This window comes from Rhincodon typus, chromosome 19 (assembly GCF_021869965.1).
Source record: "Rhincodon typus isolate 14 chromosome 19, sRhiTyp1.1, whole genome shotgun sequence".
Classification (NCBI taxonomy): Eukaryota; Metazoa; Chordata; class Chondrichthyes; order Orectolobiformes; family Rhincodontidae; genus Rhincodon; species Rhincodon typus.
In genome coordinates, this window is record NC_063350.1 from 41,290,144 (window position 1) to 41,342,478 (window position 52,335).

The following is a 52,335-nucleotide window of genomic DNA, read 5'->3' on the forward strand; positions in this document are numbered from 1 at the left end:
ACCATTTCAACTCCCCCTCCCATTCCTCAGACAACATGTCCATCCTGGGCCTCCTGCAGTGCCACAACGATACCACCCGAAGGTTGCAGGAACAGCAACTCATATTCCGTTTGGGAACCCTGCAGCCCAATGGTATCAATGTGGATTTCACAAGCTTCAAAATCTCCCCTCCCCCTACTGCATCCCAAAACCAGCGCAGCTCGTCCCCGCCTCCCTAACCCGTTCTTCCTCCCACCTATCCCCTCCTCCCCCCTCCAGCCCCCCCCCCCATCTCCTACCTACTAACCTCATCCCGCCCCCTTGACCTGTCCGTCCTCCCTGGACTGACCTATCCCCTCCCTAACTCCCCACCTACACTCACCTTTACTGGCTCCATCCCCGCCTCTTTGACCCGTCTGTTTCCTCTCCACTTATCTTCTCCTCTATCCATCTTCTATCCGCCTCCCCGTCCCTCCCTATTTATTTCAGAACGCCCTTCCCCTCCCCCAATTCTGATGAAGGGTCTCGGCCCGAAACGTCAGCCTTTCTGCTCCTATGATGCTGCTTGGCCTGCTGTGTTCATCCAGCCCTGCACCTTGTTGTCTCGGATTCTCCAGCATCTGCAGTTCCTACTATCTCTGGACAGTGAAGGGTTCTGGCACAGCAGGGTATCACAGTAAAACCATCACAAGCTGCTACTGTAACTGACATAAAAGCAAACTACTACAGATATTGGAAATCTGAAACAGGAAGTGCTGGAGAAATTTAGCAGGTCTATAGAGAGAGGAACAGAGTTGAAAAATCAAGCCCGATATGAATGTTCAGAACTGGAGGAAAATGGAAAAAGGTCATGAGTTTTATGCTGTAGAAAAGAGGGAGTGTCAAATGAACCAGAAGAGCAAGTCAAGGAAAAGTTCAGGGACATCTGAGATGACATAGAATAAAAAAAACAATGGAAATAATCATGTCTCTCTGGTGTAATGTACTGGAAATCAAGCCCTACCACTCCCAAAGCCCTAACAAATGCAAAAAAGATTTAATCAAACTGTTCAAAGTCCTCAATATATCTGACTGATGAACCCAAGATAAAAGATTACACTCATTAGATTTCTGTACTTAACAGGGAAATAGCTATTTATTGCAAACAGATTGCATTTAACTGACAGTAAAGAAGAAAACTAAATTACTAATTTATAACCCCTGACAACGTATACTCTACTCCATTAAAAATACTCCCATACGCATACAAACAGACACAGAAAGAGACAAGACAAGGCATAAAGATTATGAGTGGGAAGGAACAAGAGAAAAATCAGTGAAACACAATTCTTGCACCAGTCTGGATTACAGGCATCAATGAGATCATAGATCATAGAATCCCTACAGTGTGGAATAAGGCCATTCGGCCCAACAAGTCCACACTGCCCCTCCGAAGAGCATCCCACACAGTCCCATCCCCCCTCCCTCACCCTGTAACCCTATGTTTCCCATGGCTAGACCACCTAACTCATACACCCCAGATACTATAGGCAATTTAGCATGGCCTATCCACCTAACCTGCACATCTTTGGACTGTGGGAGGAAACCGGAGCACCCAGAGTAGACCCACACAGACACAGGGAGAATGTGCCAACTCCACACAGACAGTGGCCCGACGCTGGAATCGAACCTGGGCCCCTGGTGCTGTGAGGCAGCAGTGTACTGTTTACCTTCAGTTCCTTTCCAATCCCTTTCAACTCTTTGAGGATGGTATGATGTTATAGAAACACCAATTCTTAACTTTTCATTCATTGGTTGACACATTCAGTGTCTCTGATGGCGGCTTTCTGCTTTTTCCTTTCACAGTGGAATTTGCAGAGAGAGAGTAGCTTGGTGCTCGGAATGTTCTTTTACTTCCCCACTCACAGAACTCTGAGAAGATGTTTTCTCCTTCACTATTTTGATAGTTCACCCGTATTGTCCAAACATGAAGTTGTAGTCCCTCACCCTGGAACCAATCTGAAAGTTGTCACTATACTGAGTATTGAACACACACAGCTGAGTTGTGTTTGATAAACCTATTAAAAGTCTGTAACTGGGCAGAACTGCACTGAATACACACCTATGAAGCTATTTTACATCTTCTACACTGCACCACCTGTCTCCCCAATTGCTTGAATAATGCAGCAATACAGGTGCAACGCACAATGAGTTCCAGTAACTTGTTTTTGTTTCAAAGCTGCAGCATCTCCTTTCATAGTCCTTGGTTTAAAGTAATATATTTTCCTCTTCTTAAGTCCACAGACCAAAAAGAACAAAAATTGTTGTGAGAGACACAATAGCCAAACCTGACCCAATAATTTAGTAAGTTCATTGTAAAGCTTAATAACAATATCTACAGGTTATTAACCCACTATTATGATTATTAGCTATTTTTACATAATACATTTTCTGAACACTGACTGTGTCTGACTTTTTAAAATGTTGAGATATCAGAAATTCCAGTTACAAGAGAATTCCAGGTGGCAAAGTGACAGATAACAGGCAGTTCTCGGTGGTCGAAAATTTGTTAGGAAGAATTCTGAGTGACTAAATATATTTGTATTTGGAGAGACATGGATTAATCAGAGATAGTCAGTATAGGTTTGTTAGGGAATGGTCGTGTTTCACAAATTTGATTGAATTGTTTGAGGATGTAACCAGGACTGTTAATGAATACCTACATTTGATGTCGTCTAAATGGACTTTTGCAAGGCTCCTGATAAGTTCCAACATGGAAGCCTGGTAAAGAAAGTATGAGCCCTTGGGTTCCAAGGCAAAGTGGCACGCAGTATCCAAAATTGACTGAGAGGCAGGAAGTAGGGGGCAATGTACAAGAGATGGTTTTGTAACTGGAAGTGTTTCCATAGGGGTTCTGCAGGGCTCAATGCTGTGACCCTTGCAGATTGTGATTGATATTAATGATTTGGACCTAATTGTAGGGGGTATGATCAAGAAGCCCATGGATAACTCAAAAATTGGTAGAGTGATAAATTGTGAGGAGGATAGCCATAATCTACAGGAGGGTATCAAATAATTGGTCAGTGGGGCAGAACAATGGCAAATGAAATTTAACCGAGAAAAGTGTGAGATAATGCGTTTGGGGAGGGGTGACAAGGTAAGGGCTTACACTATAAATAGTCAGACCCTAAAATGTACTGAAGATCAAAGGGATGTTGGTGTGCAGATCTACAGATCCCTGAATATAGCAAGACAGGATGACAAGATGGTTGAGAAGGCATCTGGAATGCTTGTATTTTTTTAGTCAAGGCATTGAATATAAGAGAAAGGATGTTATACAGGAATTGTATGAAATGCTGGTTAGGCCTCAACTAGAGTGCTGTATGCAGTTCTCATCGTCACATCAGAGAGGGTGCAGAGGCAATTTACCAGATGCTGCCTGGGCTGGAGGTTCTGACCAATGCGGAAAGATTGGCAGGCTGGGATTGCTTTCCTTGGAGCTATGAATGCTGAAAGATGACCTGATTGAATAATTGTTGTGAGGGGCAGAGATAGGGTGGATAGGAAGGCACATTTTCCATTAGTAGAGGTATTAATAATCAAGAGGCATTGATTTTAAGGTAAGAGGTAGAAGACTAATTAGAGTGATGAGAAGTTCTTTCATTCAGAGGTATAAGAGTTTGTGTTTCATTGCTTAAAAGGGTGATTCAGTCAAAAGCTCTTGTAACATTTAAATAGGATTTAGATATTTACTTGTATTGTCATAGCCTCTGGGACGATGGGCCAAAATTTGGAAAATGTGATTAGTATAGTCAGATCTTAGTTGAACATGGTGGACAAGATGGGCCAAATGGCCTCCTCCTGTGCTGTAACCTTCTATGAGCCTAAAATACAAAGGCCCGGTTTTACTGAAGGTGGAAAGGGGTGAGTCGGACAACCGTTAGCTTTCTCCATGTCATGGAAAACTATTTTCTAAGTTTGTCAAAAGCTTCAAAAAATGCACATTATTCAAAAGTGCGTTTTCAGTATTATGTCACCATACTTTCTTATGAGACTAATTTTAATGCCTTGAGATATATCATACGTTTAAAGAATCATGATACTGTCTTTACACTCCCAGTTATGTGAAGGAGATAAACAAAATCCGAACTTTCCTCTTTAAAGATAATGAATTGTTGCCATATTATTGCTAAATGATTTATAAACATTAGTGTTCAGTTCTTACTCTGAAAATGAAGCCATTGACTTTCAGTCCATCCAGCCCTTCAGTCTCTGCAACATGCAGACAGCATGTAAGTCACATTAACTGTCAGCATTGTAACTGATGCACTGTAAGTCATGGCCACAGTTCCTCCACAATGACACATATCAAAATCAGAAATACTAGAAACATTCACAAGTTCAGGCAGCATCTATGGAGAGAGAACAGAGTTCACATCTGAGACAATTACTTTTTGTCAGAATGCACTGTCAGCTTAAAGTAGGATCTAATATCTCTTTTGCAAAAAAGTGTAAACAAAAAATGTATTAACATTTGTATAATCATAACTTTACAGATTTTACCTCATTTGCTTGTGTGTAATTCCAGTGATTCTACTCAGCATTTACACATGTATGGCTCTTTTCCAGAATACAGTTAAGTATCCTGTATTTAATTATAGCAGAAAGGACTGCACCCTGCTGTGTTACAAAGATAGTGAAAAGTCACATTCTGCTATGTTTTAACTCTTAGCTTTTGTAGCGGCCAAAAAATGAGCATTTTTGATCTAGCTCTGTGCCTGTTAATGTATGCCACTACCACACACCGCCCCCCCACCACCGCCCCACACACACACACACACACACACACATACACATACACATTTTTGGTCAGCATAAGCCAGAATTTAATTCTACAATTTATTCAATGCAAATTCAGCTTGCAAGATTTTGGTATGGTTAATAATTTTTTTTCAAGATGTCGGCATCTGGATGGCAGCATAAAATGTAATTTAGATCCCTGTGAACTTTTGACTGCTCCATTGCTGAGCTAACATCATCAGTGGAGTATGTCAGAGGAGAAAATGTGTTGCTGCCCTGCAGGCTACAAAAGAAAATCATCATTCAAAGGAATAATGACACAAGAGATGGATATTAATAATCTGCAAAAGTGCTGTCCATGTACAACATCAGTCAGCAACCACCACCAACTTCTCTCAAATACTGATTCCACAGCATGAGGTAGATCAGGTAACATGTTCTGTCGATTTATCTCTCCCGTTGACCGCATGAAAAAGCTTTTTAGCATACAAAAATGGAGACAGAGGCCATTTTAAATGGTGTGGTGTCTGCGAGCTAACAAATGATAGGTGAACTAGCCACTAATAACTGCCACTTCCCACTGTTCATTCCTCACAGCTGGAATTGCCGTCCGCACTCTCCCTGATGGAGTCAGGCCCAGGAGTTGTATCATTCAGTGGCTCATTAGTTTGATAAACCGTTCTAGCAGAGTACCCGCAGCAGCCTCTGCCAGCAGTGCAGTACTTATGTGACTTCAGGGACTCCTGAAAACTAAACCATCATGAGAAAACAGAACATAGGCAGGATCCGTGCAGCTGCTTTAAAGCTGCACTGTCCTATAAACATGGTTGCTCGCTGTGTCATATCAGAAGTGTAGGGAACTGAATGAAAAGTCAAGCCTACTTTCAGGCATGAAATCTTACTTATTCTTACCTTGAGTGTGAAATACATCCTATATCGTTATGTTAGCAAATCCATTTGGTGCTGATTTTGCAGTACCACTCCCCAGCTCTCTGATTTCAAGAGGCCGGCATTGCACATTTGATTCATATCAGGTCTGCAAAGAACAATACCCTCAAGAAATCTCATCTTGGGTGTAAAACAGTAAAAAGTTAACACAACACAAAAGGGCTAAATAAAGTAATTTCATTTAAAATTTTCAGTGTTTAAAATCATGCTAAATGAAAAATTTAGTTTGAAACAAGATATGTGTTAAAGTTGAGACTAACCAAAGGATGTGACAATTTGTATTTGAATTTTTAATCATAGGGACTTAATTTGTTCTTATTTGGATGTTGCACCTTTAAAAAAATCACAATTATATTTTACGTAAGCATAGGTCTGAAATGTCTCCCTAGACTCGCACAGTGTCAATTTTTTTTCTCAAATTAAAGGTGTTGTGTTCTTTTGTTGTTTCCCTTAATTCAGAGGTTTCATGTCAGGATACTGTAGAGGTAGCCGAACCCTCCCCCTCCATCCTGCCTGCTCCCCTGCAACCCGTTGAAATTCAAGCTGTCAAGTGTCAACTTGCCTCTGAAAGGGAGACCCTTTTCATGTCTGGGCTGTCCTGACACTAACCTGACCTCCAAATCCAAGGGGTTCCATTGGTGAGCAGGTGCCCCCCACCCCAGCTGCTGATCGTGGTGCTACACTCAGATGTACTGGAAGGGAAAGAGATAAGATTACCTTCTGACGGCACATGGGTGGGAAGGGTGACATTGCATGTTATACTGACGCTCACATTTCCACTTATAACTCTTTCCAGCCCCAAATGTAACAGTGCCAGAATGATGCCTAACAGCATATCTATACAGAATGTATAATGGATCATTGTTTACATGGAAGCAAGATGAACAAGGTGTATTTTGGGCAATAGATTCTGTTGACACCATTGTCCTGCATGGTCAAACATCACTATCCTTTCCCCAGTCTATGTGAACAGAAGTTTTTGACAATGAATGAAGTGGTCAGCTATGTGTGGTATAGACTGGTGCACAGCACACAGGGAGCCAATGCAATGGGATCTGTGCATGAACCTGTGTGTAATGTGCTTACCTTCTAAGAGCCCTCACATTGCTGAGTCTTGCAGGCCTCTCCTCACATTTTGAGATAACCACCCCATCCTCTCTGGGCATGGTCATGGCCATTTTATTTCACATTGCATAGTTCTGATTTTCAACACAATGGAATGCTCACTTTGGGCAGTAGCTTCCAGCCTTCACCTCCACATGTCTGCGAGGGCCAGAACATCCAGAGGCAATGTTTCCTGCAAATACCGCGGGCAATGATTCAAGATGGCGGTGGAGTAGCAGGCTGTGTCCGGGCTCTTCTGTATGTTTTCTCTCTTTTTTTCCCTCTCTTTTTTACTTCTGCTTTCTTTTTCATTCATTTTTTACTTCCATTATTCTTTTCTTTGGGAGTCTTTTGCAGTGAGTTAGTCGGCAAAATCATCATGGCAGCTAGAGCAGACCGTGTATAGAATGGCAGCTCCTACCGGAGGTCGGAAGCAGCGGCGGATGTAGCTCCTCACAGCTACTGGAGGCAGTGGCAGCAAGGACATCCTCCTGGTCCTTGGGGCTGGCAGTGGCAATGGCAGCAAAGCTCCTCCAGCGATCAGTGGCAGTGGCAGTGGAGTTTTCAAGATAGTAGCATCAGCAAGTTGACATCTTGGAGGAGGGCGGCCAGAGCAGGACTCTTGATGAGATGGTGGCTGCGGCCTGATCTGGCAGTGGAGCCAGAGACTCCTGGTTGCGGGTGAGTGTGGGTTCAGCACAGGACCTGGCATCAGCATCGACGGTGGCATCGATGAGTTGGGCCCAGCGCCGAAGAGACGGGGCCTACAGAGTGGCGACTCCTATGTTGGTGGGTGCGTTGCATGCAGCAAGGGATGGTGGAGGAAGGGTGGCAGCACAGGTGTTGCTTGTGAGCCAGCTCAGGGCTTAGGACTCTCTTTCAGTTATATCTTTTATCGTTTTATTCTTGAACTATTCAAAATGGCGCTGGATTGTGGTGACTGTTGAAGCTTTTCACTGTATTTTACTGTATTATTGACCATAAAATGCAAGTGACAATGAATCAATAAATTAAAAAATCATATGCTGCAAGTGTGATATTGACGTAGCAAAACTATGAGATTGACATTGCAAAGTTCCACTCCTTGATCAAGGACTGCTGACCAGCAAAACAAGCTCCCTGGTCATGTGCCTGCATTAATAGACAAGGTAAGACAAGGTAGAGATGCTGTTAGCATCCAGGTAGATGTTATATAATGAGTGTTAAGAGAGCAAGCGAGCAGCCCTGAGTTGCAGCCTGGTGCAGTTTGTGAAGTGGGTGCTTGTCCATGTGTGCAAAGTGTCCTTGCAGCAGCAGCCTTTCAATGCTAGTTGCAGGTGAACCCCACATTGTTGATCTCTACTTCCTCAGTATCTTGCCAGTGGATTGGAGAGTGTTATGATGAGAGCTGTCATGGCGGGGTTGGCAATTATTGAATGCCAATATCTATGGACAAGGAATGTGCATGACTAGGGCCTGTAGACTGTGCCCTGAGTTTCTGTTGCATAGTGGCCAACATGGTACCTCACTGCTGCCAGCAATAAGTTAAAATCACCATATATGCACTCTGATATCAATGTCGAGAATTCTCAGTGTCTTGTTTGCTCAGGGTGGGTAGTAGGATGGGAAATTGCATATTAATGAGGGGCAATGTGCAGTTAAAAAGGTTGCTAATAAGCAATAATTTCCCTTATTAGGCAACTCACTGCTGCTTAGCGAGAATCTTGCTCAGAACTTAATTAAAAGATGCGGCAAGTTGTTCCTAGTGTTGAGGTAGCTTCACTGGACTTCTTGGATGATTCTGCAACATTTTTTGCTGTAGCCCACATTGTTCAGGTCCTTGCCATTATGTCTGCCATAAAAACACTTGACATGCCCTTATTCTGTGTGACAATTGGAAGTTTGGAAAAGTATTTGGTGCCTAGAAGAAAGTCCCATTGCTATATATGGTGAATAATACCTTGCACCAAAGGAATGACAGAATCTTGTTAGACTGCAGAGGTTCGTTGTCTTTTCTGAGTCTGGTTTGCCTTGCACATCCTCACTGTCTTTTGATTTTTTTTATCCACGGCCAATATACATTATTCCATGCCAGGTCCTTACTGAGATGCATTAGCATCAATGATTACCTTCTTCCTTATAACAGTAGTTCAGGACATATGTTTCTACTAACAGATCTCATTTGTATGATTCAATGATGAATTTAGGGTCCTCCCTCCAGATGGGATGCCATTTTTTAAGAGCTTTCTCCGTGATAATACTTTGTCAAAAAAGTCTGGTCCTTGTAAGTTCAGGCATCAAGGAAAGATTGTGAAAAGACTGAAATGTCTTGAGTATGCTTCCAGGTTCTCAGACGCAGAAGTGGAGATGTACCATGAACTGGCAGAAAGTCCTCCAATTCTGCTGCCTCTGGAAAGAGATCCTTTAAGAGGTTAATGTTAAGAGCTTTGTTCCTATTGTGATGATACTATGGCTTTAAGTGGTGTCCTTTTTCCTTTTGTTTAAGGGAAGAAAGGTTGCGAAAGAGGTGAACAGTGGTCTGCTCAAAGCCAATAAAGTAAATAGCTTGTGAGGGGGTTTGATCTGGTCTATAACACCACAAACTTAGCTGTAATGCTGAAAAGAGGTAATATCATCAGTACATTACAGTATTGAAAAACCTATTGGTCATGTAAATTATTGTTGCCCTTACCTAAAATTATATATCTCACAGTACTAACTACTCTCATTTCCCTTGATTTGTTTCTCTTTACTGTACCGTGCATCAGTCCATCTCCTCTCTATGCTCACATGCTCAGGACTACCGTAACACTTGCTTACATGTACCTCACATTTTTCACATGACATGCAAAATATGTTCATTCTCAAACATCTCACAAGATTGTCCCTAACACATCCTTGCAAGAGACATTTGTACAGAACATGTAGCAGATGACAGTGAATCCATTGTGAGTCCACCTGCCAAGCCTAAATCCTCTGGAAGACAATATCACAAGCAAGGGAAAAGCCTGTATGTATGTATGTAATTATTTATTTATTTTTAATTTATTTTCTTTTTTTACAGGATATGAGTGTTACTGGCAAGGCCAGCCTTTGATGCCCATCCCCAAATGCCCTTGAACTGAGTGGCATATTCAACCATTTCAGTTGGTAATTAAGAATCAACCACTTTGCTGTGGATCTGAAATCATCAGTAGACCAGTTTGGATAAGAATGGCAGATTTCCTTTTCTAAAAGGCTTTAGCAAACCAGCTGGGTTTTCCTGACAATTTCATGATTCACGATTTACTAATTAAATTCAAATTTCGTCATGGATTTGAACAAAAGCTATTGCGTCATTAGCCTGGGGCCTTTGGATTACTAATCCAGTGAGATTGCCATGACTCTGCCATCTCTCCTGGATCATGACTCTGGTGAGTGCCAACCCTAGAAGACAGGGTATTGAGACACGCTCTTCCTTTTGCCTTCTTACTTCGATCTCACTGTCTTCTGCATTACAAACTGTGGTAGCTTTCATCAGCCAGCTATCTTTCTCAGTACTCCTTTGACACCATGGTGAATCACCAGTCACAGTGGGCAGATGTTATGGGAGAAATAGGATGTCACAGGTTTCAAAGTGCTGCAAGGCAAGACCATATATTTGTCCTGCAGTGGAGGACGGAGATGTTCAAGATCAAACCTTGAAGAAAGTTTTGACTAGCATGTGACAGGAAACACGAGGCACATTGTGCAGCCCTTTAGTGAACTCTGCCCAATGGTTCAGAGACTATGGAGACCTACTATAACTTGTGACTGCGTTTCATTCAGAGCATAGAATTCTGTCCAATACTGAGCAGATGTGAACATTGAAGGGGCGTGGACCTTGACAGAGCTTTTACTGACATTCAGATATCTCCTGAGGCAAATCACACAATGCCATGGAAGTCAGACACTGCCTGCTTTGAAAGCCAGTAGTGGCAAGGGTTTCCTGAATATGACATCACAGTCGGATTCTTTTCACTTAGAGCTGTATGAACAGTGAGGTACAATTACATAGACAGTGGACTTTGCAGTACATCTCAGGATGTTACCATGTCTGCGCACCGCTATCAAATACTCCACCATGCCATTGTGAATGCCACACAGCAAGCTGGGCCGACCTAGTCTCCTTCAATCTACATCCAGACCCTCAAGGTCCAGAGCTATCTCTCAGACATCAGCGACAACAGCCATCTTCATGAAATCTCAGCAGCCATCCATCTTCTGACCTATAGTAACTGTAGACACATAACATTTTTAATACTCTGCTGACTGCCCTTCATGCCCCTGAAGGATCCTAATTCAATATGGCAGAGGGAGTATTAATGATGCAGAATGAGCATGTGCACGTGCAAAATAGAACCTGATCCAATTGTTTTATGTTTGCAAAAGGGGTATAACATGTTTGGTTTTTGCACACATATGTTTCCAAGGTGCAGATTCCTGCAATTTCATCAGCCAGTTGCTGATTGCATAGTAAATAATATGATACTAATTTTTTTACCCCAGTTGTTGGTGTCTCAATGTGTCAGATATCAGGTTTCGGGCAAACCAATTTTCCCCACTTCATTGAATTCACCTTTCAAAACAGGTACTATGAAATTTTGGAAACTCTGAAGTTAGTGTTGATTTCAACTGAATACTCATCACAACCAAAGATGGGTAATTTTAAATTAACCCATCACGTACCATACTGGACAAGGAAACCTCACATTGTATATTAAGAGTAGCCAGTTTAATATCACAAATTTTTCACCACTGCACAAGATTGAGGTTATCCCCTATGAGCTTGGATGTATCCACAGAAGAATTTGGCAGCAGATGGATTGTTAGGAATACGTTTTGAAATATCAATTTCTTCCAGCCTTAAAAAAAGAGATTTCCCATATGCCCAACAGAATAACAATGGCTTGGAAGCAGCATCTATCTTTCAAATGAACTACACTATCGGTATGTAATCATAGCAGAACCTAACAACAGTGATTGCCAAAATAAGTTAGCTACACTGCACATTGTTATTGCACCTGTGCAGACTTTTAGCCAGTTTATTTACTGGCCCATGTTATCTAAATGGCTAAGGACAAAGTGTAATGATGGTTCTGGGAGCAGAAAGCTGGCTGAGTTAATTATAGTTTATCCAAATCTCTGAATATTTGTTCTATGTATGATTGAATAATTTTGGCAACAGTATACAGTTTAGTTGTACTCATCTCTTCACTTGAAACATACCTGATTATCCCTTATAGCCTCGTGTGTTATTTAATCACAATATCGACCCGAGATAAATCTTACATATTTACTGTTAATGTTAAATTTTTGCAACACTTCTATTAACTTTTGGTAAGAAACACTGTTGAATGCTTTTTTGCAGCCAATGAAGCATAGTAAATGTTTTTGTTTACTTATAGTTATTTACTGTAGATTATTCTTGGGTTAAATATTCCGTCTTGTTCATACTCTAGATATAAATCCAGACTAAGTTTCATCGATTTCTACTTCAAATGTAATCTTATTTCTATTTATTTGGTTTTCAAGATCACTTTAATGAGGTGCTTAATTAAGCTTATATATATAAAACGATTGTATTCTGTTGCTTTAATTTTTTTAGGTAACTTAAAGCATGAATGTCTCAAGTCACTTGCAAAGTATATGCTGGTATGTATTTGATCCTGAATTTCTGTTATCTCATTTTATTCTGTTCCTCCAAGGTCTTTTCAACATTTTATTGTTACTTCATCTATGCCTGGAGATTTTCCTGTGCTCTTTAATTTCAAAGTAGTGGCCATATGTGATATCATAATGTTTGGTCCTTTAAATGTCTCCACATCTTGAGGGCTTATGGAAACTAATATCTTAAAGTTATGATAATGGATTCAGATTGTAAAACTACAGCAGTTAGGTAAATGGTTGTCTTTGTTGAGGGGGCAATAGCAAAGGGAACAGGAGAATGGTGTTTTGATGGAGTATTGGGACTGACAAAGGCAAGTCAAAGGTGAGGTAGATGGGGAGGCTTGGACAGGGTATCAAAGGTAGGGAAATGGTTTGGAGGGAAGACTGATGTGGGGTCAGGGCATAAAAGTGCGCAATAGTAAGGAACTAATTTCTTGGCTGTGGTCGAGGGTGTAAGTGGGGAATGGGGACAGACAGAGAAGATAAATAGAAAAAAAGTGACAAAAGGGCAGTGTCACCACTGTCCAAAATTATGTTTTACATGTCAAAATCAGGGTACTATCTCAGACAAGGAACATTCACACTCACAGGTGCAGGGGTGTGGGACAGGGGTGGGGTAATTCAGTTCTGTAGTGGTTAGGGATTGAGGAGAACGCAGATCCAATCTGAGATAAGAATTTTTAAAGGACATGTAGACTGGCAGCACAGTCTATCTGTGCCTCTAAGGATGGTGTGGAGAGGGTCTAGGTTCAAAAGAGGAATCTTCAGGGGTTCGGGGGTAGAATGAGAGTAGGAGAGGTGATAGGTCCACTGCCACATTACCAGCGTAATGTGGGGAAGTTCAAGGGTTATAGTGGGAAGGTGCACAGTGCTATTGAAGGGACAAGGGTGTTGGGGTCAAAGTGTAAGATCACAGTGTATGTTGGAATGTTACAGGCTACAAATTCATTGTCACTTTCATGCTAATGCTGGTTATATCCAAAAACTAACATCTGCCAGGAGTGCAGATCCAAATAGGAGGAAGTCAGAGTGGGGCGCTGCTGTTTTAGGTACAGAAAATCAGAGGAGTGGAGATTCTAACTGCCCAGCAGCAGAATCTCAGGGACATAGATGCTCTCATATCACTGTCAACCTTCTTTATACAGCTCACTTGCTGGAATACCTATGGGTTCCTGCACAACATCAACTTGACACTGACTATAATGGAGTGTCTGTGGACCTCATATGTACCTCTAAATTCCAGCAAAACAGATGAACATTAACAAAAGAAAGTTGACCAACACACAACATTATAGTCTTTTACGCAATAAAAGAGATTTATATCTCTCCTCTACAATGAGGCATGATTGTATAGTTAGTTATGACGAAGCAATTTCCAAAGAAATGATATTGATGCACAATTTAATATTGTGGAAACAATATATTGTACAATATATACAAATGGCAAAGTAAATGTTATAAATGATACAATAAATTCTTAAGCTTTCCTTTCTTACCACTGTGCCTTGGTATGAACCTGACATCAGCAGCTGAAGTGGAGGCACGTTGCTAAATGTGATGCTTCTTTGCCTGTGATGACATTGGCTCTGGCCTACTGAGAGTATCTTGCATTGGTTCAGGTTAAACACCTCAGCCATGCCTACTGAAGGCAATGGGGTCATGGCAGAGGGGAAGAGGAGAGGCTGCTCACTTTGGAAATACCCTGAATGACAACTAGCTGACCCTAGCTCACAACTGACATATGCTCCTGCTCTATCTGACTGCCCCCGATTGTACTTCTCTCGTCCCTGAGGACAGGCAATTAAGGGACGCTCAGGTGCCTTAACGCCCTCCCTTGCTGAGACACTGTTGTATAAAGGCCATGGCTAGTGTGACAGAAGGCAGCTGAGACTGAATTTGCACTGATTACTCAAGCTGGTATTCCATGGCATTCACTACCCTCTATGTGGGGAAAAAAAATTTCCTCACATGCCTAAGACATGGAAGAATTCATGATGGACATGTTCTCATCCGTACTCTGTGCAAAGCTGCACATATACCTGACATCTCCACCATTTGTTGCCCTAACCTCAGTTGCATTTCCAGTGGGCTTCTTATAGTAGCAATGAGAGACCCACAATCAGTGTGGTTCTCAAAGGTAGCCTCTTCACCAGGAGTTCTCTGAGTATCTGGAGCCTTGCTTATTAATGTCTTCATCAACTTCTGAGAAATGTCTGCTGTACTCATAAGAATGTGAACCCGATTCTGAATGCAATCCCTCCGCAAAACTGTTTGGTGTATTCATGCCACTGGAGGTTGCAGGAGAGTTAGGAGATAGTGCAATCTCTAGGTCACCGGTCTCACAAGCCCAAAAGTTGAGTACATGCTAAACGCATGTTCCGGCATTGCAATTTGGCTATTACGTGACTGACGAATAGGGGAACACTATTTCTAAAACGTGAACTTGTGTTGGCTATTACGCAACTCCATTGGTGCTATTTCGTATTGCTATTTCTATTCCCAAACACAACCTCTCTCTTTCAACTCATGGATGAGGGTGCAATAGCAGCTTTTAAAGCTTATTATTTGAGGCACACATTTAAGAGGTTGATTGCAGCCGCTGAGGGAGATAAGGATAGTGTTCTTCAAGTTTGGAAGAGCTTTAACATCAAGAATCCAATTGACATCATTGTGGAGGCCTGGTGTGATATCAGTAAGGACTGTTTGCATGCAGTTTGGAGGAAGCTTCTCCCAGACTTTGATCAAGATTTTAAAATTTTGATCCATCAGACGAGCTCCCAAGAATAAAAAAAAAGCATTGTGTTCATCTTGCAAAGCAAGTTGGATTTGAAGAAGTGGAGAGTGAGGATGTTGAAGAGCTGTTTGAGTCCCACTGTAAAGACCTCTCTGCAGCTGATCTACAACAACTTGTCACTGACGGGGAAGTGGAAGCTGGAGATGAAGGAGATGAAGTCCAGGATGCAGTACCATGAGAGCTTTCCATTTCTGTTTTGTCTTCTATCCTGAGGGAAATTGAGAAGCAGTTGTAGCTCTTGCAGGACCATGTTTAAAAAGTGAAACACAGCAGGGTAGCAGTTAGTGGAATAAGATCCTATTTGGCACCCTATGAACAGCTTCTTCATGATTGATGAAAAAGGGCAAAGAAGCGAAAACTGGATGTCCTTTTTAAGCCAACCCCTAAGAAACAGTCAGAAGACAATGAACCACAGCCATCCACTTCTGCATTAGCTATTTTTCGCCCTGATTCTGCATCCACAACTGCACCTGAAGGTGATCATGATGATGATGATGATGACGACCCTCAGCCCCTGCATTAGCAAAAGAGCAACCTCAAAACCTCCTCCCCCATCAAATCATCTTGACATTTTTTCAAGGTAAGATGTTAAATTTACTTTTATTTCATTATTAGATATGAATTACACATTTATTCAAACTGTGCTATCCTTTGTGTTACCCTTTTGAGTGATTTTTGAGCGATTTTGAGCGATATTTTTTGGTGGTCTGCCCCTAACCCCGCTTTTCCCATAGGCCCCATTATTTCAATAGCGCGATTTTCTATAATGCAATGTTGCACAGGAATGCAATACAACTATCGCGTTATAGCAGAACCAACCGTATGTAATCTCCAGTGACTGAAGCCTGAGATCAGAATTGCAGATATCTGTAACAGGCAACCAAAAGAAACACATAGACTTCTGCAGAGTCTATGAGCACAGCACACAGTCCTGGCACCCATTGCGACAGCTCCAGATTTCATACACTCTTGGAAACAAAATCAGAAATTGCTGGAAAAACTCAGCAGGGGTCTGGTAGCATCTATGGAAAGAAATCAGAGTTAACGTTTTGGTCCAGTGACCCTTCATGAAAACAAAGATCAGACGCTGCCAGACCCGCTGAAATTTTCCAGCAATGTCTGTTCCTGTTTCTGATTTTCAGCATTTTGTGTTTTTATTTGTTCAGGCATTCTCATTCTGCTGCCTTGCTAATCGCGCCTCACAGTCGGCAATGGATTATTTGCTTTTTTCCTTAGCAACCGGAAAAGTTCTGACTGAATAGAGGAGAGACCATGGGATTGGGGACACCGCCAACCATCAGTATCCTTTCCTTCAGATTATGGGCCTACTTATCCTTCAGGGGAAAATGAATATTTAGTGACTCAAAAAAGGTCACTTGGCTCCTTGTCTGCAAAATTCCCGTTACAATGCACTACTGGTTTGTCAATGTGTTAGGCTGCATCCAATCACTCATTCAGTCTGAACTGTCACACACTTTCATCTCAAGTTTTCTGTGTCCTTAGATTCATAATACAATCACCGAACCAGCCTAGCACCTCACTCACAGATAAATATAACCTGATGCCCACACAAGAGAGAATTCCATGCCACTGTGACATTAACCTGAGAGGGTCAAATGAAGTCATTGACTCTTTTCCTGAATTGGTCCAAGGATTTTAGGGGAACGCCATAATTTCTAACATCATCAGTGATCTTCAGCCAAGCCACTTTGGAGAGGGAGGAGACCCAGAAAGATCACCTCACACCATTGCCTGATAGTGTGGAGTGGAAACCGCAGGGAGATATCACTGAATTACTAGGCTGATTCTCTGTCTTGCTTCTGACATTTCCAAAATGATGTGAAAGGGGCTCGAATGTGATGGTACTGTGGGGCGAGGGAGCTGGGACCTAGGATAATAAAGATTAATAAATCGAGGAGTAATTGGAGGAGTATTTTGAGGAGACATGAGTAGAATGAAGTGGTACTCAGGACAAACGCTTCAGACTCTTGATAAAAAGGAAACCAAGAAATTAGGACCTTGATGCAGAGCCTCCCTGCTTTTCCCCACTACTCATTTGTAACCCATAAAGAACTCCGGAACTATCGATTCCCCGATGGAACACACTCCCACTATGTTATTGAATAGGTTCCATATACTTGCCATTTGCCTTACAATTTTCTAAATGAATTGTTCTGCGCAATAGCTCCCAATTTAAAAGTACCTGCGATGTCCACTTCTAGTTCACCGTCAGGAATAGTATGCCACAGATTAAATTGCATCCAAAATCACTGAAGTAAGCTTATGTTCAAGCTCTGTTTTGAGAGCACAAAACTCAACTTAAGAAAACTATTTAGAGAAGAAAAATGGTATCCTAGCAATAAAATATCAATTTATAAATAAAATGTAAGACAGTTCCATCCTGCTAATAGTCTACCCTGGCACTTACTAGTGCAAGCCTATATTTTATTAGAGTTGATCAATACTTTTATAGTAGTCCTGTATCTTGTAATCAAATGGACACAGCAGCCTCTCAAGATGATTCAGCCCTCCAATTATTTGAGTATGCACATCTAACTAATAATAAACATGCCATTAGTAGTGAGCTTGGAATAAGTTGACATGTAGTCTATAGTCCGAACATTTCTGTAAAATCAGAAGCTGCATCAAAAGTTGAGGGGCTTTGGAGTTGCTCCCTAAACTCGAGGCAATTTTGTGACATTGTAACTGACAGTGTGCCCTAACAAAAATTCATCATGTCTCCTAAGACAGCACCTTCGAAATCATGACCATTAACATCTAGAAATACAAAGGCATCAAGTACATGGGAACATCACCGCTTCCAAGTTCCCCTCCAAGCTATTCGCTATCCTGATTGAAATATATGGCTGTACCTTCAGTGCTGCTGGGTCAAAATCCTGGAACTCCCTTCCTCATGGTATTGTGGGTCTACCTCCACCAAATTGACTGCAGTGGTTCAAGAAGGCATCTCACCACCACCTTCTCAAAGGCAACTAGGGATGGGCAATAACTGCTGGCCCAGCAGCGACAGCCACATTCCATGCTACTATTGAAAAATACAAAGCATTGCAATGACTTTCCAACAGAATATATCTTTCAACTGCATCTGTGAGGATGACGTATTTCCATGCTTCTGTCTATTCTGTATTAATTAGCTATATGGGGAGTGAGTGACTTGTCCTATTTATTTTAGTCCGTTCAGCATGGCAGGCTTACTGAAGTCCAAGTATTTGGTGATGATCAAGTCAAGGCCGTGGTCTTGCAGGCCCAGCTGTAGAGATTCATTTAAATCTTTTTGGCTCCAATCCTGACCAACAACTGGCCGGATCATTAATTTGCAGCAGGATGTTGCAGCCGGAACCTGTCGAAATGAAGCCTGGCAATCAGTAGGAGGATGACATTGTCACTGGTCAGATTATTTCAGCACCCATTGTTCAATTTATAATGGCTGTCAGGCAACAAATGTTAACATTTTGCGTTGTTTCTCGGGTGATAACCAAGGTGAACCAGGTGAAAATGTTAAGCTTAGGGCTTCATGTAAACCGTGATGGCTGGGGCCGATTTTAAAAAGATTAAGTTTACAGGGAATGGCTTGCCTGTTTACAAGTATGTGATGGTGACGTGGTTGGTGGAAGAGAGGAAATTGAATCTGGATCACGTTAGGTGTGGGAAGGAGGGAGCTCAGAGCACATGCTTTCCTTCCGGACTCGGGAAAGGAACTCATTTCTATTCCTCATAAACTTATTAAGGAAAGTTTCATGCTTTCTTGGAAAAACCTTTTTCTCTTTGCAGCTGGGCGCACACAACCAAAGTGCCCAAAGCGAGCAGTACAAACTCAGTAGGCCATTAACATGCAAAGATAACCACCCTTGTTTAAGAAGGGATGGATGATGGAAAATTATAGGCCAGTTAGCTTGACCTCGGTCATTGGTAAGATTTTAAAGTTCATTACTCAGGATGAAATTGAAGGGTACATGGAAGTGCATTGTGAGGATATGGTCAGCACGGCTTCATCAAGGGGAGGTCATTCCTGACAAATCTGTTAGAATTCATTGAGGAGGTAATGAACATGTCAGACAAAGGAGAGCCAGTGGATGTGAACTATTTGGATTTCCAGAATGCCTTCAATAAGGTGCTTCACAGGAGGCTGCTGAATAAGGTAAGAGCCCATATTGTTAGGGACAGAGTACTGGCAGGATAGAGGATTGGCTGACTGGTAGAAGGCAGAGAGTGGAGTTAAAGGAGTTTTGTTTAGGATGGCAGTTGGTGACCAGTGGAGTTCCATAGGTGTCAGTGTTGAGACTAAAACTGTTCATGTTAAACATTAATGATCCACACGAAGGAACTGTGGGCATTATTGCTATGTTTGCAAATGTCACAAAGATATATGGAGGGACAGGTAATATTGAGGAAATGGGGAGGCTGCAGAGGATTTGAACAGCCTGGGAGAGTGGGCATAGAATGGTAGATGGAATATAATGAGGGAAAGTGTGGGATTATGCACTTTGGTAGGAAGAATAGAGGCATAATATCGAGGCATCTGCCTAACCCTGGCCTGCTGAAAGAAAGGGCATGTATAAATTAGAATGAAACAGGAACAAGATGTTAAAATGTAGCTTAGCCACATTATTGGCATGCCCAGCCTTTGTCTATTGAGTGGGCCAAATTACAATTGCACCAATGGTTCAAGCCGCATCTGTTCCAGAGAAGTACAATAACTCTGATCAGGCTGATTAGAAAATATCTTCTCTCCTGAAGGTGTGGCCACATATTCAACTGTTATTGCTCAACAACTGGAGCAATTTATAATAGATTATTCTGATCTCTACTCCGAGGCTCCATGCTTTGGTTTGGAAGACAACATTTTTCTTTTAACTCTCCCTTGATGCCCATTGCAGTCGACGGATAACGCTCAATCTTGCAGCTTCCATGGAAATCACTATTGGCTTATTGTATTGAATAATATCATCCTCGGTGACAGATAGCTCAAGGAGAACCAACTATAGCCACTGGTAGTCTGCTTTTGATTTGTGATATTGATTTGTGCATAAACATCATATGACGGCTTGCTGTGAAAGATCTGTCTGTGTATATTGTTTGATATCAACTGGAGTGATTTCTTTGGGTGTAGACTGTTGACCACTGAACTGAATGAACTTCTCAACTCCCTCACACACACTCTCTCTCTCCTTTAGCTGCATTTGGATCTGGATATTAAGACACATCATCAGCTGGATGTTCAGTTTCACATTGGTACTCAGTGATAGTCTCATTAAAATGGACATTCAGGAACCAACACAGTGTTCCAGAACAAAAACAAAGTTGCTGGAAAAGCTCAGCAGGTTTGGCAGCATCTGTGGAGGAGAAAACAGAGCTAACGTTTCGGGTCCGGTGACCCTTCCTCAGAACTGATGGTGGCTGGGAAAACGTCAGTTTGTATGCAGAAAATAGGGAGGTGGGTGGGGTAGGGAGTAAACGATAGGACAGAGCCCAAAGAGAGAGAAAGACAGTTGGACAGACAAAGGAGTTGCTAATGATCAGGCTGGGAGGGTTAATAGTTGTTAATGGGGACTGTTAGTGACTAACAACAGGGGGTGTGTAGTGGCAGGCTTTGTGGTAAAAAGGCCTGGTGTATGGAGTGGGGTACTGGGACATGGGATAGTTTAGGCCCTAAAATTATTGAACTCAATATTGAGTCCGGAGGGCTGTAGAATCTCCAAGCGGAAAATGAGGTGTTGTTCCTCCAGCTTGCGTTGGGCTTCACTGGAACACTGTAGCAAGCCAGAAACAGAGATGTTGGCCAGAGAGCAGGGTGGTGCATTGAAGTGGCAGGCAACAGGTAGTTCAGGATCTTTTTTGCGAGCTGAACATAAATGTTCTGTGAAGCGGTTGCCAAGTCTACGCTTCGTTTCCCCAATGTAGAGGAGACCACATTGTCAGCAGCGAATGCAGTAGACGAGATTCTGGGAAGTGCAGGTGAAGTGTTGATTCATCTGAAAGGTATGTTTGGGCCCTTGGATTCTGGGGAGGGAGGAGGTAAATGGGCAGGTGTTGCACCTTCGCTGGTTACAGGGGAAGATGCCGTAGGGCTGTGGGGAGGTGTTGGGGGTGAAGGAAGTGTGGACAAGGGTGTCCCGGAGGGAACCGTCCCTGAGGAAGGCGGACAAGGGAGGGGAGGGGAATATGTGTCTGGTGATGGCATGTTGCTGGAGGTGGCGGAAATGGCATCTGATGGTCTTCTGGATGTGGATGCTGGTGGTATGGTAGGTGAGAATAAGGGGAACCCTATCGCTGTTGCGGGAGAGAAGAGAAGGGGTGAGGGCAGAAGTGCGGGAGGTGGATCGGACCTGATTGAGGGCCCTGTTGACAATGGAGCTGGGGAACCCTCGGTTGAGGAAGAAGGTGGACATTTCGGAGGCTCCCTTGTCGAAGTTGGCCTCATCTGAACATATGCGACGGAGACGGAGGAACTGAGAAAATGGGCTGGAGTCTTTACAGGAGGAGGGGTGTGAGGATGTATAGTCCAGGTAGCTGTGGGAGTTGGTGGGTTTGTAATGGAGATTAGTGACCAGTCTATCCCCAGAAATGGAAACAGAAATGTCGAGGAAGGGAAGGGAGGAGTCAGAGTTCCTTCCTGCAACAACGATAGGGTTCCCCTTATTCTCACCTACCATCCCACCAGCATCCACATCCAGAAGACCATCAGACGCCATTTCCGCCACCTCCAGCAACATGCCATCACCAGAAACATATTCCTATCCCCTCCCTTGTCCGCCTTCCGCAGGGACCGTTCCCTCCGGGACACCCTTGTCCACACTTCCTTCACCCCCAACACCTCCCCACAGCCCTACGGCACCTTCCCCTGTAACCGGCGAAGGTGCAACACCTGCCCATTTACCTCCTCCCTCCCCACTATCCAAGGGTCCAAACATACCTTCCAGGTGAAGCAACACTTCCAAGAATCTAGTCTACTGCATTCGCTGCTCACAATGTGGTCTCCTCTACATTGGGGAAACGAAGCGTAGACTTGGCAACCGCTTCGCAGAACATCTACGTTCTGCTCACAAACAAGACCCTGAACTACCTGTTGCCTGCCACTTCAATGCACCACCCTGCTCCCTGGCCAACATCTCTGTCTCTGGCTTGCTGCAGTATTCCAGTGAAGCCCAATGCAAGCTGGAGGAACAACACCTCATTTTACGCTTGGGGACCCTACAGCCCTCTGAACTCAATATTGAGTTCAATAATTTTAGGGCCTAAACTATCCCATGTCCCAGCCCCCATCCCACACACCAGGCCTTGTTACCACATAGCCTGCCATTACACACACCCTGTTGTTAGTCACTAACAGTCCCCATTAACAACTACTCACACTCCCAGCCTGATCGTTAGCAACTCCTTTGTCTGTCCAACTGTCTTTCTCGCTCTTTGGGCCCTATCTTATCGTTTACTCCCTACCCCACCCACCTCCCTATTTTCTGCATATAAACTGATGTTTCCCAGTCACCATCAGTTCTGAGGAAGGGTCACCGGACCCGAAACGTTAGCTCTGTTTTCTCCTCCACAGATGCTGCCAAACCTGCTGAGCTTTTCCAGCAACTTTGTTTTTGTTCCTGATTTACAGCGTCCACAGTTATTTTGGTTTTTATTACAGTGTTCTAGGATGTGCAATCTATTGCTAAAAGAATAAGGGGATATAATTTCATAAATTGCTGATCATAAATATGTCAGGAGAATCTTTGCACAGGCCATATACTTACTCAAGTATTTCACATTTATTGTGGTTGTAGCATAGCTCTGTGAAAATGAATGCATGATTTACATATATGATGGCTATAAAAGCAACAAGAATATCTTTTGTACAAAAAATTGTTCCGAAACCCACTCAACTGGCATTAATATTTATAGCTCTGTTGGCTGATTAGTTTAAAAATAAACCATTACTGCATGACTGATAAGTAAATACTTGATATGAAGCAGTTTGTGATGTTTATCTTACCACTTGAAAATTCTTCCTGCAACTGCTCATTCTAACAATAATTATTTCATTGTAACTTAATTGGGAATAAAGCAGGAACTGTAAATAAATACAATAGAGGAGACTGTAAAATTCTGAAATGTTATTTGGCGTTTCAAGGGTAATGTTTTGAAGTCTTGAGACTAGGCACACCCATTCTGGATATTTCTTAACGAATTCGCCCTTTTCGCATGGTATATATAAGGGCATTTTCTTATTGTTTATGGAGTGTGCTGTAAAGATGTGCATCATGTTCTCCTTAGTTATGTACATTGATCAGAATATCACCATACACATTTCAGGTGGCTGAACTTCCTTCCATAATGTCTCATTGAAATATCTCTGCTGCTGAAGATATACTGAATGCTAACATATAATTGCTTCAGACCAATATATTTTGCAACCATTTAGCAGCTTTAGCTTATGATATTTACATTTTTAAATCTAGCTTTGATAAAATCCACAGGCTAAGAGTTTTTGTTTTGTACATAATTGCACAAATTGCACTACGGTCCTAAATAAAAACCAAAAGAACTGCGGATGCCGGAAATCAGAAACACAAACCAAGCTTTTCCAGCAATTTTAGTTTTTTGTTGTACTACGGTACATTAATTTAATGAAGTAATTTTCCTCAAGTTTCAGCTTAAGCCTAATTGCATGTACCAAATATACCAAGCCAGATTTTCCGAGGAGCGGTAGACTGCAATTTATGTCTTAGAAAAGCAAGGAACTCTGCATTTCTGAGAGGAGATTCCAGTCAGGGCTCCTTCAGTAATGTGGAGCGTCCTTCCATTCTGACAGTTCTTTTGCAGTGCAAATCTGTCAGGGAATGACAAACAAAGCCCCCCCACTTCTCACAGCAGGCAGCTGTCATAACCCAGTCTGGTTGAGTGGGGAGGTGAGGGGATTGTCATGTTGGCTTGCGTTCAGGGATGGGGAATGAGTCTGGTCTGACAGTGAGGTAGTTTCAGGTCCGATCTCCTCCAGCAAGGGGATGTCAGTAGTGGAGCAGGGATGGGGAAGCATGTCAGGTGGCTGGAGGAAAAGTGTCGGGTTGGGTCTGACAGTGGGGTAAAGGGGTATCGGTGGTGTGCAGCATGGGAAGGATGTGTTGGGTCCCAGGAATTGTTGGCTCGAGCTTTGGGGTCGGGGTGAGGATTGAGGGGCTGGAGCGGATGAGTAGTTTGGTTATATATGGTAAGTATGGGACCTGTTGAATAGTTGCTCTATATTTAACATTCTAATTCTTCCTGAGTAACTACCTAATTTCATCGATTTAAATGGAGACTTTCAGAGGGCTCCAGGTGAAGAGGAATTGTCCAACGGGAAATTCAATGTCCTGGACAATTGCCTCAGAGTTTGCTGTGATGGGGATTCCACAGCGATGCCGTGTGCAACTCCATTCTACACTGGAGTAACGACTGTCAGGCCAATGGAAAATCTGGACAAATATCTTCCATGAATCAGCGCAATTCAGCCGTGTTTTGGAATGCATTGCTTTGATATTCCATACTAAAATTATTCTTTAGGAGTGATAACGCAGTGCAATTTTAAAGATAGAGCTGAAAATGGTAACACAAGCATTTTTAGTCAGCATGATCTGGCCATCATCTGTGAGTAAGCCAATTTAAAATATAGAAAATGGCTAAATAACACAATGCGGAAGTATTTGCAAGTCACCTGGATGCCCAGCAATTAGTAATTCGAAACAAAAGCTGAATTTTAAGAGTCTTGAGAAAGGTTTACAAATGGAAGCAATTAGTAGAAATTCCCAATGATGATCTGGGGCATGGCTAAATTTGAGCCTGAGGCAGTTTTCAGTATAATTTTTACAAATCTAGGACAAACACCAGCTATTGGGAAGTATTATAACTGCCAAGGAGAGGCACAATCTCAGAGTATGATGCGTGAAAGTGAGTGTCACATCAGAATATGATATGGCCTTGGTAATGTCCAGGATTGGCATGGGTGGATTTGTAGGTGGAAGGGGAAACTCTGTGCAGCTGTTAGGAAAGCCATTAAAATATGCAAACTGGTCATTAGTTTGAATTTAACCCAACATTCTGACTTCAGCAGCCAGTGGACCTATCACCTGAGTTGACGACAACATACCAGGGTCAAGGATGTGACAGCATTGCAAGGCGATTGCAAGGTAGGCTGCAACAGTTCAAGAAGGCAGCTCACCACCACCTTCTCAAGGGCAACTAGGGATGGGCATTAAATGCTGACCCAGCCAGTGATGCCCACATCTCACAAATAAATAATAAAAGAAAGACATTATCCAATGTAAGTGATAGACTAGGAAGCCTTCAAGTAGCAATGTTGAATGTCTGCAGCCCTGTCTGAATGAGAGATAACTGCTCATAGTACTTCTGTTCAGAATATGTTTTCTCTGCTTCAGAAGCATTTTCCGATATTTTGGAAGACACTTCATTCAACTTGCTTTGCAATTCCCAGCTGTCAGCCTTCATCATAGTAGTTTAAACAGCCCTACCTTAAACTTTGAATTAAGAACAAGAGGAACAGTCATTTTAACACCACCAGAAGCAGGAGTAATATCAGCAGCAGCACCAGGTTCCTTCACCTCACCAACATGCTTTTCCAGAGGGATGAACAGTAAGGTTCAAGTGAAGAAGGCAGGACCCCTAACATGGGATCTACAGGCAGAGAATCAGCTCTCTCAAGATGTTTGATCACCTTTCATCCTAATGATGGAAGACATTCTAAACAATGGGTATGCATTGTCAGTAGTCAATATGGTGGCTATTACTAAAGAACTAGCACTCAATCCACCTCCACTATTCCCTGGTTCTCTACCTTTCTCTGGACTGGTGCTCTCTTTCTTCATTTGCAAGGAAGGAAAACAGAGACTTAAAAATGTGAGAAATGGATTTCATGAAGAGGAGAACATTTGTGGACAGTGTCTGTCTGGAAGCATGGATACAAGATGGTAATAGGCTGAGGGGGAATGTGAATATTGACTATTCAGAGGGGCATGTGGGGTACCTCAAGAGAAATCAATGAATGGAGCTGCCAGTTCTGTTGGTCTGAGGGGTGCTGTGCAGAAGAATGCTGAGAGAGACAGAGTGTGGGATTTGATACATAGAAATGCGGCTTTGCTCAGTTCCTACCATGCTGACATCCTTGAACTTCTTGAAAATCTTGGTGTTTGGCTCCAGCTTCAAGGGATCTCACTCTTGCTGCTTACTGTCCTGACCATTTCCACATGGCCTGCTTGATTTGAGAGGTTCTTACTGTCCTCAGCAAAGCAGCACACATCACTTCAATCCCTCAGATCTGATAGTAGCACCTCCAGATCAGGGTAACATATTTCAGGTACAGCCTTGGGTCTCCTCTAATTTCTGTTTTATTGAGGCCTTGTGATTTAATATATAGTGCATTTCTGAATCTGGGCTGCACCAAAAATCCTTTCTTTATGGAGTACATCTTCATCTCACCTACCTTCTCTAATGGTGCTAAAAAGGCAAGAGTGGGATTCTATTGCTCTGGTTGAGTTAAAGCGCCACAGCAAAACCCTGTTTCATTACAAATGGATTCCTGATCCACTACACAGCTCCATTTACATGCTGGTCCATTCATGTGAGCTTCCATCAATAGAGTCAGCCCATTTAAACACAATCTGTTCATGGGTTGTAACTTGCTTTGATGTTAGCATTCCCATTACCTGATAATATCTTGTCCTTTCTGCCACATACAAAATGTTGTTTTTCAGAGTTCCCTCTTCCCAGCTTAAAACACTGAAATATGGTTGTTCAAACGCAAAATGAGTACAAGATGCATATCTTGAGAATTGCATATTACTGAGATAGATATTGGACCATTGGTTACTGTGTGAATATATGATTTTTGACTTATTCTAGATATACAAAGACCTATGTTTGAGTGTACCCTGTGGAATATAAAAAAGTTAATTATGTTCACACCTATAGGATAGAAACATATCTGGAATTTTTCTGCAATTGTCTCTTTTTTGAGATGTTTTGACCATTTCTCAGGATGTGATCTGGATGACTGAAGCAGCAAGCCTTGTGGTTAGCCTTTTCCACAACAAACCAATTGAGAGCCCACCTTCCGTCTTCTCTCAGTTAGAGGTCTGGTAGGATGATATGGCCATTTTGCCAGAGGAAGGATTTTGAATTGTATGAGCCACCATATGTTAGAAGGAAGCACACCCGGACATAGATGTTTAATGCTGCAGCATCCACAGGAGTAGAGGGGCAGCCGGAGAAAGCTGGCTCCTGGGATGCATCCAAGAGAAACAAGGGGTCTACAGCAGCAGGCAGAGGGCATATTCTTTAGCCAAAAAGACATGAATGGAAATGACCCAGAAAATCAGCAGCAGTGTGGCTCCTGGCAAAATTGTAGAGAGTGAAGAAGGGGTTAACCCTGTCAGGTGTTAAGTACCACACTTAGACTTAGCATTCTCCAACTCACCACATTTCATGTGTTTTTCTCTCTAGATGTGCCGTGAATTCTCATCTGAACAGGCAACGTTCACAATGAGCCTCAGGTCCGTACCATTATCACAGCCTACCTCCATGCATCCATGCCTCACGGTCACCTGTATCAGTTCTTTGAAAATAAACCATTTCTAAGAATCCCATCTCCCTGTCAAGAATCAAAGATGTGGGATTGTGGCATGTCGGATGTGGGGATGATGTGGTTGGTTTGGCAGGGAAGGCGAGGTCGTCAAGTGATACACATATAGTTAGCCGATGGCAAGCATGCCCACCTGGTTCTCTAGGACAGATGAAGATATCAGCCATTAGAACCTGAAATACTGGCATTCACACATGTTGGAAAAGCTGACTTTCTGCTTGAAGCGCCTATGTTAGAACTCTCAACTCATTCCACTTTGATTTCAACACCCATACCCTCAGTCCTAAGCGCTTGTTTGTGCCTGAAGGTGTTATTGTTGTTGTTACTCCAACAATTTGGAATAGAGATCTCCCTTCCTTGAAATTCCAGTTGCGGTGGACAGTATAGCTGCACAAGTCAATCTGAAGGTTGGCAGCATGAAAGTGCAGATGCAGGTGGGTAAAAGAGCTGGTTGAGGAGAGGTAGCACTACCTAACAGAAGGAATGCTTTGCAAGAGAGCTTTGCAGCCTGGCCATGTCTGCAGCTCTTCACTGCCACTGATGAATCCTCCATAGTTTGTCACTTTCACTGAGGCAGTTACTCCTGCTGTGCCCTCAACTTTTAAAACCTGCCACAGCATCAGACAGTTGAAGGAAAGGATTTCATTGGGAAAATCCCTAATATTTTTCTCTTCAATTTGTTTAATTACCTTGCTACCTCAGCTGCCAGGTTCCTGACTGCATCAGCTGACGCTAAGAAGACCCTGACTAGCACAATTTTTTTCTGAAGTTTTCTCTACATCACCCCGATATCATTTTCCAGGGGACTTGAGAATAGCCCTTCTAACGATAGTGAAAAGAAGTGGACCATGCACCCCAAAAAATCAGTGCTTGCTGCTTCGAAGAGCAATGTAGTTAATCCCACCTCACTGCCCTGCTGGGTGGGACAGTCGTTCAGTGATTAGCACTGCAGCCTCACAGCCACAGTGACCTGGATTGGATTCCAGCCTCAGGCAACTGTCTGTGTGAAGTTTGCATGTTCTCCCCGTGCCTCTGTGGGTTTCCTTCGGGTGATCTAGTTTCCTCCCCCAATCCAAAGATGTACAGATTAGATTGATTGGCCATGCTAAATTGCCCATAGTGCCCAGGGATATGCAGTTTAGCTGGATTAGCTTTGGGAAATGCAGGGATATGGGGTGGGTCTGAGTGGAATGCTCTTTGGAGGGTCGGTGTGGACTTGATGGGCTGAAAGGCCTGCTTCCACACTGCAGGAATTCTTTTAAGATTTTCCCAAATCCCAGCAATATGTCGTCCTTCAAGGATTATACAATTCCCTTTTGAAAGCTACAGTTAAATCTGTCTCCACAATCCTTCACTATAGCCCATTCCAAATCTTACCTATTTGTTGCATTAAGCTTGATGAACTCTAATGTCTCCTAATTGAATGCCTAATAACTCGTCATATATATTTTGAAATACTTTCATTCCCAAAAACTCATGTTTGCTTTTCTGATTGTTTATTTAAAAGGAAAAGCCCTTGACTTTTAAAATAAAACAAGCCAACACAATCTCAAAATAGCTCACCACCATCTTCTGAAGGGCAATTATAAATGGACAATAAATGCTGACCTAGCCAATGATGCCCTTATGAAAAGAAAACACAAACACAACATGGTTTTTGTTTCAGCTAGAGATTATCTAATTATTCAGTCTGGTGTTGGAAGGAGAACATAAGAACCAATGGAAAATAGGGCAAAAAACAATCAAGCAGAACATCATTTACGAGAATAAAACCCAATTATAGTGACCCTGTAGTTGAACTGACTGAGATCAAATAGTTCAGCAGAGTCCAGTAATCAAATTCCTGGTGTGCACAACTAATCTATTCTCTGCCTATACTTGTCAGGGCAATCGGTAGAGATGCAGTTTTTGCTCTTAATGATCCTGATGTTTAAGTTAGCTTACTCTCAAATAGTAATTCCTTCTCCTCTGACCTCCATGAATTATGATGATAGTCAGAGGTGATCAAGTACAATGCAGGATAAGACAGATTAAGAAAACAAGGGTTTATGAATGCCAAAAAAGCTCAAAATCAGTATGACCTCTGTGGGCCAAATCTCCTTTTGACTTTTTAACATTTTATTGATACATTTATCTGCTATACACTGCAGAGATAGATATGTTCTAAATAAATGAGGAAAAATGATGCATTAATTTTCAATGGGCCTGGTTTTGAATGAATGGTTGACTACTGAGACAATGAGTATAAATGCAGCCTTTGTGATATGCCCTGCATGGTGTAATTCAGTACTTAGAAAATACTTCCACCTGATTTTCTCCCTCTTTCACCTTTGCAAATTATTGTTAATATCAAAATTGATTTTTTTCAAGTCTTGTTATGTCACAGCAGCCTCCGTGATCATGAGAAGTAATCTACTGTTTCTTTTGTGTCTAAAAGTTGTTGCATTGCAAAAAAAAACAAGACAGCCAGGTTTAAACAAAACATAGTGTGCCTGATATTTATTTTGAGGTGTAAGTGAGCACCATATGTCATGCAAGCAGATGAACTATACAAATAATATGATTCTTCTAGTACAAAACATTAAAACTGAAGTTACCATGTAACACACTGGAAACAATATGTTTTAAACAGCAGTAACATATTTTATATCGGATAATCAACACTTAACCACATTTTTAAGCAGAGTATTGCTATTTTAAATAAAAGGTTTCTATTTTGAAAATAATTTAATTATTAACAATTAAACAATAGGGAGAAAAAGAACAGCCACTTCTGACTGGTTTCAAATGAACATCATCCGAGTTCACTGGTTGCCATATTAGAATATAATTTACATAATTAGGTTCACCGACTGCCATATTAGAGTATAATTTACATAATTAGGTTGTACTACTCTGCACCATAAAGTGAAAATATTTAAATAGGATTTGAACAGCTGAGCACACATACAGCCTGAAATGACATTTTTTTCCATTAGCTTGCACGATGCTAAACACAACATGAAGTACATTTATTTTAAGTCTAAACTTTATGATTTTGTTTAAATCAAATCAAATTTAAACTGGATTAATTGAAGGTTTTATTTTTGTTTTTATTCATTTTAAATCAGTTCAGGTTTTGGGTGTCATTATTTGCAATGATGAACAATTGCAGCTTTAATATTTGTTCCAACAGCTGTCCACTTATTGGCCACAATGTTCAGTTCCATAGCAAAGGCGGCCCCACTCAGTCACTCAAGATGCTATTTTGGTGAAGCTGTCAGCATACGTGCAGGGAGCATTGACTAAGAGTACATAGAGTAGGCTGATTGGAACATCAATCAGCTTTAACACTCATCTTGGAACTCAATATTTCAGCTAACTGCGAGCAGCTGAACATGTCTTTGACCACAAAAAAGATCCTCAAACAACAGTATTTACGAGGGTCATCAAGTATGTACTACTTAGTCACTGACTGATTTCTACCTCCTCTTACAGCAATTGTAAGAGCGTTTGGTGGTTCCCAGAGCTGTTTAAAGTTGCTAAAATCGTACGGTATAGAAATTGTCTTGATTTCAAGGTTTATACACAGCACGTATACAGTTATGTAGACTCCCTTGGACTACAGCATGACAGGGAGAATGAGAAGAGGTAACCCAGAGGAGGACAAGCTGTTGGAAGTAGGAGGAGAATGAGAGTGAGAAAGGCTCTTAGCAAAAGTTCATATCTTCCCATGGTATTCACGAAGCTATTATCTTATTTCAGTATCTTCAAGGAATATTATATAATTTCTCATTAAGGACCTCTTTTATCTGGATTCTTCTAAGCTGCAGCAGGTGATATTTGCAATATTTACAACTTTGTCATCTATTCTGGCCTATTGGATGTCACAGGGGCCCCCAAGAGAATGAAGTATGTTACATTCTATCTTGCATGACAGAGGCCAGCTCTGCAAGTACATAGCTTCAATTGGTTGCAGCCTTCACCATGTTGCAAAGCAGTAGTGATTGTACACATGTAAGTTTTCAGATGTATAATGTCAATTTGGAGATATAGCACAACCAAATAGCATTCTATGTCCCCAACACTGAGCTTGAAGGATCCATACAGAGTTTATCAGCCGTGATCCTCTTGAATGGCGGAGTAGGTTCGAGGGGCCAAACAGCCTATTCCTGTGATACCAAGGTGTAGAGCTGGATGAACACAGCAGGCCAAGCAGCATCAGAGGAGCAGGAAGGCTGACGTTTCGGGCCTAGACCCTTCAACAGAAATGGGGGAGGGGAAGGAGGTTCTGAAATAAATAGGGAGAGAGGGGGAGGCAGATAGAAGATGGATAGAGGAGAAGATAGGTGGAGAGGAGACAGACAGGTCAAAGAGGAGGGGATGGAGCCAGTAAAGGTAAGTGTAGGTGGGGAGGTAGGGAGGAGATAGGTCAGTCCAGGGAGGACAGACAGGTCAAGGAGGTAGGATGAGGTTAGTAGGTAGGAGATGGGGGTGGGGCTTGAGGTGGGAGGAGGGGATAGGTGGGAGGAAGGACAGGTTAGGGAGGCGGGGACGAGCTGGGCTGGTTTTGGGATGCGGTAGGGGGAGGGGAGATTTTGAAGCTTGTGAAATCCACATTGATACCATTGGGCTGCAGGGTTCCCAAGCGGAATATGAGTTGCTGTTCCTGCAACCTTCGGGTGGCATCGTTGTGGCACTGCAGGAGGCCCAGGATGGACATGTCATCTGAGGAACGGGAGGGGGAGTTGAAATGGTTCACGACTGGGAGGTGCAGTTGTTTATTGCGAACCGAGCGTAGGTGTTCTGCAAAGCGGTCCCCAAGCCTCTGCTTGGTTTCCTGATGTAGAGGAGACCACAACAGGAACAGCAGATTCAGTATACCACATTGGCAGATGTGCAGGTGAACATCTGCTTGATGTGGAAAGTCTTCTTGGGGCCTGGGATGGGGGTGAGGGGGGAGGTGTGGGGACAGGTGTAGCACTTCCTACGGTTACAGGGAAAAGTGCCAGGTGTGGTGGGGCTGGAGGGGAGTGTGGAGCGGACAAGGGAGTCAAGGAGAGAGTGGTCCCTCCGGAAAACAGGTAAGGGTGGGGAGGGAAAAATGTCTTTGGTGGTGGGGTCGGATTGCAGATGGCGGAAGTGTCGGAGGATGATGCGTGGGATCCGGAGGTTGGTGGGGTGGTACGTGAGGACAAGGGGGATGTTCCTGCTTCTTACGTTCTTTTCATGCAGATCAATGCCCAGTGTCCTAGTAACAGTGTGATGCTGAAATTTAGCAGCAGTCTGCTGTGCCATCTGCATTTTATCATCATGACAAACCAAGGATGGGTACGCACTAACAAGGATTGTACTTTGATGATATGTCTAATGATTCTGGTGCACAACCCAACCACACAGTGACGATCCACTTATATGGAAAAGCATGCAGCCACATGAAGAATGAAAAGGCAGACATTTGGGATGTTAAAAAAAAACTTCTGCTCCCTGAACACACTCAAGGAGGTACTTATAACCCGCTGGAGCAAGACTCATGGCGGTTGGCGGTATACACTACAACATTGCCACTATGACACCACAGTCCATGCTAGCAGATGCAATGGTAGGAAGGTGAATGTTGTCATTCTGAGCAGCATGTGCATGGTCCATGTGCATGGAGAGCAGTTGCTTCTCCTCAGGGTTGTACCTCAGCAATCTGAGTAATGCATTTGAAGACAGATTGCTAGACTGCGGTGATGTTCTGCAATCCCTTTTAAATACTGATGTTCAGAAGAATGCCCGTTCTTTGCATCATCCCTATGACCACGACCTCCAGGTCATTGTCAGAGAATTGTGGCACTGTCTTCCCATCTCTGACATCTTCATATTCTGTCCTTAACTGAGAAAGGCAGCTTTGGAATGCCAATGCACATCCTGGTTGTCAGTGGCCTTCTAAATTTGGTCTTTCAGTGGATGTCCATTGAGTGGGAAATTATTCCTGGAACAGTGCATGGTAAGACGGCTAGAATGAGACTCGACCAATACTATAAAGGAAAGGTATGTAGTTAATGTAGTTAATAATTAATAAATTAAATTGGGAAATGTCACTAGGACATGCAGCAAGATTTCCTCCAAATACCATGATGCAACTTCACCAAAAAATGTAATATTCAGCCCAAGTTGTCTCTCTTTGCAATGAAGTGACCAAAACTTGGAAAATAGCTAGTTATTCTATCCCTCAAGTTGCTCCTTATAACTAGTATCTGAAAGACGACAATCAGTTTGCCAACTGCCCTGTATTTTCAGCAAACTACTGAAAGAAACTGGAAATAAGGAAATTGATGAACTGAAGGTCCTGGGAAGCAAAAAGGTTCACCTCATAAGATCCTGCGGACTGGAATGTGTTTCCCCAGTATTTTCTCTTCTATCCATAACACTCATGCTTGCCTGTGTTTTCCTGTATATAGGTATGTGTTTGAGCATTCAGTTAAAGTTTCCTGTATGGACTGAGGTCAATAATTTTTTATTTTTGTTTGCCTGTGATTAGAATTGATTTATTCGGCCTAATGGTTGAGTGGGATGAAGGGTGTAAACTCAAAACATCAACTTTCCTGCTCCTCTGATGCTGCCTGACCTGCTGTGTTCCTCCAGTTCCACACTGTATTGACTTTATTTGTAATAAATTGATTTTTTTTTGAAGTGCCAAAGCGTGACTAGCATCTTCTGTTAACCTGAGTTCATCAGAAAGGTAAATTGGGAACTGAGTAATTTGATTAGATCTTTAACTTTTCAGTTGACCCCAAGAGTAGAAGGCCCCAAGTAACAGCACACTTTTCTAAGTTGGTTGTGATAACAATAATGACCCAAACTTTTGTGCAATGAGTTCTTACCTTGACCGAGTGTCCCATCACACTTTTACTACACACAGGACACCAGTCTCTTCCCACATAAATCCTTCACAACCCCAATCCCACCCTCCATTCTCCTGTGAATCCCTCTTTCAATCCTCCATGCCCACAAAACCACTTCACAAACCTCCTCATCACTGACTTATCTGTGCCAGTCCCAAACTTTCATGCAAGATCCCTCACTCCTGTTCCTTTCCCTTGTACCATAGAGTTAAACAAGGAAAATAGCTGATTTATACACAGTGCTGCAAAATCAAAATTACACACCATATTTAATCAATCATGAATCAGATGTCACAACAGTCTTGTGTGCCATTTATTTTATCTTGAAATTTGAACTTTTTTGAAAATTGTTTCACATTAAGGAGTATTCGTGATATGCATATGTATTTAAAAGTATGAATCTGACGCAGGCTGGCATGATAGTTGACTTCCAACAAACACACCACTGACTTCATCTTTGCACTTCAACACAGGTCAGGAAGTAGAAGTCTTTGCATACTGCCTAATAAACCACCCTGCATGTCACTTTTTCCGCTCTTGATGGCTGCATAACATTCTCCCTTAAATGTGTGGGGTAAGGGGAATCTATAAAAGTTTTGCAAATTATGAATTGTGATTGACAGAATTTTGATAGAGATTGATTAGGAGTGTGGTGATTGACAGAAGTGTTAAACCAGTGTTACAATTGGAGGTAATGGCATTTTCGTTTGAAACGCTACAAATCCTTAAGAAATGAAAATTTAACGTCAAAGGCAAGCATCAGAAAAGTAGAATTTCAAATATAAATTTGATCATTTCAACACAATATGACTATTTATTATCAGTCACAAAGATGCAGAAAGAATATTTCTTTAAAAAATTATTAACATTATTTCCAGATTTAAATATGGATGAGACAAATTAATGAATTTTGCCAGATTTTGAGTTTAGTATCAACTGGAGGATGAGTATCAAGTTGTTACCATCACTACTATAAATATCTTTAACTCATATCTTCTCCACCACTTTTTGTTTTTCACCTCAACAAGTAGATATGCACAATGTACACTTATTTTATTGTTCAAAGGGCTGAAATTACCTTCAGCAGCATCTGGCTGATCTACTTAAAGTAATGACTGTGTAAAATAATCCACTGACAAAGATCGTACAAACGCACTTGTGTCCGTTGCAAATATCACTGAGAATAACATCAACCCTTAATCCTCCTGTGTTGGTCCCTTTATGAATGACACAGAATTCCAAATGTGCTGAACAATGGATGATATAGCTTGGTGTTCGACATATGACAAGCTACAGGTCTCAGTTGTGTTGCTATAGAGAAACAGCGAGGGCAGGTCAGCTGTCTCTCCATATGGAAGAATGTGTCATCAGAGCTACTGCAACTCAGAGCTCCTGTATCACACCTTCTGGTGCCTGATCATAACTTGACATTTGGAAGAACCTTATTTCCCATGAGGAAAAACACGTTTTACAGAGAGTTCACAGAGAAGGAAGAAAGAAATGACAAAATAATCTTCAAAAACAAAAAAATTCAAATTGTTTGTGAATAATTACACTCAGTGTAGAATTCTTCTCCTTGCATATCTACCAAAATCAAAACTGTTTGTGAACATTTCCTTTCTTTGGTACGTCTATTTAAATCTCATGAATTTCTGAAGGAATGCACTACAGCTAAACTAGTTATACAAAACAGTGGAGATCTTCATGAAGGCATTTAGAATATCATGATGCAAAAACACAAGGAATTCTTATCTCAAGTTTCAAAGCAGTTTCAGTAGTTATTTTCCTTCTTCCAGCTTTGAAATTGGTATTCTTTCACAAATGTAATGAAGAATTGGCTGCGTTAAAGACAGCTTTGCTCTGTTTTTTTATTTACTCTTAGAGACCACAGAAGGAATTATCAATGGCTAACCCACTTGCAGTCAGGGTATGGTGATTGGAATTCAGATAGGAGTAGAGGAGTGGATTTCACAGCATAGTTCATGAAACTTCCAGAATATATTCTCTTTGTTTTTGGAAGATTGGTAGGTCTTTGGATTGATGATTGTTGAACTTGGTTCTGACCTTGACCTTGAGGGGTTGTAAATTGTCTCTCCACTCTATTGCCTGAGAAAATCTTTTACAGAGGAAATCTTCCCTGCTAGATTAGGTAATTGCCTCCTTACAACATCTAGAAGATATTTAATCTCATGAATTCCCATCAAGGAAAATGGCTGCTCTGTGAAAACATGTCCTTTCTTTCTTGTGGTATTCTGGTTTTCTGAGTCAGGTGTATCATGAATCTATGGATGCTGGTCCACCTCCTTCAAGTCATCTACAGTGGGGCCTTCTCTCAGTACAAGCAGACAGTGATGATGAAATCCAACATCGACTCCAATAAGCCAGTTCAACTTTTGGATGCCTGAGGAACAGAGTATTCAAAGCCCGTGACCTTAAACTCAGCACCAAGCTCATTGTCTCCACAGCAGCCATAGTCCCCACCCTCCAGTATGCATCAGAAACGTATAGTGGTCATTCAGTTTCTTTAACAACAGAAGTTTATTACACACTCGATTCAGTTACAAATCTCGCCAAAGTCCACATTGCTCAGACCCTGACAATGGTCTGCCTGGCTTTCTAAATGGTTGCCAAGTTGTTCCTCATTATGACATCAAGTAGTTACCTATTCTTATTAGCCATGAGTTCCTTTACTTCCTTCATGAACGAAGATGTCACATTGCTAACTTCAAAGTTCACATCCAACAGTATATGAAAAGTTTTCAGAACTCTGCTATTTCTTCCTCATACTCATTCAGCATTCTGGGGTACATACTCATCAGTCTGGTCCCCTTTCCATATTTATATGTGACAACTTTCTCACTGATGCTCCTTTGCCATTCATTATTCAATCCACGAGCAATGTCTTCCACCCTTGGAGAATTCTCCAGCTGAGAATTCCCATTATTGAACTCTTTTGACAAACCTGATTTTGTGCTGAATTTTTTGCCGTGGAGGTGGGAAACCGTAGTCGGGTCTATTGTCGGTTAGAAATCCACAAACTGGTGGGAAATAAAGTTGAGATTTCAATGGAGCTGAAGTGTTAATTGATGTGGAAGTGAGAGTAGTGGTAGGTCAGATGAAGTGAGGAATTTATTTGGACCCACACCTCCAATATCCATCACTGAGTATGCTAGTTGTCCTGGGGGGAAGAGATCTGTAGTTGGTGATGAAGCCTCCACCTATATTGGAAGGAAACAAAATCTCACAGAATTTCTGGAGGCTGGAATCCTGAATTCAGCTCTTAAAGTCTTGAGATCATTTTCCTAAAGACCAACAGGATGTGGCCACCTTGTTATGTAGCTGGTTCATCTCTCTCTTCTGTATTTTCTCCCTCTGTCTCCAGTCCCTCTTCCTGCCTCACTTCCTGGGCCTGGTCTTCTCCCCAGTGTACTGTCTCCTTGCAGAGACTCACAGTCCTCAAGGCCCACAATACACTTGAAAAACAATACTTTGAAGAGAACAGGAGATGACCACAATGACCACAACCCTTGCAGGAGGGTATTGAAGGTGATGTCTCAACTATTTCAAATACTAGAAGTGTACTTATTATGGACTACTATATTACTATGGACTACTTCAATGGCTGTCCTACTGGGCAGGTAGAATTGCTTGTTTCAACTCTGCCAAACCTCTATCTGAAGCATATAAAGTGGTGAGTGGCCAGATCTTTAGTTGATACTTTTTCTACATAAGGATCCATCTGTACACTTTGGGAGTTGAAGTGAAGATCTGAAGCAGATTAGACTGGTGGGAAATGAAAGAATTCTACAGTGACAAGGAAAGTGTACACACATAGAGGTAGCTCACGTTATGTTTGCAGATTGGCTATACCGTGAAGGACTGAAAACCGGACCTACTGATGGAACTCACAGGTTGGTCACTGGCTACCACATGAGTAATCAATGGTACCTTTAACTTGGAGGAATGGAGCCATGGAGGTGAAGCCTTTTTCCCCTGTGAAACACCATCCACTTATTGGAAGGATGTGGTGTCCAGCTTTGGCAAAGATGGCTTTGGAGACCATGAGATAGAGTAGTGAGATGCCATTTTTTTGAAGTGTCACCAAAGCCTGCAGTTGCCGTTGGAAAGAACCGGAATAAAAGCTCAGGGATCATAGTGGCTATATGAGCAAGGTGAAGAGTTCAGGGAGGTGCAAGATATTCAACAATAAGAGCACAAATGACTATCTTCCTGGAGAGTTTTAGTGATGTGCAAGCCATCACTATTATCATGTTAACACATGATGTGATGCTTGGGTACTAACCATTTGTGATTGAGGTGGAGTGCTGCCAACAAATGTTCCTTCCTATGTTATTCTGAGGAGCTATTGGTAATCTGGTAGAGGACGACCATGCATAACTCTGAGCAGAAGAGGCTCACGTCTTACATGATACAATTTATTATATCTCAGTATCTGTATATAGGTTATGTTAGCTCTTAACAATCCTAACTATAAGTAACAAGAGGTAGATTAGTCACATATGTCTCCATCAGGAGACTTTGTCACCTTGTTGGCTGCTAACCTGCCCTGAAATGCCCGATCGTCCAGCTTGTGGCTGTGTTAAAGATTGGCATGGTGGAGCTTCAGCTTAGATCATAGTTTATCATTACCTCTTATAACAGTCTCCTGTGACCCTGGTTCTCAGTCGCCTCCAATAGCTTCTGTTGCAGCCCAAAAGCTGAGAGCTATAGCCCCATTACCAGTGGAGCATCTTTTGAGTGTGGAAATGAGATTTTCTTTTCTTTCTAGTCAATTACCTTTGTTTTTGACAGCCCTTTCCCCTTTCCATTTTTTGACATTGTAACTCTTTTGTTCTAGTTGTCATTTCTCAGTTGTTCACAAATTCACATAATACTCGCCTACCACATGCACTTTTTTTAGGACTGGATCCAGCAATGCCTCCTTACATGTTGAGACTAAGATAAATAGTTTTAGGAAAAATCCTGAATATATTCAGCAAAACTCCTCTCCTTCTCAGCCATTTACCATTACTTATTCTAAATCCATCCTTGATTAATTAATGTCACCCATTATTACAGCCCTACCTTTTCTTTAAATTTCACTGATTTGTCTACAGATTTCTTCCTCGAGCTCATTTCCTCAGTTTGCTTGTTTATAATAAACATAACAGTTGCCTTCTTATTCCTTAATTTTAACTGAATGGATTGGACTTTTGTACCATTCAATATATAATTGTTATAAGTGCTTACTGTATGAAATTGCCCAGAAATATATAGTCTTCTGTCTTGCCTTTCCTTAAATCATGTCTGTTGTTATGCAACTATATTATATTCCTCTCCGTGACAAGATTGGCAGCAGCTCAGAAATTTTACTGAGAATACTTAGTGCACATTCTTGTCCAGTCTTGACATAAATTTTGGCTGTTGAGAATAGGGCTGGGCATTCCAGAAACACTAACCACCAGTTTTAAAAGTCTACAGAGTCTTCCTCACTCCACAGAAATCCATCCCATTGGACTAAACTTGTTCAGGAGATGTCTATCTGTATTTCCTTTGCCTAGTGCTCCAAAAATAGGAATCCCTCCCTCTGTTGCTTGATTTGAAGGGTTAAATGCTACCACCCTAGTATATATAGGTATTGTAAACATATTTATGCATTTATTTGTTCATTTTTGGCTATATTATCATCCTCTACACCAGCCTCAACTCACACGCTTGAACTGTGTTTCTCTGGTAGAGATGAGTTTGACTGCAGGTAACACAGCATGAAGATTTGAAAGTTCCCTCCCTAATCACCTACACCAGCTTTCAGAAGCTCAAAGAGCAGAAACCTGAGTTAGAAGCGTAACTGGATTTGCCCGAATGAAATAAAAAGGTGACCCTGCTCAATGTTTCCAGAAAAGCAACCAAGGAGTTTGCATCTATGCTTATGAAGCAATGTATTATTAAAACCATTTAAGTAATCTGTCCAGTTTTGTTATTTTCTTCTATTTGTCCATTAACTGTGTTTGTCCGTCTGTCTTTTGTGTGAATAGGGGCCAAAAACAAATGTGCCAGCTTTAAAATGTAGACAATATTTAGCTTACCGTGTTTATTTTTTTCTCTGCTGAAGTTATTGTGTATTTAATAAGTTGTTAAGTCCTTTCCTTTCAGATACAAAACCAGTGTCTGGAATTAATTATTCACAAAATATGGGACTTGCTATTCACAAGTTTTATTTATTTATTCATTTTCGGGGATGTAAGCATCGCTGGCTGGTCAGCATTTATTGCCCATACCTAGCTGCCCTTGAGAAAGTGGTGGTGAGCTGCCTTCTTGAATCGGTGCAGTCCACCTGCTATGGGTTGGCCCTTAATGTCATTAAGGAGGAAATTCCAGAATTTTAATCCAGCAACAGTGGAGGAACGACAAAATATTTCCAAGTCAGGATGGCGACTGGCTTGGAGGGGAACTTGAAGGTGGTGATGTTCCCATATATCTGCTGCCTTTGCCCTTCTAGATGGAAATGGTCATGGGTTTGGAAGGTGCTGTCTGAGGATCTTTGGTGAATTTCTTCAGTACATTTAGAAAACAGTAACATTAGTGTTACTGAGCATCGGTGGTGGATGGAGTGGATGCTTGTGGATGTAGTGCCAATCAAGTGGGCTGCTTTGTCCTGGATGACATCAAGCTTTTTGAGTGTTGTTGGGGCTGCACTCATTCTGGCAAGTGGGGAGTATTCCATCACACTCCTGACTTGTGCCTTGTAGATGACAGATAGGCTTTGAAGAGTCAGGAGGTGAGTTACTCGCTGCAGTATTCCTAGCCTCTGACCTGCTCCTGTAACCACTGTGTATTTAACGTGCTGAGTCCAGTTGAGTTTCTGGTCAACTATTGAAGGTCAAGGGGCGATAGTTAGGTTATCTATTATTGGTGATGGTCATAACCTGGCATTTATGTGGCACGAATGTTACTTGCCACTTGTCAGCCCAAGCTTGGGTATTGTCCAGATCTTGTTGCATTTGGTCGTGGATTTCTCCAGCATCTGGGGAGTCATGAATGGTGCTGAACATTGTGTGATCATTGGCAAACATCTCCACTTCCGTGAAGCAGCTGAAAATGGTTCGGCCTGGGACACTAATCTGAGGAACTCCTGCAGCGATGTCCTGGAGCTGAGATGACTGACCTCCAACAACCACGACTATCTTCCTATGTGTCAGGTATGGCTCTAACTACTGGAGAGTTTGCACGCCCCCCCCCCCCCCCCCCCACCCTCCGGATTCCCATTGATTCCAGTTTTTCCAGTGTTCCTTGATGCCACACTCTGTTGAATGCAACCGTGATATCAAGGGCTGTCATTCTCACCTCACCTCTGGAATTCAGTTCTTTTGTCCATGTTTGAACCCAAACTGGGTGTCACTGAGCAGGTTATTTCTGAGCAGCTGCTGCTTGATAGCACAGTTGATGACACCTTCCATCACTTTACTGATGATCAAGAGGACACTGATGGGGCGGTAATTGGCTGGGTTGGATTTTTCCTGCTTTTTATATACAGGACATACATGAGCAATTTTCCACATTGTTGAGTAGATGCAGTGTTGTAACTATATTGAAACAGCTTGGCCAGGGGAGTGGCAATTTCTGGAGCACATGTCTCCGGTACTATTTCCAGAGTGTTGTCAGGGCCTGTAGCCTTTGCAATATACAGTGTCTCCAATCATTTCTTGATGTCACATGGAGTGAATCGAATTGGCTGAAGACCGGTATCTGTAATGCTGGGGACCACTGGAGGAGGCTGAGATGGATCATCCACTTAGCACTTTTGGCTGAAAATTGCTGCAAAAGCTTCAGCCTTATCTTTTGCACTGATGTGCTGGGCTCTTCCATCATTGAGGATGGGGATATTTGTGGACCCTCCTCCTCCAGTGAGTTGTTTAATCGTCCACCACCATTCACAGCAGGATGTGGCAAGATAGCAGAACATTGATCTGATCCGTTGGTTGTGGGATCGCTTAGCTCTGTCTATCACTTGCCACCCATGCCGTTTAGCATACAAATAGTCTTTTTTGGTGGCTTCACCAGGTTGATAACTCATCTTCAGGTATGCCTGGTGCTGCTCCTGGCATGCCCTCCTGCACTGTCCTTTGAACCAGGTTTGATCCTCTAGCTTGATGGTAATGGTTGAGTGGGGAATTTGCTGGGCCATGAGGTTACAGATTGTGCTGGAGTTCAATTCTGCTGCTGTTGATGGCCCACAGTGCCTCATGGATGCCGAGTCTTGAGTTGCTGGATCTGTTTGAAATCTGTCGCAATTAGCATGGGGATAGTGCCACACAACACGATGGAGGTTATTCTCAATGTGAAGGTGGGAATTTGTCTCCACAAGGACTGAGCAATGGTCGCTCTTACCAAAACTATCATGGACAGATACATCTGCAACTGGCTGATTGGTAAGGACAAGGTCAAGTATGTCTTTCCTTCTTGTTAGTTCCCTCACCACCTGCTGTAGACCCAGTCCAGCAGCTATATCCTTTAGGACCTGATCAGCTCGATCTGTAGTACTGCTGCCGAGCAACTCTTGGTGATGGACATTGAAATCCCTCACCCAGAGTGCATTTTGTTCCTTTGCCACCCTCAGTGCTTCCTCCAAGTGTTCAACATGGAGGAGAACCGATTCATCAACTTAGAGAGGATGTTACATGATAATCAGCAGGAGGTTTCCTTGTCCACGTTTAACCTGAAGCAATGTGACTTTATGGAGTCCAGAGTCAATGTTGAAGACCTCCTGGGCAAATCCCTCCCAACTTTATACTACTGTGTCGCCACCTCTGCTGTATCTGTCCTGCCGGTGAGACAGGACATATCCAAGGATGAAACCATCGTTTCCTGTGTATCATTATGTCAGGCTGTTGTTTGACTAGTCTATGAGACTAGCTTTCCCAATTTTGGCACGAGTGCCTAGATGCTAGTAAGAAGGACTTTGTAAGGTCAAGAGGGCTGTTTCTGCCGTTGTCTTTTCTGGTGTTTAGATCGATGCCAGTTGATCTATCTGGATTCATTTCTTTGAGACTGTGTAGCGATTGGTACAATTGAAAGACTTGCTAGCCCATTTCAGAGGACAATTGACAGTCAACCAAATTGCTGTGGGTCTGGGGTCACATGTGGGCCAGAGCAGGTGAGGGTGGCAGATTTCCTTCTCTGAAGGACATTAGTGAACCAGATGGGTTTTTCTGACAATCGACAATGATTTCACAGCCGTTAGTAGATTCTTAATTTCAGTTTCTTTTTTATTGAATTCCAGTTCCACCATGTGTGGTGGCTGGTTTTGAATTCAGGTCCCCAAAATATTACCTGTGTCTCTAGATTAATAGCTTAGCGATAACACCACTAGTCCATCTCTTTCTCAAGTCTGATTAGAAACCATTAGTGTAGCTATTGAGGGTCTTTGATAGTTTTAATTTTACTCTGTTATGAATACAGAGGTGGAAAGACTGATTTGTTCAGCTGTCTGTCTCCATGTCACAACACCTGGTCTTGCCTACACGTGACCCGCTGCAACATGGTTGACTCCTAACTACCCACTGAAGCAACTAGGGATGGACAATAAATGTTGGCCCAGCCAATGACACTCACATCCTGTGAATGTTTTTTTAAAAAAGAAGTCCTTTGTATACATTTTTTTTCTTTTCTGTTTCTCTACATCCAGATTCCACATAACTGAACATTTTTTCATCCCTTCACTAAATCATCTATAGGTCCTTTACACATTCATTCAGGTGCTCGAATGAGCAAATTAAGTAAGTGGCTGGTTAAGTTAAAGAAGCCGATATTAAATGGGAGCTGTAGCCAACATTAAATCTTCAAAGAAAAATTTCAATGAACATGTTGGTCCAGTGCTTGATGAAGCACTCTCGTCCCAGTAGTGCCCACTTGATGTATACGGCCTCAAGTCTACCTGAGGACACTGACTGGTTCCTGTGCAAGGATACCTGGGTACAGATGTACCCACAAAAGAAACAAAATGATCCCTTCCACAGCCCACTGCCTGGACCTGTTAATGGCTAGTTATTTGTATATTGGAAATCATTAAATTAAAGACCTGATTTACACTTAGAACATATGTAGTATAAAGGTTTAAATTGTAATAAATGCCACCCATATTCATCAATTCGGATGGAACAGCTTCACAGACTACATATTTGAGTCGTACATTGTAACAGTCTTAGGCTGACTTACTCTCTACAATATTAAATGCCACAAATACTTTGTATCAGCTTCAGAAAATCTTCAAATTGGGAGCAAGCGTCTAGGTTACCTGCAAAAAAATTACTAATTAAACCATTAATCACTACACACAAATGTTTTAGCGAGGTTAAAGAACATTCAAGTTGACAAATTATCACCTTCATGTAGAAGCCACAATAACAGGCAGCCCAAGAGCTCACATCAATGATCTGTAGATATTGCATTGAGCCCATATGGTGGGCTGCTTATTACTCTGAGGAATGTTGTATGATACATGATAAGTTTTTTTTTCCTTACAATATATGTTTGGCTTTTGAACTATGCTTTACTCTGTGAAGCAATTGCTTTGCTTTGCACCTCCTAATATTTACAGAAAAAGAAAATTCCTAAGCAATTTGAAACACACTGCCAATAATGTCATTCTATAAATATAATCCTAGAGACGAAATAATGCAAAACTATTTGTGTTGGTTGTTCATCACAAGCCATGGCATTAAACAAATCTTTTGCCAAAGGTGGAATCTCACATATTGATGTGTGAGATGTTCTAAAAACAAGCAAGACACCGGCTTTCAATTAAGTGTGTAGTTTGTGCAGATACAAGAATTCAATATGAGTTATGGGTTACAAAGGCCTTAGAGGCAGCAATGTGTGCACATACATTTCTGAAGGAAGAAGAGAAAAATGACCTCTTGGAGTGGATGGGGCTTCTGTTCTGAATTATATCAATAAATGGCTCACAAAGTACCATTTGCTTTAAAATAATTCATTCCATTGTTGCCTGCAAACTAAGGAATAATGACACTTGGATCTCAGAAACAGTCCTTGAGGGTGAAACTGGTTATCTTGATGTGAATAGCAATGTAATTTAAAATAACAAAGTGTTCTACTGTGTTGGCATTGCACAAACAAAATGCCTATTCCTTTTCAAAAATCCAAAGTAAAAATTAAATCTTAAAACATTAATTCATGGAAAATGTCAAAATTAATTCAAAAATCATTCTGTTCTTACTAATATCTTATTAAAAACAACTTCCATATTTTAGTGGTAATTTTGTTCTGGTGGATTCTTGTACTATGGGGAAAAAATGCTGGTGATAACTATCATGATGACTTATCCTGGGATATTGTCAAGATTTGATTTCAACATTTTTGATACTTAGTGTAAGGACACCTCTTATTTAAGTTGAATATTAGAACATTTGTGTCCTAAAGCAATTAACAGAATAAAAGGATAATTATTGCAGCTACTGCAAATGCATATTATTTATATTAAACCCTCAGGCATGAAAGAAATGCATATTATTTATTTTAAACCCTCAGGCATGAAAGAAATGACTGAGACAACAGTAAGTATTGCAACTCGCACTTAGAAAAGGAATTTTTTAAAAAATAGACTCATGGAAAGATCCCCAGGAACATGATTACTATACTTGAAAACTTTGAGAAATGAAATTTTAAAAATTGCAGACAAAATCTAAGCATGGCTCTCTTTTATCATGTTCTTAATGCAAGATTGATCCTCTGTTGGCATTGCTTGTAATGAGTCACAAGATCATACAGATGTGAAAGGCCATTCAGTTTATCTTAATGCATCCACACAGATGATGTTAATTTTATTATCTAATTCTTTGTGAAAGTGTTCAAAGGGTTTTTACTTCCACTGCTTTATCTGAAAAGACCTTTCCACATGCTATTCGCTGATTGCTTCAAGGTAACTAAGGAATGGAAATAAATGCTGGCCCAGCAAGTGATACCTACATCCCATGAGAGAATTTTTAAAAGGTGGAAGAATCCCAATAAAAGTCCTAAAAATACCATTTACTGGTCAGAACGTGTGTCCTCCAGTTCTACTTTACAGAATATTTCACCGTTTGAGAATAAGTTTTGAAACTACATTTTACTATTTTGGCTATGTAGTTCAACAATCGATTGGGTGTATTGATTGATGTTCTTGATTGATTGAAACTATATAGCATTGAGTCTACTAAGGCATCTTTGTTTATTTTAGCTTCACTATTAGCTATTTCAACACTGTTCATTGAATTTATATGTTGCCTATTTTTAGTTGCATGTGCAGCACATTATGCTTAGCTGCATGAAATTGCATTTGTCATTGTTCCACCTAATGAGATATTGTCAACTTATTCCATAATTTTAACATTATCTCTTGTGTCATTTGTAAATTTGACCAATTTATATTGAGTTGCTGAATCTAAATCATTCCAATAAATTAGAATATCAGTGGTCTTAATGCAGAACTATGGAACACCTTACTTAATACTCCCTACGCTGATAAAATTATATGCTCCCCTTTAGCTGGTTCTTAGCCATTCACATAATTTAGCCTAAATCTTCAGAGGTTTCAATTTAATTAATAACAAACAATCTGAATATGATCAAAAAGCCTTCTTACGGTTTTTCCAAAATCCAGTTAATTTGCCCTTCAAAAAAGTTGAGGAATTTGATCAGGCAAAATCTGAATCAATGTTGACTACAGTTTATCTCTTTACCCTTTTTATACGTAAGTATCACTTCTATTTTTGCTGTGGACTATGGACTAAAAGTTAGGAAAAAATATTGCTTTAAACCAAGGAAACTATGTAAGAAGGTGTTTGCAGGTTTAAAAACAAGTTATTAAAACGTCTTCTTAGTTGCAACAACCTATTTCACTGAATCCTAGGCAGATAGCTACAGCTTTGGATGTGGACAATGCAGCAAAGAAATCGAGCACTTGAAGAGAACGGATGCATCTCTCTCTCTCTCGCTCAATTTTGTGTGAAATAAAAGAAAATTCCTAGTAGCTGGACTTCTCTCACCAGGTTGTTCTCTCTGCATATCGTCTGTTGGAAGGAAAATGGAATAAACCACTTTCAAAGGCAAATTCTCAACCTGGGAACAAAGACTGAGAATTGGTATATCACAATGTCATGTCATTAACAAAGAATTGGGAGAAGTCGGAAGAAAGTTTTCAGATAACAAATCATTGATGACTGCGATCTGGTCTGGTGCCAGAACTGGTATGTCTCTGACATTATTTCCTTCCCCAACACAATATTTGCATCTCGCCTTGACTCTTTTTGGTTCTGTTGGTACGTATATGCACATTTAGAAAGGGTTTGAGTTTTGATCAGCAATTCAACTTGTCCACCTTTTCCGGTTGGTTAAAAACAGTTTGATTAGATTCAATAGTACTTTTCTTGTCAACGGAAAATCCTGGTGTATGTATTCTTTTAACCTGAATTAGACAGTTATGGAGAATTGGGAAAATTGGAACCTTAATTAAATGTTAACATTTATGTCATTTCCAGGAATAGTGGGGTTTGAATTCCACTGCAGTACCCCAGTGAATCATAATGTGTATGATTGGCATGATTTGATATTGCCTCTAGCAGAATATTTTTACTTGGGACCACAATGCTTGTGTTATCCCTTGTTCCATTCTAACAAAGGAACCTGGGTGTGGCCTTTGTGATATTGATATTGAAGAATCCCACAGACATTTATTATAGCTAACAACTGAACATAAACATCAGATGACATATGAGCAGCGTTCTTCCAGTAAGACGTCATGCTTCAGGTGATCTCTGGCAAGATTGGATATGAGACCTGATACTGACATATTGACCATGAGACACAACACAGGAGAGGACAACATTTGTAGTCAATTCCTAATTGCCCTTGAGAAGGTAATGATATGCCACCTTTTTGAACTGCAGTAGTCCAACTGGTCAGTTATAACTTCAGTGCTGTTAGGGCTTGAGTTTCAGGATTCAACACAGTGACAGTGAAGGAGTGATGATGCAGTATAATTGAGAAAATGTGAGGTTATCCACTTTGGGAGCAAAACAGGAAGTCAGATTATTATCTGAGTAACTATACGTTGAGAGAGGAGAATGTGCAATGAAACCTGGCCATCCTTGTCACCAGTCACTGAGGGTAAACATGCCGGTGCAGCAGGTAAAACAAATGTGGCCTTCACAATAAGAGGATTCAAGTAGAGCATCAGGGATGTCCTGCTGCAGTTACACAGGACCTTAGTTAGATCACACACCTGGCATATTGTGGGGTTAAAATTGTTACAGAGTTAGTAGGAACTGCCGATGCTGGAGAATCTGATATAACAAGGTGAAGAGCTGGATGAACACAGCAGGCCCAGGAGCATCAGAGGAGCAGGAAAGCTGACGTTTCGGGTCTAGACTCTTCTTCAGAAATGCAAGGGTCTAGACCTGAAACGTCAGCTTTTCTGCTCCTCTGATGCTCCTCGGCCTGCTATGTTCATCCAGTTCTACACCTTGTCATACCTGGCATAATGTGGGTAGTTTTGGTCTCCTTATTGGAGGGAGGATGTTTGTGCTATTCGGGGGTGCAGGGAAGGTTTACCAAATTGACTGCTAGGATGGCAGGAATGACAAATGAAGAGAGGTTGAATCAGTTAGGATTATATTTGTTAGAGTTCAGAAGAATGAGGGGATAACTCATAGAAACCTGTAAAGCTCTAACAGGACTTGACAGGGTCAATACAGAAAGGGTGCTCCTGATGATGGGGGAGTCCAGAACAAGGAGTCAAAGTCTAAGGATGCAGGGTAAACTATTTAGGATTGAGATGAGTAATTTCTTCACCCGGAGAGTGATGATTCTGTGGAATTCACTACAACAGAAAACAGTTGAAGCCAGATGTTGTATGATTTCAAGGAGGAGTTGAGGCTAAAGGGATTGAAGGAATTCAAACCTCACTATTCCTGGAATCGACATAAATGTTAACATTTAATTAAACTTCTAATTTTTCCAATTCTACCTGACTGTCTAATTCAGAGTAAAAGAATACATTCACCAGGATTTTCCACTGACAAGAAAAAAACTAATTAATCTAATCGAACTCTTTTTAACCAACATGGAAAGATGGACAAGTTGATTGCCAATCTAAACTCAAACCCTTTATCCCTTGTTGCATTGTAACAAAGGAACTTGGATATGGAGGAAAAGCGGGAATAGACTATGGAGTTCTATGATCAACCATGGTGGAGAAGGCTCACTAGAGCCGAATGGGCTGCTCCTGCTCCTATTTTCTATGTTTCTATATGGTTTCAAGTCACAATTGTGTGGCTTGGAAGGAAATCTGTAGGTGGTGCTGCTCCCATGCATCTGCTGCCTGTATCCTTCTGAGTGGTAGAGCACACAGAATTGGAAATGTTGTCAGAGCAGGGTTGGCAAGTTGTTGCGGTGCATTGTGAATCTGGTACACTTGGTGCCATGGTGTGTTGGTCGTGCAGGCCATGAATGTTTAAGATGGTGAATGGAGTGTCAATCAAGCAACTGTACTGTCCTGGATGGTGTTGAGTATTCTGGGAGCTGCACTCGTCCAAGCAAATGAAGATTATTCCCTCATACTCTTGACTTGTGCCTTGTAGGTGGTGGACAGGCAATGGTTAGTCACAAGATCAGTTACTTCTTGCAGAATTCACACTCTGTGTCCCTAATTGTACGGATGATTCCCATGTTTACTTCTGATAACCAATTCCATTATTTTACATGCAATGGAATTATTACCAATAGGCATATTGTTACCTCTCAGTTAAGTTACCACCTTGAATAAAGAAACCATGCTAGCATGTTCTAAAACTGTTTTGTATTCTTCCAGTACTTCAGTACTGGCTCATAATGTTTAACAGGGGCTCAAATATTTCCTTTCTGATCCCTGTCAGCATGCTGGGATAAAACTATTGCCTGTAAAATATTCAATACAGACACTTCAACCAGTTCATTACTCATAAAATGCAGTTAATAGGTGCTGTTATGTATGAGACAAGCAAGGAGTGTGATTCAAACTTAATTTTATTAAAACATTCACAAGTTAAAGAAACAATTCTGGCACAACAAATTAAGTTAACTTTTCCCCAAACTAAGCTGCCTGCCTGACAAACAGATATATTACCCTTGCTGGTGAGCTTGCTTGGGCTGCTGGATTCAGTTCACTGAACTCTGTCAACAGAGCATTCAGGGTCTTCTTAGTACGTAGGTGGGTCTGACACAAAGTCTTTGCCGGCCAAGTCTTCAGTGAAGGAATGGCCTCCAGATGTCCCTTCTCATCCTCCTCTCTGAGCCCTTCTGGAATGTTCATTGGCTTCAGCCAATGGGGTCACAGGCATGAGTCATAGCACTCAATGAAGTTAGGCCAGGTCATTCTTGGTGTAGCCGTCTCCTTTCCAAGATATGATCACTCCATGTACTAAGGGGTCTGTGTGAAACTGGGGAATGCATAAACATAATGTATATCCCTCTTGTTCTATCTGAGTACTTCTTAGTGAGTTTTGGGTCATAACAACTCTTTCATTGTTAAGGTCAATCACCTCTGTTCAATAGACAATACAGGTCTGGGCTGGTCCCTGTTGGCTTTCAATTTGTAGTAACCTTGCCCTCTTTACATTCCATCAGGCCTTAGTTGCAAAAGCTGTTTTAGCCAATCTTATGTTGGGACTACGGATTCTGCCTGACCCGCTGTGATTTCCAGCATTTTTTGTTTTCAGTACAGATTCCAGCATCTGAGGAATTTACTCCTACATTATGTTGGGCCTAGCTGTTTAGGCCATTAGCCACTTGGCAACAAAACCACTAGCCTTGACATTTATTGGTTTGTTTTCATATTTGTCTTTATGACTATTCAGGACAGTAATCTTTTAGTATATTAATTATTCCAAGCTCATTTATTATGCATCATATCTAAAAACATGGAGACACATGGGGTCTACATCGTCAACAGTAAACAAGGTGATATTTGATTGGTACAATGAAGAAAATTTGGGAGTAAAAAAATCATCAGGGAGTTTTAAAAGGAGGATGCTGCATAAATTATAACTTACCTTTATGAAAAAGACTGCACTGAGTACTGTTGGTCAATCTGCTGTTCAGACCTAAGCTACAAGTCAAAGATTCAGAGATTCTACTCAAACTCAAATATTCAAACTTTATGCCATTGTATTCCTGAAATCAGCATTTTCTGTGAATTGCATGCTCATTTTATTCATGGCATATGTGCAGTACTTCTAAAATCAGAAGCAGTTAAAAATTAAGCATCAAAAGGACACTGAAGCTATAATTACTGCATGCATGAAAGACAATGTAACATTGAAGGCTACAATCATCTTGCAAATAGCAGAATGAGGAAGATGAAAACCAGTTTTCAATCATGGGGGTTACATCTCACCATGTAGAGGTGGCAGTAGGGCAGGCTTTCGCCCTAAGCATGAACATCCTGATGAGGGTCCAAAGGATAGCTTAACTGTATAAAGATCTCAAATGGAAAACGAACAATCATTCTTGATATAACAAGGTGT

General features: G+C 41.5%; 1 long non-coding RNA gene across 1 annotated transcript; it reads left to right on the top strand.

Moving 5' to 3' along the window:
• The first annotated feature begins 10,165 nt into the window (after positions 1-10,165).
• LOC125485432 lies at positions 10,166-27,868 on the top strand. The gene is made up of 3 exons (XR_007264164.1): positions 10,166-10,202; positions 12,416-12,462; positions 27,770-27,868. It is a non-coding gene; the product is annotated as an uncharacterized LOC125485432 (long non-coding RNA).
• The last annotated feature ends 24,467 nt before the right edge of the window (positions 27,869-52,335 follow it).